Consider the following 72,089-nt stretch of genomic DNA (forward strand, 5'->3'; position numbering starts at 1 on the left):
TGATCTTTGCAGTGATTTTAGTAACAGAGATTTGAAGGCAGACTATAGTCTATTAGTATAGGAATGGATTGACATATGGCAGTCTGGCAAATTGTGGAATCCTATATCAACAACAACAACAAAAATGACACTTGTCTCCAACTTGAATAAGATTTTTAAAATTTAAAAAGACATATAGTACAAACACATTCACATTAAATAATTAACAAAGAAACATATACAACAGCAAATGCATATATCTATATTTAAGAAATACATACTGATCTATGATCACGTTTTAAATGTTTCAGGGTGGATGCTGGTGTGGAGGAGCACATAATGGGAAGTAGGAATGAAAGATTAAGCCATATTAAAATAATTACTTTTCTTTCAACAGGTCAATAAGGCAATTGTGCTGTGACCCGATGAGTTGATTACCTTAGTACTGTACAGCAGACACTCAAAAGAAAAAAAAAGGATATTTATATAAGATAGATGCAATTCCTTTATGTTTGATGAAATAAGCACTCCAAGGCTATTGTTGTTTAAGTGCCTATTTACCCTTTGTATTTTCAACAAACATTGATGATTTCACAAGCCCTGGCCCTGATTCCCATCACACACACACACACACACACACACATGCACACGCACATACACACACACCCCCTAATAACTACATACAAAGTGTTTTGGCATTTTTTTCTCAAAACATTATTAACATCCAGAATCAAAAGTTTAGTTGCTGATGTAACTATAAATTTGCATCTTAATATAGTTTTGTTTTTTGTGGGTTCTATATTATTTGTGAGATAAATTGAAATGGAGTCATAGACTATTTTGCTAATTATATTTGCAATTAATTTTGTGACATAGCAGATTATTTATTCAAAAATATTAAATCTCTAGAAGCTACTTCCATCTCTTGGTTATTTTTAACTTGATTATTCCCTAGTTGTTATTATTTTTTCCTCATGATAAATAATCTTGGAATTTCACCTATGTTTGTATCAAAAGAACAATCATAAAGGAATGCTCCAATAGTCACAACCAGACACATTTCCATCTCAGCGTTTTTGTATTTGCCGTTCTGTCTGTTTAGCACTGTTTTCCCAGATAGTCATGTGGCTCACTCACCTCTCCTTCAAGTCCTTGCTTACATGAATGTTCTCAGCAATGCTTTCCCTGACCATCTCACGCAAAATTAACCGACCTCAGAGCTCTATTCCCCTTATCTATATTTGTTCACTTGTGTTTGCTTATTTGTTCACGTATATTTTTCTGTCATATTTTAGTGCAAGCAAGCTCCTTGAAGGCAAAGATTTTTATGACATTTTTCCCTTAAATCTCCAAATCCTAGCATAGCTGATAAATATGAGGTGCCTAAAAGGTGCTGAGGGAGTGAATAAAAGCTGTTTTGTAAAGTAATAATAATAACAATGAACACTATCTTGTTTAGATACATACACATAAAAGTTCTTGGGTTATTTATTCTTTTGCAAGGATTTGCTCATTTATATTTCTGCCTCTTGGGAATTGTCTTAGCTTTTATAATATAAAGCAACGGGAAAATAATTTTACAACTACTTTTGCTGAAATACATTGATAATAGATGAAATAACTATACTATACTAAATTCTCTTCTTAAAAAATACTTTTCTTGAGATATTTGACAGCACTGACCTTCGACAATCAGTAGCATATTGCTTCAAATAAATGATTATGTTTGACTTATTAAAATGTTGTAGAATCTCTGTTATACTATTTCACTGTGAATTTTCTATATCTTAGGGAAAACAAAGAGGTTTAAGCTTCAAAAATTACGATTAGCATAATACCCTTCAAATCCCGGGTCACTTACATAAGCTTCCCTAAAGTTTAGCACCACTAATTAACTCCAACTTACTTTACATAGCAATCCACAAGCCCTTCACATGGAAGAAATAAAAATATGGCTCTTTTAAAGGCCAATAAATGACATTATAGAAATGCTTTGGGAGTAATAAAAATAACTTGCAAAATAATTCTGAGAAAGTTACAGCCTGTGAAAGTGTGTCATACAAAGTCCTTACTCACGTATGGGGTTTGATAAGCTTAGAGAGCTGAAGATTCATATGCAACCTATCATCCTTAATGTACCTAAGAATTCTCTCAATTATAAAGTAAATAGGGAGTTTAAGTAGTCTGAATGACTTTTTAAAATATTTGTTACTTACTCTGGATTCTTGCAGCCTAATATAAAGGATATTTTTACAATAAATAATTGGTATAATCTTACAAAATATATGTCACCTGGATTTCGTGAAAGAGACTAATTGATGAAATAGACTATTATAATTGTGAAGGCATCAGCCATAAAGAAAATAATGATAATTTACTACCATTATACACTCCAAAGTTCTTATAATTGGCATTTTAAATGGTAATGGTGGCATTTCTGCAAATATTCAGGAAAACAAAAACTATTTTGATTTTAAAAAGGAGATCATGTTATTCTATAAATTATGTTGGAAAACTTGTAATTGCATGCTTTCAAACTAATAAAAGACTGGAATCCATAATATAATAGGAAAGGTTTTTGGTATTTTATATGGTATAGCAATTTGATTTTTATTTTTTTAAAAAACTTATGATGGTTGTGCTTTCATAATGTAAAAGGAACTATATTGGATCTTTCTCATTTATATGCCTGCCCTCTCCAAGTGAGACGTGAAGCCAGCTGTACTTCCTGGGTTGAGTGGGGACTTGGAGAACTTTTCTATCTAGCTAAAGGTTTGTAAATGCACCAGTCAAAACTCTGTAAAAGCACACCAATCAGTGCTCTGTGTCAGCTAAAGGTTTGTAAACGCACTAATCAGCACTCTGCAAAAACGGACCAATCAGCACTCTGTAAAATGGACCAATCATCACTCTGTAAAAGGACCAATCAGCACTCTGTAAAGTGGACCAATCGGCCAGATGTGGGTGGGGACAAATAAGGGAATATATGCTGGCCACCTCAGCCAGGGGTAGCAACCCACTGGGGTCTCCTTCCGCTGTGTGGAAGGGTTGTTTTTCTGCTCTTCGCAATAAATCTTGCGGCTGCTCATTCTTTGGGTTGCCGCTGCCTTTTATGAGTTGTAGCACTCACCGCGAAGGTCTGCAGCTTCACTCCTGAAGCCAGCTAGAGCCAGCGAGACCACGAACCCACTGGGAGGGATGAACAACTCCGGACACGCCACCTTTATGAACTGTTAACACTCACAGCGAAGGTCTGCAGCTTCACTCCTGAAGCCAGCGAGACCACAAACCCACTGGGAGGAATGCACAACTCCGGACGCCCTGCCTTTAAAAGCTGTAACGGTCACTGCGAAGGTCTGCGGCTTCACTCCTGAAGTCAGCGAAACCACGAACCCACCTGAAGGAAGAAACTCCGGACACGTCCGAACACCAGAAGGAACAAACTCTGGACACACCATCTTTAACTGTAACACTCACCACGAGGGCCGCAGCTTCATTCTTGAAGTCAGCGAGACCAAGAACCCACCAATTCCGAACACGCAAGTATTCGTAACGTAATAACCTTACACATAGTTTAAAAAATCATCTCAAAGTTCCTAAGACTGTCTTTGTTTTTAAATAATGATTAATATAATGTTTGATTTTCTTTGGAGAAAAATATAGTTTTTCAAAATGCTTATCACCTTCTTATGATTGAACACTCCCTATTCAAACCTGTTTTTGATTTTCCAAGTATCTCATTAAAAATAGTTATATATTTTATGTTGAAATGTTTTTACATATAATCAGGCATGAAATATTCATACTCAGAAGGTAACACATAAAACTCACAACAATCAAGATTGTCAGAGGTCATTCTTCTTATTTTTCTCTACTTCTTAGTACTTTCTAACCTCTTCACCCCAAGGGAGAGACTTATAGCATGGTGCAATTCAAGTTTGAACTTATGATTTTAAAATGGCTATTTAGTCTGGTAGTAACTGTTAATCAAGGACACAATGTTTATATGTCAGTGATGTCAAAGCAGAACTCACTAATATTACAGAAGCCATGCTCAAAAAACAGCTGGGAGATAAGCAGTAATTGAACATACTTAAAAATCCACCCCATGTACTGAACAGATTTCAGTGTCTGCTATGTTTAAGGTCCACTGAGTTGTGAAATGGCTGTTTCATTCACACAGATGTTAATATCTCCAGGCTCTTCTCTAGCTTTGTAGCTTCTCATTTACATATCTGCAGTAAGTTTGGTGTTCATGAAGTGAGATACAGCTACTTGTCACTACTCTTTGTTATAATAAAGCATGTTCAAGACAAAATACCAGCGACTCCTATTTTGCTTAATTACAGCTCATTAAGGCTTAAGAAGAAAAATAATAAAGGAACATAGCAATAGGTGTTCAGTCACCAGTGCTTCATTAGTCCTTTTACTGTTTAAATACCTGAAGCTGATGAATATAAATTACTCATACAAATGCAGTTTAAAAAGTTTTTGCTCTCTTTTTTCCTCTGTGTAAACAGTATCAAATAATGAAATTGATTATCTGATATTATGAGAGTTAAATTTTCTTGAGAGTGAAATTTTATTTTTACATGCTTAGCATATTTTTTATGTAGATATGTATGCTGAGCAGTTCCCAAGCTGTTTAAAAATCATTTGATCAAATAAAATGGAAAATGCATGGATTCTAAATCACAGGTTAAAGAGAGACATAGCATAGCTAATTATGTCTCACATTCCAAGATAACGTTACTTGTTCTGATGAGGTTGAACATACTAATGTCTAAATGCCAATACTTTCCACACAACTGGTATCTTTCAATTAAATATATTCTCTTGATGCAAACGGTCAGTTATTTGCTACAATGACTCTACTTCAGGAAACTAAATACCTCTTGACAACAAGCTGCTCAATCCTGAAATTCATCAGGGTGCATTTTATTGTTTTCCCTTCACAGACTAACAAATAGTGTTACTTTTGATTTTAGTTTTGCAGAAATATACTCTGTAAGTAAATTTTATAGCTCACCTGGTACCCCGATTGGTCTTTCCATTTCCTTGAGAGCATTTTGCCAAAACGTTTTATATACTTTATTGAAATAATAATTCTTGCAAAAGTAATTTAGAAGTCCCTCATTTTGATATTGTCATTTAACCTACATTTCCAGATTCGTAAATAGTGCTCAATGAGAATGGTCTTTTATTAGGATTTGAAGAGAACATAGTAATATTTTCCCTTACATTGAGAAGTGCATAGCAAATAGAAAATTATAATATTGCAAACATTTTTTCTAAGATATATCCAATTTTAATTGGTCATATGACTGACTCTGTGTGTGTGTATTCAATATCACATTTGAGAACAGAACAATTACACTTCATTTCCTTCATGAAATTAGCAACTTACGAAATACTTTTATTCTATTTAATGTTCGCTATTTGTTCAAGTAGGATTTTGATGCAGGATTTTTCTTCTCAGTCACTTTGCAAGCCAGAGTCCCCTGGCCAGCCATGTCCCGCCCCAGCCTCACTCGGCCATGCTGGCATGCCCCAGCTTGCCTGTGTTATAGCTTGTACCTGCATTCAGCAGTTTGCAAGCTCTTGTACCATGCTCGAGAAAAATGAGGATAGACAGGATATTGAAGGGCGAGAAGGGTGGAGAAGAATTTTTTTGAATGATGAAAATGGCTTTCATCAGAGAGGGGACATGGTGGGGATGATTCCCCTACCAGAAGGTGGGAAAATTCCCCCCCTGTGGCTGTATGTGGGGCCTTTTATGGACTCAGAATGGGGAGTGTGTGCTGATTGGTTTGTGAGTATGCAAAAACGGTTAAAGAAAATACACCACTCAAAGATGGGCAGGACAGTGTATAAAAACAAATTAGGAAAGGGTAGGTATAAGTAAAATAGGTAAAGGATAGGGACCAATCAGAGGAACACATGCCAAACAGGAAGACAAGTTCTCAATCCAGTGTGAGGATTTAACTTGTAGCTTGGCTTTCAGGCTCTAAACTGTCTTTGGCTTAGAGGTGGGGTTTCACTCCGGACCCACCTACCTGCCTAGATTTTCTCTGCCTCCTGCCTCTATCAATTTCAAATGCATCTAATTAAAATATATGCATATATTTAAAATGCATAAACAATGCATACAAATTATTGTATTATACATTATGCAAATGTATACAAATATATATACTTAAAAGATAAGACCAAAGGCTTAAATGCACATATTTTTAAAGATGTGACAAGATTTTCCATCTGTTAGAATAATACCAAATTAATTTATATTTAGTATTTTTGCCACTAAACTACCAGTTTGTCATAGTAGGTTTCCAGCATTGGTTTGCATAAAGGACAGCATAGGAATAAAATGCATTTTTCACACAATTCAGTTGACTATTTTACGGCTGACTTTTTTTTTTTTTTTTTGAGACCGAGTCTCGCTCTGTCGCCCAGGCTGGAGTGCAGTGGCGTAATCTCGGCTCACTGCAAGCTCCACCTCCCAGGTTTATGCCATTCTCCTGCCTCAGCCTCCCGAGTAGCTGGGACTACAGGCACCCACCACCACGCCCAGCTAATTTTTTGTATTTTAGTAGAGACGCGGTTTCACCGTGTTAGCCAAGATGGTCTCGATCTCCTGACCTCATCATCTGCCCTCCTCGGCCTCCCAAAGTGCTGGGATTACAGGCGTGAGCCACCGCGCCTGGCCAGCTGACTTTCTAATTTTCAAGAAAATTTAAAATTCTATTGCTGTTGAATAATAAGTATAAATATTACACGATGATTGTCTTGAAAGTTATTCATATTTATAGTATAGCTCTCTGTATATAACAGAAACTAAATCTGAAACCCTTTAGGAGGAAAAAAAAGCCAGAGATTTAACAACTAAGATAAGGGTGGTAATGAGGGCGCCTCAGGTTATAAAATTTTTAGAAAAATTCAGTGTGACCTAATTCTAGTAATTAGACCTGCATTTTGTGACCGAACCCTTCCTTGAAAACCTGTTTTGGTAACTAGGCCTCTAATTTATCTGAGTTTAAATTATGTTTTATCCAATACTATAACTCAGTATTACTTTTAATAATTGCAAAGGAGCTTAGCTAAACTGCAACATCTGAGAAAACAATTTCCAAAGTTTGCACTCATTTCAGACACGACCATCGATTTCAAGGATCCTCAGAAGCATCATCATTTCACAATAGCTAGCTACAAATTCAGGAGTCTCTATGACTACCCTCAGGTTCAATAATTCACTAGAAACATTCACAAATCCCAGGAAAGTGTTATGTCTGATGATTACAATTTTATTATAGAAGAAGTATAAAAATTAGAATCAGTCTAAGGAAAAGATATGCATAAGGTGAATTCTGGGAGGTTTCTATTTTTTACTTTTCTTAGAGATGAGGTCTTGCTAATGTTATGGGAAAGAGGTCCCAGTCCAGACCCAAGAGAAGCTTCTTAGAACTCATGCAAGAAAGAATTCAAGGCAAATCCATACAGTAAAGTGAAAGAAAGTTTATAAGAAAGTAAAGGAATGAAAGAATTGCTACTCCATAGGCAGGGCAGCCCCAAGGGCTGCTGGTTGCCCATTTTTATGGTTATTTCTTGATTATATGCTAGACAAGGTGTGAATTATTCATGAGTTTCCTCGGAAAGGCATGGACAATTCCAGGAGCTGAAGTTTCCCCTCTTTTTAGACCATATAGTGTAACATCTGGACATTGCCATGACATTTGTAAACTGTTATGATGCTAGCAGGAGTGTCTTCTATGCTAGTGCATTATAATTAGCATATGATGAGCAGTGAGGACTACCAGAGTTCACTCTCCTCACCATCTTGGTTTTGGTGGGTTTTGGCTGGCTTCTTTACAACAACCTGTTTTATCAGCAAGATCTTTATTATCTGTATCTTGTGCCAACCTCCTATTTCATCCCGTGACTTAGAATGCCTAACTTACTGAGAAAGCAGCCAAGCAGGTTTCAGCCTTGTTTTACCCAGCCCCTGTTCAAGATGGAGTTGCTCTTGTTCAAATGCCTCTGACACTGTGTTGCCCAGGGTGGTCTCAAACTCCTGGCCTCAAATAATCCTCCTGCCTCAGCCCTGCAAAAGTGCTGGAATTACATGCATAATTCACCACAGCCAGATAGTCTGGGAGGTTTCTAAATGTGAAATTTCCATTATCTTCAGGGATGCTTTATTCTTCCAAGCATCAATTTTTGGCAATAATAGTAAAGTATAGCCACCGCAAGAAGCTCACTAGAGCTTCAGCTTGAGAGTGCCTATTGAGGCTTCATGAGATAGGCATGACTGATTCATTGCTTACATAATTGAACTTAATTTTCAGCCCCACTCCCCAGTATGGAGGTCTCATGAGGCCCATGGCCAAACCTTCTACCCCAAGCCTGGCTTTGATGTGACCAACCCCTACCACGGAGTCATCTCACTAGCATAAACTATTAAGGGGAACATCATGAACTGTCACCTGTGGCCAGCGATGCACACAATGAATAACAAAGACACTGCCATCACTTAAGAAATGCAAAAGGTTTAGAACCTGTCTCTCAGGGGCTGAGACAATGGCCAGACCTCTCTTTGGAAGTTAAATTCCTTAATACAAAATGAACCAATCAAGAACCCAAATCAGAATCTGATCTCCAGGTGTTAACTCCTGATATTTGCTGCTGCAGTGAACAGCAATTCTAGCCTTATGCAAGTCTGTCTACCCAGATCACAGACCTTTGTCCATGCCCAGCTTTTGTGTGATTGTGCTCCATTTTACACTCAGCACAAAATAGAAGATCAACCTTGACTTTTGACAATTTAAATGAAAAAGAGAGCTAACTGGCTAGGTAGACAGATAATCCCTTTCGATTTCAGCTAAAAAACAAATACAAAAACAAAAATTGACTTAAAATCCACCTAACTGACATTTATAATGGTAAGTTTTTGAAATTTTTTATAAATATCCAAAATGCTACATTTTCTATCTTTGTTATTATCTCATATTGGGAACATTATCCCAATAATTTAGAATTTAAAAATTCATCTTCAATTGAGTGACCTTAATTTGACAAACTAACTCATGACTTTTGGCCAGTAGGCTCTTTTTTGTTACGGTAAGAGCATTATAGACCCCATCCCCTTTTCAACCATTTGAAAGTGAATTGTTTTTAAATATGTATAGTCTTTCCCTATGAACAATGTCTGTACTCACCAAAGGAGTCAGAAATAAACATTTGCAATCACATTGATTACTATTGTTTATAAGGCAGCTGGGTTAAAAATGAAATATATGCTTCATTAAATAAGCCAGGTCAAAAAAGAATTGGTGTCTACAGCAGAGTAAGCAGTTACTCTGACATGTGCACAGTTTTGACTGTTTGTTGTCTTTTTGTACATAGATTCTAGTTCCACAAAGTCTTAGACAGAGTAATTATATTCACAGTAGATCCTTACATTTATTTATTTATTAATATTTATTAATTTTTGAGATAGAGTTTCACTCTTGTTGCCCAGGCTGGAGTGCAGTGGCGTGATCTCAGCTCACTGCAACCTTTGCCTCCTGGTTTCAAGCAATTCTCCTGCCTCAGCCTCCTGAATAGCTGGGATTATAGGTGTGCACCACCATGTCCAGCTGTTTTTTTTTTTTTTTTGTATTTTTAGTAGAGACAGGGTTTCACCATGTTGGCTAGGCTGGTCGCAAACTCCTGACCTCAGGTGATCCACGTGCCTCAGCCTCCCAAAATCCTGAGATTACAGGTGTGAGCCACTGCACCCAGCCCTTACTTATATTTAAAATAAAAGTTTTAAAAGATTTTTAGGTGCTGGCTCATGCAGGTAATTTATTTTGAGAATGTTGATTATATAAATAGTATCCATATAAGAATAAAATGTAAATAAATGTACATACTATGAAGCTCTGCACTCAGACTATGAGCAATGACTTTTTCTTAAATATTCTATCTATAAGGACTTTTTATTATAAAATGTATGTATTACATAAATACATGAATATTCAAGAAATTTGAAAGATGAAATATTAAACTTTTAAAAAAATGGTTACTTTCTTTTTTAAAATTTATTTTAAGTTCAGGGCTACATGTGCAGGTTTGATATATAGGTAAACTGCATGTCATGGAGTGTTTGTTTGTTTGATACAGAGTCTCGCTCTGTTGCCCAGGCTGGAGTGCAATGGCAGAATCTTGGCTAACGGCAAACTCCGCCTCCTGGGTTCAACCGGTTCTCCTTCTTCAGCCTCCTGAGTAACTGAAATTACAGGCACCCACTGTCATACCTAGCTAATTGTTGTATTTTTGTAGAGATGGGGTTTCACCATGTTGGCCAGGCTAGTCTTGAACTCCTGACCTCAGGTGATCCGCCTGCCTTGACCTTCAAAAGTGCTGGGAGGTGTCATGGAATTTCGGTGTACAGATAATTTCATCAGTCAGGTGACATAGCACCTAATAGGTATTTTTATCCTCATCTCCCTCCTCCCTTTCTTCACTCTCAAGAAGGCTCTAGTGTCTTTTTATCCCCTCCTTTGTGTCTATGTGTTCTCATTATTTATAAATGAGACCATGCATATTTGTTTTTCCATTCCTGGGTTAATTTTCATAAGATAATGGCCTTCAGCTCCATCCATGTTGCTGCAAAGGATATGATCTTGTTCCTTTTTATGGCTGCAAGGTATTCCGTGGTGTATTTGTACCACATTTTCTTTATTCAGTCTATCATTGATGGGCATTTAGGTTAATCCCATGTCTTTGCCATTGTGAATAGTGCCGCAATGAACATATGCGTGCATAGGTTTTTATGATAGAAAAATTTATATTCCTTTGGGTATATACCAATACTGGGATTGTCGGGTCAAATGGTAATTCTGTTTTAAGTTATTTGAGAAATCACCACACTGCCTTCCACAATGGCTTAACTCATTTACACTCTCACCAGCAGTGTATAAGTGTTCTCCTTTCTCCACAGTCTTGCCAGCATCTGTTATTTTTTGACGTTTTAATAATAGCCATTCTGACTGGTGTTTGATGATGTCTCGTTGTTTGGATTTTCATTTCTATGATTACTGATGTTAAGCATTTATTGTCATATGTTTGTTGGCCACATGTATGTCTTCTTTTGAAAAGTATCTGTTTATGTCCTTTGCTCAGTTTTTAATAGAGTTGCTTGTTATTTTGCTTGTAAATTTGTTTAAGTTCATTATAGATTCTGGATATTAGAACTTTGTCAGATGCATACTTTGCAAAAATTTTCTCCCATTCTATAGGTTGTCTATTTACTCTGTTGATAGTTTATTTTGCTGTGCAGAAGTTCTTTAATGTAATTAAATCCAATTTGTCATTCTTTTTTTAAAATTTTAATTGCTTTTGGCATCTTCATTATGAAATATTTGCCAAGTTGTTTTTCCAAAGTGTTATTTCTTAGGTTATCTTCCAGTGTTTTGATAGTTTTTGGTTTTAAATTTAAGTCTTTAATCCATCTTCGTTGACTTTGTATATGGTGTAAGGAAGGGGTCCAGTTTCAATCTTCTGCGTATGTCTAGGTAGTTATTCCACAACCATTTATTGAATAGGGAGTCCTTTCCCCATTGCTTGCTTTTGTCAGCTTTGTTAAAGATCAGGTGGTTGTACGGGTGTGGCATTATTTCTGGGCTTTCAATTCTGTTCCATTGGTCTATGTGCCAGTTTTTGCACCAGTATCATGTTCTTTTAGTTACTGTAGCCCTGTATTATAGTTTGAAGTCAGGTATCATGATGCCTCCAGCTTTGTCCTTTTCACTCAGGATTGCCTTGGCTATTCAAGCTCTTTTTTGATTCCATATGAATTGTAAAATAGCTTTTCTTAATTCTGTGAATAATGTTATTGGTAATTTGATTGAAATAGCATTAAATCTGTAAATTTCTCTGGGAATTATGGCCATTTAAAAGATATTGATTCTTTCTATCCATGAACATCAAATGTTCTTCCATTTACTTGTCTCATATCTGATTTCTTTGAGCAGTGGTTTATAATACTTTCAAACTCTGGTTATCTATGTTCCCAGACATTTTATTCATTTTGTGGCAATTATGAATAGGATTGAGTTCCTAATTTGGCTCTTGGCTTGGATGTTGTAGGTATATAGAAATGCTACTGATTTTTATATGTTGATTTTGTATCCTGAAAATTTGCTGAAGTTGTTTATGAGATCAAGGAGCTTTTGAACAGAGACTGTGGGGGTTTTCTAGAAGTTATACCAACCACATCTCAGACCACAGTGCTACAAAAATAAAAATCAATACTAAGAAAATTCCTCGAAAGCATTCAATTATGTGGAAGTTAAACAATCTGATCCTGAATGAGTTTTGGGTAAATAATTAAGTCAAAAATAAAGGAATTCTTTGAAGCTAAAGATAACAAAGATACAACATATCACAATCTCTAGGACACCCCTAAAACAATGTTAAGATGGTCATTTGTAGCACTAAGTGCCCACATCAAAAAGTTATATATATATCTCAAATTAACAACCTAACATCACAACTAGAACAGCTAGAGAAGCAAGAACAAACCAACCCCAAAGTTAGTATAGAAGACAAGAAATAACCAAAATCAGAGCTGAACTGAAGAAAATTGAGACACAAAAATCACTCAAAAGATCAGTGAATCCAGGAGTTTGTTCTTTGAAAAAATTAATAAGATAGCCTGCTAGCCAGACTAATAACGAAAAAAGGACAGAGAAGATCCGAATAAGCATAATTAGAGATGACAAAGGGGACATTACCGGTGACCTCAAAGAAATACAAAAAAATTATCAGAGACTCCTATGCACACCTCTATGCATACAAACTAGAAAATCTAGAAGAAATGCATAAAATCCTGGACACAGATAAATTCCCAAAACTTAACCAGAAAGAAATTGGATCCCTGAACTTGAGTCAATAATTAGTTCCAAAATTGAATCAGTAATAAAAAGCCTACCAACCAAAAAAGGCCCAGGACTAAATGAATTCCCAGCCAAATTCTACCAAATGCATAAAATAGAGTAGATACCAGTCCTACTGAAACTATTCCAAAAACTTGAGGAGGAAGGACTTCTCCCTCAATTCATTCTATGAGGCCAGCATCATCCAGATATCAAAACACAGCAGGCACACAACAAATAAAGAACACTTCAAGTCGATATTCTTGATAAACATAGATGTAAGAAACCTCAAGGAAATACTAGCAAACTGAATCCAGCATCACATCAAAAAGCTAATCGACCATAATCAAGTAGGCCTTATCCCTGGGATGCAAGGTTGGTTCAGCATACACAAATCAGCAAATGTGATTCATCACATAAACAGAAGTAATTCTAAAACCATGTGATTATCTCAATAGATGCAGAGAAGGTTTCAATAAAATTCAATATCCCTTCATGTTGAATTAATGAGGCGTTGAAGAAACATACTCCAAAATAATAAGAGTCATCTATGACAAACCCACAGCCAACTTCATGCTGAACAGACAAAAGCTGGAAGCATTCCCCTTGGAAACTGGCAGAAGACAAGGATGCCCTCCCTCACCACACCTATTCAACATAATATTGGAAATCCTGATCAGAGCAATCAAGTAAAAGAAATAAAAGGCATCTAAATAGGAAGAGAGGAAGTCACACTATCCCTGTTTGCAGATGACATGATGCTATATCTAGAAAAGTTTTAATTTGAGACAGAGGATTATGAAATATGAAGCATCTATAGCCTGCATAAAGTTTGAAAATAACAGAAAAAGATGCAGCCTTCTGATCAAATTCAGATGGGAAAGCAAACAGGGATTGTTCAAATTAAATTCGCCTGTGAATAACAGAATAGTTCTGGTGGAACCAGCAAGACAAAGTTTGCAAACATAGCCACCAATGTTACTAGTCCATTTACATTTTAAGAAATACTTTATGGTGTAAACATTTTTACATATTTGGTCAATCTCCCAAGATGTTAATAAAAGAGAAAACAATACCATTCATTACAAAAATATGGCAAATGTATTTAAAAAGTCAATGTTCTATTATGAAAGTGAAAATAAGACTTTCAAAAGAAATGAAAATGTTACAATTAGATTGAACTGTCAAAATTGCATAATGGCTAACTTTAGATTCATTTAATTTTAAATTATTTGTAGTTTGAAAATAAGACAACATAGAATGATAAGTATTATATTATCAAATCAATGAAGCTATTTTTAAAAATCTTAAATATTTGACCAAAACTCTTCCCAACATTTTATATCTTCATGTTTTGCTATTTATTTATTTATTTGAGACAGAGTTTCGCTCTTATTGCCCAGGCTGGATTGCAGTGGCATGATCTTGGCTCACTGCAACCTCTGCCTCTTCGGTTCAAGCGATTCTCCTGCCTCAGCCTCCCGAGTAGCTGGGATCATAGGCGCCCACCACCACGCCCAGCTAATTTTTGTTTTTTTAGTAGATACAGGGTTTCACCATGTTGTCTAGGCTGGTCTCAAACTCCTGGCCTCAGGTAATCTGTCTGCCTGGGCCTCCCAAAGTTCTGAGATTACAGACTAGAGCCACTGTGCCCGTCCATATTTTATTATTTTCATAAGAATATATTTATCTAATTATACAACTTTATATATTTTATTATACAAGTCTTCAGAAAGATATACATCGACATTCTAATTAGTAATTTTTTCTCAGTATTGCCCATCTGATTCCCTCAGCCTCCTCCATCATTCCTGAAGAGGTAGATGAGGAGGAAAGAATGTAGAAGTGGTCACCTCTTCTGGGAGACAGATTGAATTTCACTTGCTTCCCACGCTCTTCTAAATAATCCATAGAGATTTAGTTTTCTAAATCCTCACAGGAAAGATCAATTCATTAAACAAACACTGCTGCTCTCAAAATTACTTCTACTCAAAAACAAATTTTTTTCTACCCTTATGAACCACATGCTCCCCTTGTCCTATAATACTGGAATTTCTTGAATTTTTCTTTAATAATAAAGCAATGTCATTTTTGAGCAAGATGGAACAATAGGAAGTAATCTGCCAGAAGTTTCTCATGAAAACAAGAGTTCTGCAACCATCCACAGACAAAACTGTGGGAGCCTTGAACATCAGGTAGGAGGTTGTGAAACCCCAGTGAAGCCCAAGACCTAGAAAGATCATTTTGAGACTGCAAACCCACACCACATGTGGCAGGCTCACTGATCGTGTTCTTAGTTTCAGACCCAGAAAGTGTTCCTTTCCCTGACAGGCAAGGCTACAGATACCTTTAGGCTTTATCCTACTACCAAAACCATCTATCCGGAGGTCTAGGAGAAATCACTTACACTAGTGTTTTAGAAGACAGGCGTGTCTGCACTCTGATATCAGTCACCACTATGGACCTAAAAGTTATTTAGTAACTTAGCTCCAGCCTCCTTCTGCTGTAATCCCAGCTTAGTGCTCCTTGGACAAGGACCCAGAGGGAGACTCATCCATTTGTGCCACCACTAAAAGACTTGCCAGACTCTGTCTCACTGCAGATCTTGAAGGGGCCCTGTCTCAGCCATAGTCCCTCTTTTCCACAGCCCCAGAGTTATCCTACTTTACAGAAAACTCCTGACATGCTTTCTGAACTTTATCCCACAGAGGTTTTTGAAAGGGGCCTGAATCTCAGTTGTAGTCCCTCTAAGCTTTCATCTGTGAGCAATCCTGCTTGCATAGAGAACTCCTAACATTCTTACCCAATTGTGTCACCAGGTCAAGCTTGTCAACATCATTTCCACAGCAGATACTGAATTAGCCCTGAAACTCAGTTATAGTCCCTCTCAGCTGTGGTCTGGGGGAAGTTATTGCCCTGCCAGGTCTCTGTGGGAAGATGTGCTCATCTGAGTCCTTGTGGTAACCTTGATAATCTCTTTCCTATAGCCAATCCTTAAACATCCCTGTATCCTGATCCCAGCCCCTCTTGTCTATGGGCACAGAGCAGTTTTGCTTGCCTGGGGACTTGGAAGGAGGCATATTCAACAATACCCCTACAGTCTGATACACTGACCTTGGTTCCACTGTGGATCTTGAAGAGCCCTATATAGATTGTCTCCAAGCCTTCTCAACTGCCGTCTGAGAGCCAGCCTGTTCACCCAGAAACCCACCTGGAAATGCATGTATTTGTGAACTGGATACAGGTCTGAAGATCTTGTTCTTGACTGGGAACCTAAAACAACCATGAGTCTTAGATCCAGCACATTGCGCCATGGACTAGAGCAGACCAGCCAGCCTAGCAGTCCATCTAGTGATCCCATGGGAACCCTCCTAGAGACCCAGAAGAAGCCACACATGTCAGTATACCTGATAACAAATTGGCTGATATGCGAACCCTAAAGTGTACCCTTATCCTAGTACCAGCCCCATAGAATGAAGTCCTGGAGACAGTCCAGGGCACTTAGGGACTAGATCAGACTTACAACCCCTGGAAATAGGCCACTAACTGCGGTATCCACTGTAGACCCAGCATCAACCATGTGAACTGACTCCAGCCCCATTTAACTACAATCCTAGAGGCAACCCTATCAGCCTGGAGAGCTAACTTTTCAAAATCAATGTTAAGAACTGAGAGTAGAGTTCAGTTCTTCAAATGCACAGTCATCAACACAAGGCTACATGGATAACAAAAAATTGGGCAAACATGACAAAACCAAAGGAACTAAAAGGCTCCAGTAACCAACCCCAAGGAAGTGGAGATATGCAAATTGTCTGAAAAATAATCTAAAATAGTAGCTATTTTAAAGAAATTCAATGAGATGCAAGGAAATACAGACAGACAACTAAATGAAATTAAAAAAAATACATGAACAAAAAGAGAAGTTTGGTGAATAAATAGAAAGCATAAAATAAACAGAAATCCTGGAGCTGAAGAATACAATGAAAAAAATAAAAAATCAACAGCTTCAATTGAAGAGTTGGCATACAAAAGAAAGAAATAGAAAACTCAAAGATAGGTCATTTTAAAGTAACCAATTAGGAGAATAAAAAAAAGATGTTTAAAAGAGTAAAGAAAGCATAAGGAAACTATGGAATACTACTAGACATACAAATACAAGAATTATGGGAGTACTAGAAGGAGAAGAGACAAAGGGACGAATAGCTTTTTTAAAAAAAATGATGTCTAAAAATTTCCTAAATCTTTGGGGGCATATGAACTACAGATTTAGGAAGTTCAAAGAATCCCAAACATGATCAATTCAAAAAAGAATCCTCCTAGGCACATTGTGATCAAATTGACAAAATTCAGAGACAAAGAATCTTAAAAGTAGCAAGAGAGAAAAAACTTGTTATATATAAAGGATCTCTCAGAAGGCTATCAGTGGACTTCCTAACAGAAACCTTGCAAGCCAGGAAAGAGTGAGATTACATACCCAAAGTTCTAAAACAAATAATTGCCAGCCAAATAGACTGTGCACAGCAAAAATGTCCTTTAGAAATGAAAGACAAAAACACTCCAGAACAACAACAAAAATGCGAAGGGAATTCATCACCACCAGACTTGTCTTACAAGAAATGCTAAAGGAAGTTCCTCAAGCTGAAAGAGAACAACACTAATGATTAACACAAAAACATCTGAAAAGATAAAATTCACAGGTAAAAGTAAGTACACGGTCAAATTGAGACTACTCTAATACTGTGATAGTGGTGTTTAAATCACTTCTATCTTTAACATGAAGGTTAAAAGACAAAACTATTAAAATAATAATAGCGGCCAGGCACAGTGGCTCACACCTGTAATCCCAGCACTTTGGGAGGCCAAGGCAGGTGGATCATCTGAGGGCATGAGTTCGAGACCAGCCTGGCCAACATTGTGAAACATCGTCTCTACTAAAAATACAAAAATTAGCTGAGCATGGTGATACACGCCTGTAATCCCAGCTACTCGGGAGGCTGAGGCAGGAGAATTGCTTGAACCTAGGAGGCAGAGTTTGCAGTGAGCGAACATCGTGCCATTGTACTCCAGCCTGGGCAACAGAGCAAGACTCTGTCTCAAAATAATAATAATAATAATAATAATGATAATAACTACAATAATTTGTTAAGGGATATCGTATGTAAAGAGATGTAAATGGTAACATCAAAAATGCAAAATGTGGGGAGAGAAAGTGAAGTACAAGTGTCAGAATTTCTTTTTATGTTTTCTGCTGTACGTATTTTACTTTAGAAAAACCTTATGCAGTTATATGAAATAATATAAATTATATATTAATTTTAGTCTTGAATTGGTTATATTAATTTAAATAACTTTATAATTTATTTGCTTCTTCGATTAGCTAATTTATTAAAATCGACACTTTATATTATAATAGATTTCATAAATATGAGGCTTTCTGTTCTGTGTATCTATATGTGTTTTGGTATTGATGCCATTCTATTTCAGTTACTGTGGTTCTATTGTATAATTTTCCACAGAAAAGGACCTATATCATCAACTACTCTTTTTCCACAATTATTTTCCTGGATATTCTGTGAAACTGCTTTTCCAGATGAACTTTATCAAAAATATATGACGTTTCTCTACCAAATTCTATTTGTCCACAAATGAGAATTAAATTTAATGTGTATATTAATATAGTAAAGACCACCATGTTTCCACTATTAGGTTTTTTCAGGGTACAATAAAGTGTTTATCATTTTTTACATTTTCTTTATTTTTAATTTATAAAGTTTTGTTTCTAATCACTTTAGTCTTGCACTGTTATTTTTACATTTATACCTAAGTACGCATTTTCTTCTCTAATATATTGTATCTAGTTATTGTTGGAGTAAACAAAGATAAATTATTGTGTGGATTTTTTCTTTTGCTGGCCCTTTTAGTTGACATTTCCATACATATAGTTTTATATTGTACTCTGGTGGTAAAGTTGAATCTTCCTAAAAAGATTTTTAAGTCTTTCCAGATAGCTCACATGTTTTTCTTGTGGATATTAAAGTATTTTGGAAAAACTCAAGCACTTTAATATTTAGGATAATATCAGGATATATTATCATGATTATGTCTTTTAAGATATACAGTCCAGAAAGCAGAATAATAGGTTTGTTGAGTAATAAATACTAAAATTTCTAACTTAGCTTTGATGCCTGTATATGTATGTACTACCTTAAAATAATTTCTGTTTGAAATTGTTCACTAGTTTTCCATAGGATACATCATGAAAACTAAGCTCTTCCTTATGTGTGGTAAACTGTCTCACTATTAGTCTATTCCTATTTGCTTTCTTGCAGTGCCTCTCTCTAAAAATACTTCCCTGGTCCATTAATTACAGAGTTGACTCTGTGACTGGCCCAATAAAGTATGAGAGGAAATGATATATGGCACTTTAGAATAAAAGCTTTAGGAGTCAATTTCTGTCAACTTCTTTCTTCAAGAACCACCAGCAGTGCCCCAGATAAAGGCTATTTCATTACCTGGGACCTGAAATTAAGAGAGCTACGTCTGACATACTAGAAATATATGTAACATAAGTGAAAATTTAGTATTGTGTAAGCTACAACATCCTAATATTGTTTGTTTTTGCAGCATAAACTCGCTGATCCTGAGACATCTCATTTTGATCATGATATGTTACTTAACTACCTCTCCAACCACTACAATATATCATCACTAGTACTCTCCACACTCAAACCATACAAAATAATACAGCCAGTGAAATCATTTTGAAAGGCAAATTTGATTGTTTTGTACCTCTAATTAAAATAAGTCCAATGTACAATCAGTCTTAGGTTACAGTATCTCTCATGGCATATTCTTCACTAATCTTTTACCACTTTCCCCCAGGTTCTTCTGTTCCAAGAACAATGGTCTTCTTACTTCCTTGATGGCTCACAACATGCTCCTTTCTACTGCAGGAACACTGTATAACTTCTATCAAGCATGAACTCCCCACCTCTGTTTGACATACTTCTCTACTTTCAGAACTCAGCTGAACTATCGCTTCTCAAGGGAGCATTCAAACTTCCTGAACAGAGTAAGAGATTTGTCTCTTCTGAAGTCACAAAACTTGATAATAAAACTAATGTAATGATATGACTATGTACTCAAATTGAAAATATCAATTACCATCTTTATCTACATTATTAGTAACATATTTTTGTTTGCATGGGCTCAAAATATTGGGTTCTAATTATATATCACATAATATGCAGAATATTTTGCAGCTATGGACTCCAGTCCTTAAAAGAGGATTGAAGATATGAGATCAATGGATTTCAGGAATGTTTTTTACTGAATGTCAGTTAGCAGCCAGAGATAGAATTCAGGTTTTTCTTTGTTAAAATCAATTTTCTAGTATATTTGTTTGAAGGAACCAAACAGAGCTCATTTTATAGGTAAGATCATTGTAATTTTCTTATTAAAAGCCAAAGAAAAAGAATAATAATTTTAATTATTCTGTTGCTTACTCAATTACTTAGATCTTAAAATTAAATATCTTTTTGTTTCTTTTTTCCCCTTTTCTCCAAAAAGAATTGTTTTTGAATCTTTAGTCTCTACTTCGAATTGATGATATTTTATGCCAATCCTGGTAATATTTCACATGTGATGGATGCCTGAGAATTTAGAAGAAATCATTAGACTAGAGAGTCCCAATGATTCTAAGTGAGCTAGTTTGTAACTAGATCTACTACCCTGCCCTTACTTTCATTCTTCTGAAGATTTCTTGCAATCCAAAACTTTCAACAATCTGTAGATATATCATAATGTTTCAAATTGTATATAGTGCAATTAAAATGAACTAGAAGTCTATAAAAGATGTCCCTGTATCATCTTTGCATAGAGTTTGGTCTTGACATTTTAATAATTATTTTACATAATTAAAAAATAAGACCAGCTCATTTGTTTAAACAATTCAGTTGAAGATGTACTTATCCTTTAATTAGCAGGTCAATTAATACAAGGCAGTCTTTCACACTGACTTCACTAGCTAATTGTCATTTTAAAGTTATTTTTAATAATTTAAGTGATAACTTTTTAATGACAGTACTTAGTATACTTTTCCTTCAGTGATCAGACATGAGCACAGATAGTTTTTTCAGAAATGTGGGAAAACACAAATACGCCCAAAGACTTACTGGACATTAAATAAAAAGACTGTGAAAATAGTTATTTTCTTATACTCAAGCTTGTAGGCTCTATTAAAGCAGACATTTTTGTCTGTTTTTATTTATTTCCTTTTTACTTTTTAAAATTACAAATTGACAAATTATAGTTGTATGTATTTATGGGGTACAAAGTGATACTATGATATGTGAATTCAATGTGAAATAATTAAGTCAAGCTAACTAACATGTCCATCACTTCAAATACTTATTATTTTGTGTGGTAAGAGTGTTTGAAATTCACTCTCTTGGTAATGTTGAAATTTAAAATACATTATTTTTACTATATTCACCATGTTGTGCAATATATTCTTTTGTATCCCTTGACAATTATCTTCTTATTCTTCCTCCACAATCCATCCTCCCATGCTTGCAGCCTTCAGTAACAACCATTCTACTCTGTGCTTCTTTGAATTTGATTGTTTTGGATTCCACATATATGTGAGATCATGGAGTATTTGTCTTCCCATGTTTGTCTTCCCATGTTTGTTCCACATATATGTGAGAACATGGAGTATTTGTCTTCCCATGTTATTACACTTAGTGGAATGTTTTCCAATTCCATCCATGTTGTCACAAATGACAAAATTTCTTTCTTTTTTAAGGATGCATAGTAGTATTCTATTGTGTATATATACCATATTTTCTTTATTCATTCATTTGTTGATGGATACTGGGGTTGTTTTCACAACTTGGCTATTGGGACTATTACTGTAATGAACATGGGAGTGCAGATATTTCTTGGACATACTGATTTCAAAGATTCAGGTAAATATGCAGAATTAGGATTGCTGGATCATATGGTAACTATATGTAAAGTAAAACTAAAATAGTTTTCAAAAATGGCTATACTAATTTACATTTCCTCCAACAGTGTATATAGATTACCTTGTTTTTAAATTTAATCAATGAATACCCAGGGTCTAGCATCATACTTTGCATATGGTAGTAACTCAATAAATACTTATTTAATAAGTAAGACAATAAATAATTTGTAAAACCTAATATGTTGACTTGTCCAGTAAACTGAAATTTTACAGAGAACCCATTATATTTTATGTCATATCCAGTTGATATATGAATAAAAATACCATAAATATGAATATATTATACATATGCATATTCTTACATATGTAAATAAATACAGATATACATATGAATAGCACCTAAACTGTATACAGAGGTTTTTTATACATTGAAGGATTTATTTATAAACAATTCTAATTTTTAATAATCTATATTAAAATGTTCTCTATTTCTTAAATGATGTGTTTCAATATATTATAAGCACCTTTTATTGCTTGGAAAAATATTTGTAAATAGTTTTTTGTTACTATTTTCCCTTAAAATTTGTCTTTCTATTAATTCCTGAAGAATTGACATGATAAATTAGGTATCAAAATGAAGGCAAAAAGACAACTGAAATATATTTTTATTATGATTTCTATTATTATTATACATTTTGAAAAAAATGGCTTTAAAATGTTATTTAATTCTATTATGTTGGGTCATTTTTAGGTATGATTCTTCCTACTCAGGAATATCAACAATAATACACCATGCATGTTTCATAGCTATTATAAACAGTCTATTTCTATTGTAATGTGCTTTATCCTGTATAGTAATACAGGGGGAGGGAGATCAGAATGAATGAAACCCATAAATGGATGTTAAAACTTTTTTTTCTTCTCCTTTATCTCCTGACACATTCTCAATTAAAATATGAAGCAATGATCAAACATAGATTTTAAATGATAGGAAATATGCTAAATTATTTCATTTTAGATAATAAAGGCAAATATTAGCTTTGAATTACTTATTAAGTGGAAATGATTATTTTATCTTAATAGAGTTTTAAAGCAAAGTGAGAACATTTATTGCTGCCTTGAGTAGGAATACACCTACATGCACATGACTGCACACTTGTGCACACACACATGCGTGTGCACACCCTCACTTTCAGTAAAATATTTTCTCCTTTCACCTGAAATCTTTATTGCATTAACTTATTTAAAAATTTTAAATTGCAATAGCTCTGCTTTTGGCCATTATATAGAAATGGCTTGCATTTCTGTTGTAGGAGTAAAGATAAAAGAAACTCAAACACATCTGAGATATGGCTGTATAGAATTTATTATATAGTAACAATGCAAAATGGTATGTGTGTAATAATTAAGACTATTGAACATTTACAGATGTGTACAATCATGATTTCTTAAATTTATTTTCTAAGCATAACATTTTCTCAATTTCTATAAATCACTGTGAAGTAGTTTATCTTCTAAAGGGTAATATAGACAATCACATACTGAGGTGGCAGTATAAAACTTATGAAAATATATGACACAGAAAAAAATTAGCTTATGCTATTATTTAAGTATCACACAATCTCTTTCTGGAAATTAGAGGTCTAAATTTTTTAAAATTTATATTTACTTAATCATAATAGCCTTACTTTCTGTTGTAAGTAACTAAGACATTTTATGTTATTACTTTGATAGCAGCATAGTGAGTTCCAGTGTCAAGTTTAATTTGTCTATCATCCTGTATTCCAATGCATCACTTCCCTGTAATCACTTCACTATATTGGTGCCAGTTTCTCCATCTCTATGTATAAACAGATGGAAACCACCATGGGAAATATGCCTCCAACTTCAAACAAAGCTGTTTATTTATATTAAAAAGTCGCAATATATTCTGCTTACATTTGGAAGCCCATAGTATTGTAGAAATATTTTGATAAAAGAAAAAGTTGTCTCAAAATCATTTTAAACATTTTTAATGATGCAGCAGAGACAATATCACCAAGTAACCAAAATTTTCACAGCATTGTCTTCTTTTCCCTTTCGCTAGATATTTAGCCAGATAAAAATCTGGCAAGCCTACCTGAAGGAAATGCACTCCTAATTCCATATGTCATAATTTCTAATTCATTTATTCCTCCAAAATCAAGTATTGGGACCATACCATATTTTGTTCTGTACTACATTCTGGTTCATGAAAAGTAAATTTAATAAAACAGCCATAGAGCAGCGTGATTGAGTTTCCCCCCAAAACAGACCCCGAGACGGGAATGTAAAATTATACAGGCTATTTTGCAGTTGCATGAAACATAGGGTGGTGGGGAAGTGGGAAGTGATATTGGTAAAGGAGGGGGATAAAAGAATAAATTGTTATTAAGCCAGTTCCCATTGTGGGAAAGTGGAGCTTAATCCCCTATGGAAATTCTGGGAAACACTGCAAAACACCCTAAAAACCAGGGTATTTAGGTTGAAGCTACTTAAGTGGGTTGGGAACTGAGGAGCTGTGAGGATGAAGGGTGAAGGAAGAGCTTGGGTAGCGGGTGGGAGTTGTAATTCACAGGCATTTGCCTTTCTGGCCTCTGGACAAAGCAGCCATCTACTGTTCTAAAAAGAATGTAGAGAGAGATGCAGACACTAGCTCTTTGAAGTGAGCTGCAGGGATACTACCAGGGCATAGTCATCTTCTTCTACAGATTGAATAGTGTCTTTAATCTGTGTGTTTATACTAGAAGTGCTTTCCTGGGTAATGAAAAAGAATCTAAAGAATGGAGAACATTAATCTGAGAGTTAAGACTTTAAACTCTGATTCCACATTGATGACTATAATGGGCTTTGGTAGTCTTATTTGTATGTAATCTCTGTTTCTGAGATACTATTAATCTTGATTCGCAGACATATTTAATAATGGAATACAAAGAGGATTTATGTGCCTTAAAGCCTGTACTGTGAAAACTTGAGCTCCCTTTACACCTTTGCCAAGTCATTTTTTGATCATCCAAGTGGTGTTTCACAACTTTGCATACTCTACTCTCCTTTTCAGCTTCATTCCACTAGGATGATGTCTTGTACTATACAAGTTTGCAAATCTAATACCAATGAACACTGAAAAAGTGATAATGCTGCTGACTCCCTTGCTATTGCCCTTGAACAGCCTTTGTAAAGTCATTGAAGGCTTACATTAATAATACAACCATGGCTTAAATAATAATAATCAGATTTTCAACGTCCCAATATTTATTTTTAAACTCTTCTTGCAGGCCTCTTGCCTCACTATATGAGTGCATGGAAGCTAGGTTAGAAGGTAAACTACATGAGACACAATGTTTTATTAAACACATCTTAACCATTCTTTCTTTTCTTGAAAGATGTGTGCTGGTCTCTTGCAGAATAAAGTCTGACTTATCTTAAAACTTCTTACTCAGGTTTCCTGATCTGTCAAAACAGTCATTCAGTAACACTCAAAACATTCTACAATCCCAGTATAGACAAAGTTCAATCAGCTTGCCCTGACTGTGCTGTGACGCTGACATTCTATGACTCTCTAGATGTTTCTGACCCTGCTGTACTATGCCAGGAGACGTGTGCTGGCCTGTGTGCAATAGACTGTGGTCTTGTGTTTTAGCTTGGAAGAGTAGATATGGGATATTGAAGCAACAATTACTCCCTAGGCTAAAGATGTTTATGTGATATATCTCCCATATCTATTTATATATGTACATGTACACACATATACATTTATCAGGCTAAATATACATGAGCAACAATAAAGTAAATTAATCTTCGTTAGTCTCTGCTATAAAGGTATTACGTTTTTTAAACATCAAAACCAAAATGATGCCTGCGTCAGTTTAATATTTAATAACTGTTCAGAAAGTTATTGTGGAGAATATCCTTTTATAAGTTTCCTGCTGGCAATTTATCATTATTGAAACAGAATGTCTTTTGTTCATGAATTTTGAACATGGATCGTGTGTCCTTATGTTCTCCTACAACTAAGATGGCATTGTTGACTTCTCACATTTCATATCCATCATAAGATGAAAGCCCATTAGCTAAGTTCACATCAGAATTTGTCCTCATCAATGAAAGTGTGTCACAAATGATTCCCTGTTGTTCCTTGTAAGAGTGTCAAGTGGAGAAATTTGTTGGCTGTACTGAAAGTAATAGCGCGTTGTTGTGATAAAATCATTAGCATTGCCACTACTTCAGGAACGTTTTTATGTCACCTGTAATGTAGGACACGCAGATACAAAATATCCATGGTTATTTCATACTCAGAAATGTACTCCCTTTTGTGAACAGGAGAGCATCAAAAGTGAATTTTTGTTTCTGACAAAGAAGATTAATTACTCACTGTTAATTTATTTTCCCCATATTTCCTCATTACTTGACCATATTTACCCTAAATAAGAGATCACAGGTTCAGTTGTACTGAACCAGCAAGAATTACTTCCCAAGAAGAAAGTTTATATTCTCTGTTGAGTATTGAAGTTTTTTTTTTTTTTTAATATCAGAAAAACAGGCAAAGGGGTAGTTGACAAATGGAAGCTGGAGTTTTGGAGGGTAAGATCCCAGTTCCATTTAATTTGATTCTATACAGAACCAAGCACAATGCCAAGTATAATGCTTTCTGATAGATTTTGATTAGCTGTGCTCGGCTAGCTTCTCTTTACATTACTTTAGTTCACACTCATTTTAAAGACTAGATGGAATTTCTCCGTAGCAGTGGCAAATCCATTTGGGGTAAGAAGTAATCAGGCTCAGCTACTATTTTCCTTGCTTACTCACATACACAATAACTTGCTTTCCCCTGCTGTTTCACCAGAATTATTGAAATATTTTCTCCCTATTGCCAGCTGGATCAGTCTCTGTGACTTCCTTCTATTTTGATCCTAAATATCATTTCAAAAATAAATGCATTATTCCTTAGAATACAAAGTAAGACTGGAAGTCACCTTGGATTCGCCAGTGTTTCTGTTGTCTTTAGTGTAAAACTTATCTAAACGAACCCTTTATAAGAATGCGAGTCTTTTTCCTAATGACCTTAAGGAAAGAATATTCTATAAACTTTTAATATTCTCTCATCTATTTACCATGTTGCAATATTGACATGTTTAACCTGTTTCTGGAGATCAGGCTTGTCTCATCCTATATTTTTAACTCAGTGAAGATAGGAAAATATGTCTATGACTTTTTTTTTAAACCAAGCTTGTGTGTCTCATTAATATTTATATAACTTTTAAATAGGCAATATTTAGCTTACGCATTTTTTCTTATTTAATTATTGTTCTACCTCTCATAAAGCAATTAAAATGGCTACTTTTGAGTACGAAGAAAACAGAAACAACATATTCAACTTAATAAAGCTAAGCAAAAATTATATGTCTGAGGTTAAGATCAAAAGGAAATTTAAATAATATAAGCCATTAGTTGGAAGATTAACAGCAAAGTTTTCTATATTTGATAAACACATTTTCTTATTATTTTCTCAAGGTAAAAGACACATGGGAAGAAATCATTTGTCTCAAAAAAGTAATTCATCTTCATCTTAATACATAAAGCAATTTTTACTTCAATTTCTACTTCACAGTTAGCACATATGTAGAAGTCCACAATGAGAATCTGCCTTAGTGAAGTAGCTCCTTGGCTCTTCCTAATTTGTTAGTTTTTTTCTCTTCATTCTCACTTCTCTAGCTGCTCGTGTGGTCACTTACCTCACAGCTGTCATAGATATTTATTTTCAAATGGACCAATTATCTCTCCTTGTCTCTGCAATGTGTATTTGTCTTTTATGTGCTTTGCATTCTACCCCAGGATGTGTCATTTTTAAATCCAGGTATGATATAATTTGTTATACCGTAACTAAGCATTTCCAAACTCATACTTAGTTTTAAGGTGTACCAACAAATGTTATAATACACTAAGAACAAGGTGATGTCTTACTGTCGCACCAAAGTTTTGAGATGAATGCTACAGACATAGAAACAGTATAGAATGTGGCAATTATGTGGAAAATAATTATGGTTGATTTATATATAACTGGGCAATGAATATTGTGTGCAGGTATGACATATTAAAAAGCACTTATTGTTGCTGTTGTTTCTGCAATGGTTAGTTTTATACCTTAAGTTGTCATGGACTTTCTTTGGTGGCAAAATTGAGGGTGTTGTCATATGGAGTTAGCAATTAGTGCATCACTTCATCAATCTATTTTAATTAATTGGGTTGTGCAAAAGGTTTAGTTTGAAAAACAGAACTCTGCTACTAAAGAAAAGAAGCAAAAAGAAGTAATCATCATAATCATTATACAGTATATTATTTGCAGGGAAGTAAAATGATCTTTTATACATTTTAACAAATTTAGAACAAAAAATTCTAAATGAATCAGAAAGGTGTGCTAGTCACATCAAGTTTCCTATAACAAAATCTAGGTAAAAAGATAACATGAGGTTTAGTAAAGGCAGTAGCAATGTAGAAAGCGGTGGAAATTAAAGCGATATATAGTAGGAAGAGCTGACAATACTCCACAACATATTTTGAAATTCCAGGCAAAGGAAATTGGGTACATAATTGTGCTGTTGTGATACTGGAGTCAGAAAAAGAAGCAAATCTTTCTGGAGGTGAGGGTTGGAAGAGCATTATGGTAGTTATTTTTGAAATATTTTGTTTGTTCTGCCCATAGGTGGGGAAGCTTGGTAGGTTTTAGAAATAGAATTTTGGAGCTAAAAAGAGGATCTAGTCTAGAAATTCAGATTTGGTACTCTGAGCATAGTAAATATCTAATAATGTATTGACATTGGTTGATGATGAAACATCCAAGGCCTTTTGACTTTTATTTTATTACACATACACATACACACACACGTGTGCACACACACACAGGGTTAATCTTAAGTCCATCAAGGACTTTTAAGTATCTTGTGTTAGAGAGCTCAGATACATATATATATAATATATATACACATACACATATATATACACACACACATATATATACATATATATGTATATATGTGTGTATGTATATGTGTATGTGTGTATGTATATATATATGTGTATGTGTGCACATTTGTGTGTGTATATATATAGATTTTTTTTTTTTTTGAGACGGGTTCTCACTCTGTCACCCAGGCTGGAGTGCAGTGGCACAATCTCAGCTCACTGCAAACTCCAACTCCTGGGTTAAAGCGATTCTCCTGCCTCAGCCCCACGAGTAGCTGAGATTACAGGCACCCACCACGATACCCAGCTAATTTTGTATTTTTAGTAGAGATGGAGTTTCTCCATGTTGGCCAGGCTGGTCTTGAACTCCTGACCTCAGGTGATCTGCCCACCTTGGCCTCCCAAAGTGCTGGGATTACAGGCCCTTCCTTATGATTTAGTCTGCATCCAGCAAACTATTTTCTTTTTGTAGATAGGATGAACCTTTGTGCTCTATATCCACTTCTTCAATAAGAAAAGTATATATTTTTTCCCATTTGCCTCAGAAGCTTTCCATTGATGACACTAAATCCTCTGAATTTTATTATTATGAATTATTCAACAAAGCTTTTGTTATTTTCTCACTTAAACTCAGATTTAATTTTCTGTTTTCATGTTATTCTCACCTACACAGCTAAAACCACCTAAGTTTTTGTTGAACTCTGCTAAGAAATATGGTGTTTGCTTACTAGTGCAGTATATTTGAACATATGTATTTTCTCCAAATGGAACTTGAGTGTAAAACCTCTTAAAATTTTCAGGTTGTGAAGTAAAACCAAAATAATTTGATTGGGGTCATTTGGGAATGTATAAGAAGGGAAACCTATAAGCTGTGTAATGCAATATTAGCTACACAAGTTTAGGAGTCATGGTAGTCAAAGTTCAAATACCAAGTAAATGCCATTGTGACTTTATATCTATCTCTTAACCTTAAAACCTCATTTAACTCATATATTTAATTGTATAGGGAAATATCCATCATGGATTAGCTGGGACATTTAAGAGAAACATATAGTTCCTGATTACATAGTGGGTGCTCAATAAATGTGCTTTACCTTCTATCTGTCTTGATCGTTCCACATTCAAAGCCTAGGGCCTCTTCCTTTCTCTTAACCTTCCTCAATACAGGGAACTCTTATAAAAGATGAAAATATGGATGTAATTCACACATGCACACAAACGCTTGTGTGTATTTGGAGAAATTATAAAATTAAGTTTTGTACATGAATTCGTATTATCTGCAGATAAAGAAACTAAATGAGTTAAAACATGGAAGACAATTTGGCTTTTTTATGATATGATAATTTTTAAAAATCTCTTCGATGACTTACCTAAAATTGCTTTCTTTTTGAATTAATTATAAGGCATTGTGTTAATCAGAAATCAGTATTAATTATGAATTATAGCCTACTCTTTACTTAAATATCTCTCAGCTACTGAATCAAATCTATAAAATATTTCTTTTTTAAAAAATATTCAATGGCTTAATCTATCATAAAAAGTTTGTAAGTAAAAAAACTTCATGTCAGTTTTACCAAACATCTCCCCTCAAATGATGTAATGAAATGATAGCATGAGGCTGCTATATTAATTTATTAAGGAAGCTATGAAATCTATTCATCTCTGTAATTAATACAATTCCATTCTTTGGCACAAATGACCTGGTTATAAAATATGTTAGGTTAAATTGTTTTCCAGTCAGAGACACACAGTCTCTGATGTATAGTGGGTGTTTCATAAATGTGCTTTACCTTCTATCTTGATGGTTCTGTATTCAAAGCCTACGTCCTCTTCCCTTCTCTTAATCTTCCTCAATACAGGGAACTGTATATAATCTGTACACCTGTGTATAACTGTATATAAAACATATAACCACCAACATACCAACAAGCAAATAAAATATTGACCTTGTCTCTTTGTTTATTCTGTGTAATGTTGACCTTGTCTCTTTGTTTATTCTGACACAGACACAAAAACATTAGTCTGTTCTTTAATTGCACTCTATGAATGATGACTAAAATTAGGATTTTTGAAATGTGCTCTTACAGGACAAAGCCCTATGCTTATAGTTGACCATGGGGCATTGCATAACCCTTTTGGTTATTGATATTGCTTTTGTTGGTTTTATTATTTTTAACACTTTTTATTTTCTGGTGTACCTTACTCCCATCTTTATTAATCTTGCTTCACCCTCAATCTTTTTTTCTGTATGCTTTACTTTCCAGTATGGTGCTAGTGCTCTCTCTCTACTCTAAGGTAAGTTTTACTTTTCTCAATTGGCTTCTGTACCTGGTAAGTTACTTAAGATCTTCACTCCTTCCCTGTACCAATGAGGCAATGGAATGAATGGCTAAAATGGCAGGAGAACTTGCTTCTTATTGTCAAAAAGGATTCTGATAAATCAGAATTATAAGAAGTAATAATGAATACGGTACCATTTATTGAGTGCATACAAGTGCCTGAGGTAACACCACAAAAAATTGCCCAAATTTCGAACACAAGTATGTGTTTGACCACAGTGACCACAGTGATGGTGTCTTAACAGAAAAGTATAAATAATTTTGTGTCTGTGTTTGTAAATAAACAAACCACCTGAAACAAAATGAAATGGCTATTCTGCGTTATTAACATATTAAGAAAAATACAAGCACATTCGATCTTCAAGTGACCTTTCTTGCAATAAGAAAGGAACCTACATACATTGTGAAATATAAGGTACAATAAATCTCCTTTATTGTGTCAAAGATCTCACTTTTTGATTCCCACAATATTTACTATAAAATTTACTTCTTAAATTTGAGACACTGAAGATCCCCATGAAATTCAAATTATTATCTAATAAAAAGAAGAAGAAATTAACAAGCATTAACATTTTGGACTGAGTATATTAAATAACATAATCCATAGCTGTGTGTCTTGATGTCAGTAAAACTGCATTTGTGCAATTTTACATTTTTAGAAGCAAAAGGAATAGAAGAAAAAGGAAAATACTATACTAAGTATTCTTTTGGGATATTCTTGAAATATGTATCACAGACCAAATATGGAGCAAGACCAAGAACATAAGATAATGAAAATAATATTTGTTTAATCATTGAATGTTGTTTCTTATGGTGTACTTTAAAAGTAGCATACTCTAATTTAGTTCTTACAACTTCCTTGGCTAATAAATATGTCATTGTTCCAATTGTACAAATAATAAAATATAATAAATTTAATCTCAGATAAAAATAAGCTTTACTTTAGTGGTATGAGAAGCAATTGGGGATATCAAATACAAGTAGTGGCATAATTTGACTTGCTTTACGTCAGGGTCAATTGGCTACTAGTTTAAGAAGAGAGTGATAAGAGCATGGGTTGAAGCTGGGAATCATTAGGAGACTGTTGTAATAATTCAAACAAAAGATGAGGGTGGCTTGAATTAGGATAACAGTAGTTGTGAAAAGTCATCAGATTCTGAATGTATTTTGAAGATAAAGTCAACAAGATAGGTTGTTGGAATGACTGTGAGCTCTAGGTGAAAGGGAGGTGTCCAGTATATAATTGAGGTTTTTCATTAAAGCAACTAGAATGTTGGGCTTGCCAATGGCTAAGATAGAGAAGATTGTAGAAAGGAAAGTTGTGATAGGGAGGGTAGAATGGGAGCTGAATTTTGAACATGTTATTTTTGAGACTTCTATTAGATAATCAATTGAATATTTTGAAGAGGCAATTGTATACCCAATATGAAGTTGTTCAGGGAAGAATTTAATGCTGGTTATATCAAGTTATAAGAATTTAGATATCATTTAAAGCCACAAGAATAGAAGGAATTATTACAAAATTATTTTAGGTAGAAAGCCCTTAATAAATGAGGGAAATCCAAACTGATGACAAAGAATAAATGTTTATTGAGGAAAAAGAAATACAAGAAAATCTTATGTTTTCAAAGCCATGTAAAGGCCTAATTTCAGCAGGAAGGAGTGAAGTAAGTAAGCGAAGACAGAGAATTGACAACTGGATGTGAAAACGTGAAGATCACTGGAAACTTGACAAACAGATTTGGCAAAGTAATGGGATTAGGAGCTTGATTTAACTGGATTCAAAGGAGAATAGGAATGGAAGGAAATAAATTAGACCAAATATACAAACGTCTTTCAAAGAGTAATTCTGTAAAAACTAAAATATATGATTTAGTAGCTAACCAGGGAAATAGTCAAAGAGGCTTCTTAAAAATAGAACAGAAATAACAGAAAGTTTATATGTTGCTCGAAAATATGTAGAAGAAATTGTTGAGAATTCCTTAAGCAATGTCCTTGAATGACAAGAGCAAATGGGGTCTCTCTTTCAAAAGTAAGAGAGCAGTCTTTGGCCAAGTACATGGAATGTTACACCTCAGTAATAGAAAAGACAGGCCAGGCGCGGTGGCTTACGCCTGTAATCCCAGCACTTTGGGAGGCTGAGGCGGGTGGATCACAAGGTTAAGAGATCAAGACCATCGTGGCCAACATGGTGGAACCCCGTCTCTACTAAAATACAAAAAATTAGCTGGGTGTGGTGGTGTGCGCCTGTAGTCCCAGCTACTCCGGAGGCTGAGGCAGGGGAATCACTTGAACCCGGGAGGTGGAGATTGCTGTGATCAGAGATCTCACCACTGCACTCCAGCCTGGTGACAGCGCAAGACTTTAAAAAAAAAAAAAAAAAAAGACAAGAAAAGACAGAGATGGGGTTGTGGTGGTGGGAAGGTGTTAAGGTTCTCTTCGGACTGTGGAAAATTGGAATAAAAGTCATCATCTAAGAACAAGAATGGGGATGAAATTTTGTAAGTTTGAAAATTGAAAAGAATTTAATTAGGTCTTTCTAAATGTTAGAGACCATAAATTTTAAAGTCAAACTATTCAACATGATTATATGCATACTTCAGCCATGTACAATGGTGAAGATTTAGGAATGGAGAAGAAAGGAATTTGTGCTAATCTAGTGTTGGTATCTGGTCTAGGAAATAAGAAAAATGAGTGAAGGTTGAGAGGGTTGAAGGTATTCTACTGAAATCAGGATTTAACCTATTTACAGAAGAAACTAAGGACGTGATATGGCTGAAGAGGAAAGCTAGCAGGAGCAATGGATTATAAAGCTAGCAGGAGCAATGGATTGTGTGGTTAAAATATCACCGAAAGTTGTATGTGTCTCTTCATTAACTGACATCAGTTTGAGTCAAGGAAACATGACATGTTTTGAAACCATTTATTAAATATATACGTAATGAATAAGTCCATTATATAATCGAATAAAAAACTACATTTGGATTACTTTCTCCCATTTAGAAATTTTCTACCAATTATTTATAGAAAAGATAAACTATTTATATAGTTAATATTAAGCTTCATTCATTAGATAAGTAACTGCTTTAATATAAAACATATAAAAAATAAGATGAATAAATAAATGTATAGTAGCCACTCTCATACTATGCTATATTCCTCATCTAGATGTGTGGGTGAAGATGTGATAGAATTTCTTCTACCTAATAGAAACATCTTGCCTTTTTGAGTGTTGTGTGGGCTTTAAATACGACAGGTGAGAAACTCCCTCTCATTTATAGAGTGATGTCGACACCAGTGCCTTGTATTTTGCAATCTTTTTTTTTTTTTTTGAGACGGAGTCTTGCTGTGTTGCCTAGGCTGGAGTACAGTGCTCAGTGGCACGATCTTGGCTGACTGCAACCTCCATCTCCCGGGTTCAAGCAATTCCCCTGCCTCAGCCTCCTGAGTAGGTGGGATTACAGGAGCCTGCCACCACGCCCAGCTAATTTTTTGTATTTTTAGTAGAGACGGCGTTTCACCGTATTGGCCAGGATGGTCTCCATCTCCTGACCTTGTGATCTGCCTGCCTCGGCCTCCCAAAGTGTTGGGATTACAGGCGTGAGCCATGGCGCCTGGCTTTGTGCTGTCTTTTTAAATTTACCAAGTGCTTCTCTTTTTGCTTCTCATAAGAGGACTATACATTAAGTAGCACTGCCATACTACCCTATTTTACAAATCAGTCATCTCGGATTCAGAGAAACTAAATTACTACCCAAACCATAACAGGAAAAATGAGAGAATATTCAAATCTAGTGTTCTGAACGATAGCTTTTTGTAGCAAAAATGCCTCGTTGGCCATATTTGTGAGTAGTTTAGTTAAAGCATGGTCTCATCACAAAAGAAATCTTAATTTTCCATTTTTTCCAGTATACACATACATCTCACAACACCTTGGATGACTATTTATTAGAATAAATCACAGAGCTTGAAAGCCTTTCCAGAGCTCAGTTAATACACTATTCGTATACTACCTCCCAAGCCGGAGACATTTTTTGAAATTATACACCCTTCACCATCATGAGGACCTAAATAGCGACACCAGTAATAACTGTGGTGGAAAGAAAAGGGAACTGGCTGGTGCACACATGGACATATGAAAATTTTCATACCATTTGGGGATTGTTAACATTTAATTTGTAGGCAAGTTAAATTTGGCAGAGTTTATCTGAGCAAAGAACGACTCCTTAACTGAGTGACATTCAGAACCAGAGGAGGTTCATAGAGCCCTGCCTGGCAGTATGGGCAGGGAGCTTTTATAGGCCTTATTGGGTGAACACAGAAGCAAAGTAGATAAGTCATCTGCTACACTTAGGCATCCACCTCATTTGGGCATGGTGTGATGAGTCATCTGCCTTCTTTGGGCATGACATAATGAACCATCTGCCTTATTTGGGCATAATGTGATGAACTGGCTGCCTGTGATTGGCTAAACTTGGCTTTGTTATATTCCTAAATTAGCTTTTTGGCATGTGTATGTACTAAGGTTGCAATTTGTTATGCAGGAACTCAAAAAGTACAGAGACAGCCTCAGGCTAATGGCCTTCTACTAATTTAATAACACATAGAGAAACAGTGCAAATGTCTGTACTCAGCATCATTATATTAGTTGGATTATTTAGGTTGTTCTAAAAGCGATACATTAAGTCTAACTCAGGCAGCACAGAAATATTTTAAAAATATGTATAGGCGTAATGAACATAAACTCTCATAGAAATAACAGAGTATAAAGCTTGGCCCACAGAGACAGTGATATATCCTTCAAGCTAGAAGTTTTAACGTTTACATTTTACATTATATCTTTTCTTTATTATATAAATTTATCAATCTGTCATTATTGTCATTTATCTTCTTTTTAGTTTTTCTTTCACTGCATCTGCCAGTGCTATTCTGTATAGATTTTGTGTCTTGTGGTTTTTGCTTATTTGTGTTTCTATCTCCTCATGATGTGGGACCATTTACTGCCCATTATTGTTTTTATTGCTTCATATCTTACATATATCCACAGTTTTATTGTCTATTTTGACTAGTAGTTTCTTGATGCTTTCATATTTTCTGGTTATTTTTCCAAAGAAGAGAATCTTCTTGCATCTAACATTTTCCCACTTTCTTTTTTTTCTTGACAGACCACCTTAGATATTGCTGGCCAGCTCATAAATTGTGGCTTGTGGTCCAGCTAATCTTTCCTAGTCTATTCAGCTATGGCCAGAGAAGATGTGCTTAACTTGTGGAGCCTTACTGTTTCTCTAAGGTAGGAAACTTGGTATGGGGCAGCCTCTTTGCTAAGGTTACGTGGGTACGGTAGCTTCCATGATTTAGCTATGTGTAATATGCAAGGTCTTAAGTAGATTTGTAAGCAGTGAGGTTATATGTTATCATTCATTTATTACTGATCACATTTTAACCCAGTCTCTAGCTATAGGCAGCAGATGGATTTCCAATCTTACTCGTTTATCACTTACTATTGCTGACACATACATAAAGGGCCTTTCTGAATATGTTTAAAGAACTCATGGGAGTTCTTCATGAGATAATACTATAAAACTTAGATGTTAGGTGCTGGATAGCAGGATAATTTTATTAAATGAGGTGTTCAATTTCATTAGGTTATATTTACTAAAGTACTAAGTGTTTCCGTTCTTACAGTCTATGTGTCCCCTTTCTATAAACTGCTTGCAGAAGAAGCAAGGCATATCAGTTGGGGACTTGACCTGCAAGCTGGAATTACTCTTGTAAATGCTTCAAATTTACCAAGAGGATTATCTGTATATTTATGAGAATCTTTGATACTGGAGATAATCCCAGTATTTTCTGTTCCCTGCACCCAAAAGGAGCTTCACAAACATTTCAGAAGATAAATCCATCTATGTTTGGGGAAGTATGTGTGTTTTGTGCTGAACACATTTGTTTTGGGGGTTCACATGTACGTGGTAATGAGAGAAAAAGGTGAGATTTGTTCTCCTAATTTGTCCCCTTCCTTCCTCTTTATGTAAAAAACACCATCAATTTTACAAGTGCTTTTTAAAACTAATTATCTGAATACCACGGTAAATATAACAAACATAAAAAGGAACAAAGGTATAAGAATTCTTAAAGGCCCATTAATAATTGTCACTCATATCTTCATTGAAATGTAAATAGAATTAGATTTACCCTTTCTTAGTTGCCCTCTTACTCCTGCATTGATTTGCCTCCTATTCTTGTCTGGAAATTTCATCCTGCCCAAATATTTCCTCTCAACATACTACCCTGTGCTTATATCAATGAGAACATTTATCATTCTCTCTAATGATCTTGACTCCTTATCTCTTTCTGCTGCTGTTTTTTCACTTCACAATTTTAAAGGACAAGAGCTGCACCTAATTTATTTTTAAATTTCCAGAGCCTAGCATAGAAACAGAGAGAAACTAAGAATGTATAGTATAAGTATATGAATTATTAGATTAATAAATATACTTAGGAATTTTCCTTCTCCCTTTGGTAAGTCTCAGTTTCAATGCACTACTGTATTTTCAGGAGTTACAGTAGGTCATACATGTCAAATGTTCACATAATAGACCCAGAGAGATCAAGGAAAAGTAATTTGCATCTCACAACAAACTTTCTGTTATCTCAAAACTGTACTGTGTAGTGCAGCAAAATTATCTTATGCATTTCTTCATATGCTGTCTGAAACTTTATTTTTAACATATTGGTAATTTCTTGCTGAAAATGTACGTCTACATAAGAGCACTAAAATGACCTTTGGCTTAAGCATAAATCAAAATTTTTATTTCACTTTCCTTTTTATTATCACAGTGGTCACTTTTCTCATTTAAACTTTCAGTAAGGTCATTCAGCTTTGACCTATCAAGCTTTCATTTCCTGCTGTCTGAAATGAAACATCTCTTCCACCTATAACTGACAAGAGTCACATTTCTTGTGGGATTGATTTCTTTCATCTTGTTCTTTCTTGAGCCCTTATCTTTCTTTTACTTTCTCCCTTTCCTTCCAGTGATAAGGTCTCTATATTTTCTTGTTGTGTTCATCTTGTGCTTTTTGTCTTTCATTTATCAGCTTTCAGCTTCTTAATTTATACATTCTATCCCTATTTTTTCTCCACTTATCTGTGATTTTATCTTGTTCTTTGCTCCTAATATTTTGGATTTTTCCCCAGTTAGCATATTGGCATCTTTTTTATATTGCTATTATTACTGAATCTTAGATTATTGTTTCGGTTGATATTTTCTTGTTAATTTCTGTTTCTGCCTATTTAATCATGTTCTATTTTCTATCCTTATTATTTGCCCTCACTAATTTAAGCTTAACTCAGTTTTATCAGATTGTTTATATCTAGAATATATTTTTCTTCTCTTTATTATGCTAACTGCACATACTGATTTTCTCTCCTATATTGTAGCCATGAACATTTTTCCACTGCTTTGTGGCACATTTTAGGACATCTTGAGTCTAATATTAGCATTAAAATATGTAATTATTTGCCTTCTACAAAAATCTGTGGTACGGTATCATCAATTCCAGAACCAACTCTTGTCATAATAAATAGGAGGAGATACAGAAACCTAATAATGAAATTATGAAACATATTAGGTATCTACTGGTAACCAAATATTCCTGAATTGAATGCACCTACTTCTTCTATTCAAATTATTTTCTAATAGCTTTGTTAAAATGTTTCCTTAACTTAAAAAAATATATGATGTAAATAAAAAATGCTACAGTAGCAAAATGTATTTCCAAACATGGGTTTTCCAAATACGCAAGCAAATTATATGACAATTAATGATTTCAAATAATACAACAAAAGTGAATATTTTTTGAAACATTTTCCCCAAAGGAAAACTGTATATCTATATAGCACCATTCCACAAGGTTTCCTTGCTTGCTGCTCATTTCCACTTTCCAGTAAAAAGCCTGAGAGTAACACCCCCTCTTCCTTATGAATAATTTGCCTGTGAAATATACACTGTGCAGCCGAGCTAACTTGAAAAACTAGCATATTCCTCTGATTCTGGAAATCAATGAGGTGGTTTCTATGAAAACAGATAATCTTGACTTGTGGCAGCTCATGCAATGTGTCAGGCAATGATCCAGCGTGCACTCATGTGTCCAGTGTACAATCATGTGTCCTAGACAAATTCTACAGCAGCAGTTTGTTCTCTGAAGTTTGTCTTTTAATGATTAATATCAAAATCTGGAATAAAATACAAACTGCAGAATTTTATAACTTATCAGTTCTGAGTATTTTATCTAATGTAAGTTAATTGAGACAAACTAGTATTTTATGTATCTAAGAAAGAAAAAAAACCCTGCCAATTTAAGTGTGGCAAACTACCAATTCTTAGACATATTATAATTAAATATACATTTACATATAAAAATATGATCTTAAAGTTTATAAAATCTAAATTTAGCAGACATATAGCTTTTAGAAAAAAATATTTCATATTCAATTGTTTCTACTAACTCCTTTTGGTATTAATTCTCAGATGGAATGAAAGATATTTTTTCTTTGATGATCCTACATTGACTATGATCTAGAAAAAGTTCTGGAACACACAAAGCATCAGTAACAATGACCTTGTAAGATTGTTTGAGATATAAATGTGTTAATCTAACTAAAGAGTTAAACAAAATGATTATCAATCCATAAACTCAGATAAAATTTAAGTTAATATAATCCTGATTAAGAACACCCACACATAATAATATGGAAAAAGCCATATTACTGATTATTAAAGCCACCCCCACTTTCCATCCTAGATTATGAGATAATTCTATGATGCTTAATTGATGTAAGCAGTTTTAATCAATCAAAAATGGTCGCTACTAAAATTCCATGTATTTAAACTTTCAGTGCCCATTTGATGTCAAGCAATTCTTTGCTTGTCTATGGACAACGAGAAACTTTGCTAATTGGAAACGCCCGTACCTAACCATGCCAAGTAGACATCTTCTCTGAGGTCACACCATACCCTTTTGCAGTGCTGTGGAGTAGCTCTGGTCCTTCCTTCACAAGGCCGGCTGAAATATCAGATGTATTAGTCGGTGTTCTCTATAGAGACAGAACCAATAGAAAAGATATAGATAGAGAGATATATAGATAGGGATATAAATATGGATACAGACATGAACATGGAGATAGATAGATATGAGTTGTGATTCTTAAGGGGAATCGGCTCACATGATTATGAAGGCTAAATCTCTTGACAGGCGGTCTGTAAACTGGAGACCCTGGGACGAAGGTGCCCTGTCTCAGTCCAAATCCAAAAGCTTCAGAACCAGGGAAGTTTATGGTGTAATTCTCAGTCCCAAGCATGGAGAGCCTGGAGTTCTGATGTTCAAGGGCAGGAGGACAAAAGTCCTCACTTCAGGAGACGGAAAGTGTTTTGCTCTCCTTTTTTTGTCTTTTATCCAAGAGCCCAGCTCATTAGATGTTGCCTACCCATATTGCAGGTGGGTGGACCTTCCCCACTCAGTTCACTGACTCACATGACATTCTTCTCTGAAAACACCCTTCCCAGACTTACCAAAAGTAACGCTTCACCAGTTCTCTAGGTATTCCTTAACCCAGTCAAGCCGACACTTAAAATTAACTGTCACATCAGGGTTCTTAATCTCTGCTTCCACTAGTTTCACAAAGCCATTTTTGCTTTCTCCATGTCCCCTAAATAATTAGGCACAATTCCTTCAGTAAGTTTAGGCTGTTACAAAATACAAGATAAAGAGAGTCATATATTTCTGGAAGTTATATCTTACTACACTTTCAGTGTTCTCTAAGCAAGAATAAAACATTGCTTAAAATGAGGAATTGGGGGATAATAGATGTTAGGTGTTATTATGACTATTGCTCTTTTGGTTCCCCCAAAAGCATAGCTTGAGATAAGACTTTGGTTGCATGAATTTGCTTTGTAAAATAAAACATAAGAAGGGAGTATGGAACTGGAACAGGTAAAGTGAGAAAGTGATAGAGAAAATGCTAATAAACGGTGTGGTATGAAGATGACTGTTAAAGGACCGCTGAGATATAGGTACAGTGCTTCCCTGATCCTTTCTTCTGAAGGACCAAAGGCTAAAGTATCTGTGCCTTTGCTCCCCTGACGATCTTTTCTGGAGCTGACCATTTCACATTTCTGAGTTGGGCCTGCTCAAACTGAGCAGAATCTTGGACTTCGATGTAAAGTCTTGAAGCAGAAAGCCTGAGATCCATTCCATGAGTGCTTAGAATATAACTTTCAGCATGCAACAACCTCTCCTCCACATTTGTGCATGAAGTCAGAGGTGATCCAAAAAGGTGCAAACGATGAATCAAAGTGTCTGCTAGAATTCACTTCTTGCATTGTTCAAATGTCTCATGATTTATGTTAAATCCATCTCACTAACTTTTCCAGTTTGGGGTCAAGTGCAATTTCTTAGGGGGGGGAAAAAAGAAAGAAAGAAAAAGAAAGAAAAGAAAAGGGGGGAAAAAAACCGGACCATAAAACTAGTGGAATGAATCAGTATTTACTTCTGCAACTATTTATGAAAATATGATATTCACTATTTTTTTCTTCACTCATCCAATCTAGATTTTCCTTACCATCAGTATTCGAATCTAGAATGGGTAATAGAAAAGGAAACGCTAACTATTAATTAATACCTCGAGATCAGCTGCGGAAGATTATAGCTTATTCCAACCTACTTTTCTTGGCCAGACTACAGTAGTCACAAGGCCATAAGAATGAGCTTAGGGACAGATGTTAAGTGTAACGTTGTAAGATACATAGGGGTTTGAACTACTCATTGAAATAACTTTTATGTTCTTCAAGCTTTTTTGGCTTCAATCCCAAATGCATCATTTCCATGGTACAATGGATTGCTGCAATGCTTCCCTGACAGTTATAACCTGGTAGATCAGAAAATACTCTAGGTACTCAATTTTGGCAGCTTTATTCCCATAATCACTTGATGTCCTATGAAAAGGTGTTCAGTCTCTACTAAGAATCCAGGAAACCTTTTACAAGTATTAAGTTATTATCTTCCATAAAAGGCAAGGCTTTGCTCCAGATCCTTAGGGGTTGGTGTGCAACTCTTTTATTGGCTTTTCCCAGAAAGTCCATCCAGACTTTTCTTATATACATGGGGCAGAGATATTTCTCCACCATCTCTCATTCCTTGTTCAGTAAAGGGTACTTTAGAGACATTTAACTCCTATACTGTCCCAGGGTTGTATTAATAACTGTGTGTTTAACAATCTCCTAAATAACTTAGGAGCAAAGCCTTGAGGCAGAAAGCCAGATTCACTTTGCCTTGCAAGTGGGGAGGCTGTCACAGTGCACTGAGTGCTCCACTACAGCCGTGTAGCCAAGATCAGCAAGGATGTAATGTAGGCACCAAAGCTTCTAAAACTTATAATAGAAATCTGTGTATTTTTCTCACATTTAAGGTGTTCAGTGAATTGGATAGAATTACTCTGTATTTTACAATGCTTAACTTCTCTCAATTAAAATTGACTTATTAGATATTTTGAACATATTTTATTTTTCCCTTATCATTTTTCTTGAAATACATGACAGATATATTTTACCTTTTGGAACCTTAATACTGAGACTGAAGAATTACTATCTGCCACTGTTAAAATGCATGCTTATTTTCTTTTTCTGTGGGACATTCTTCTACATAATGCTGCGTCAGTAGAATAATTTTCTCACCAAGTGATAGGTAAGCAGATTCCAGTAAGGATGAAGGATAAGATTGTCAGAACTTTTATTCCTACCTCAAACTATGGGCCATAGTTATTTTGATTAACACTTAATTGCTGTTTCATTTACCTAGCTTAGAAAATATAAACCATGTAAAAACTTGTTTCTCTGCTGCCTTAATTTAATACTTAGTATAGAAGCCTTAACTACAGCATTTGACCCTTGCGTTTCAAATGGTGAGAAGGAAGGGGAAAACTTAAGGTAAAAAACTTACATTTATCAAATTAAATTTAGTCTATGTGGACACCTACCTTGATAATGAACAGTCAAAATTATGTTTATGTCCAATATTATATTGATATATAATTTATTTTTCCTTTTTTATGTATGGTTTGTGTTAGAATGAATGCTAATAGTATATTGGACTATGAGGTTGACTTCTGATTTTTCTTTCTCACCCAGCATCTGTATTCTAGTAGACAACATGCACTCTCTTAACTTTCAGCCCATGTAGTTTGGGTGGGATTACCCTCATACCTCTTTTCAGAGGAAGGCTTGTGGCTGTGGATTGATCAATATGAATACGGTGCCTGCTGCTACTGTAGTGACTGGTTCTGGTAAACATGAAGCTATCTTGCTGATGCTGTCAGGGAAAATGTGATACATTTCATTTGCTATGAAGAGTATAGGATGTATCATAGGAGACAGTTATCATCTTTGCCATTATGCGCAGATCTCAGGCATGAAGAGCCTGGTGGAGATTAAAATCAACACATAGGAAACAAACTTTAGAAAATATGGGGTAGATAAGAACAAAATTCTTGAAGTCTTGGATTCCTCCATGCCTAATTACAGCTTATTTTTTCAGCTAGGTAGGTCAGTAAATCCTCTCCTACACCATAGTTATTTGCTTTAAGCCAACTTGAAGTGAACTTCTGTCTCTTCTTTAATCTGGTAAGCCCACCCTGCTCCTTGTTATATTATAAGGTAAAGTTTTATGATAAATGATGTGTCTCCCTATTTCTAGGAACTTGATGCAGTCCCTCTTATGGCAAGTCAAATAGTATAAGAGGCACTTGTCTTTACAAATTAAAAAAACTATCAGATTTTAGTAGTATAAGCATTAGGCAAAAACATGACAAATAATAAGAGTAGCAAGCAAATGGATGTTTACTTCATCAAATTCACTTTGAAGTAAGTATATCAAATTTAGTGCACTTAAGTATTAATTTACTAAATGGTACCTGAGTCGCCTGAATTAATGGAGTATGAAGATGTACATTACTTATTCTGTCTTGTAAAGTAGAAAGAATTTGGATCATTAAATGCCTAAACATTCATGATGGGATGACATCTATTATATGTGCATATACATTTTTAAGTAGATAGTGTTTTTTTACCAGTTATTTAAATATCCATGTTTTCAGTAATTAAAATGTCTACAGCTATTTTTCCTTTTATATTATTTAATGTTCTTCTAGGCAGAGGAAAGAGAGAGTAATAGCATATGAATAGCTATTTCCTAAAAGCTCTTGAAAACCTGACAAAAGTGGAGAATTGTGTTTGTTCTTTAGTGAAGAGTTCTGTTAATATTTCAAAAGTGGAGCATCAAACCTTTTAATTGGTAGCATAAGAGTTGTCTGTATACAAATAAGGGATTTATGATTCACAGAGCTATTGATTTAGGTAGTGATATCAAGACAAAAAGCCAAATGAATAAATATTTAATGACTGTGTACTATATGAAAATCTTGGTTCCCACTTAAGCATTTTGTAGTTGCTATATATTTTCTGGGAGAACCCCACATCATATGCTCTCATTCTAAAATTTCTCTTTCATTCATCAACTCATCTATTAATTAAAAATTGAACTTTAAAGTGGATTCAAGAAAACAGAATTTTCAAAATCACAGATTTTATCATTTGATATATTCAATCACGTCAGTTTCTAAACATAGGACAAAAGTAATGAATTTAAATGTGATTGTCCTTAAACTGTAAAAATACTCCAAAGTTTATGTACTTGCATGAGCAGAAAACGTATTAATATTGATCATTAAAAAATGTCTGTTTTTCTCCAACAAAGAGAATCTTACGTCTTCAAGCCCTGTTCACACCGCTTGTCCCAGTAGAATAAACTTTATTTAAGGTAAGTAATTTGTAAATTAAATAAGATGAATGAAAATGACCTTTTTTGCAAAAGATAAAATTTCCACAGAATTTTGAAGAATATGATTGTGAATAGAGAGATTTTTTGGAGTAGTTGGCAAACCAGAGGCTCTTTATGGCATGATTTATGAGAAAATTGGGGGAAAAAGAAATGCAGCTCTTCAGTGTTGCTGTGATTATGAATTCGATGTTTTTAATGTCCTTTGATAGATGTGAGTAAAGAATGGAATTTCTTTTTAATTATGTTTGCATGGTGAACTGTGTGTAGTGTTCAGAGTCTGAGCTCTTATGTTTGTCAATGTATTTTCTTTAAACAGTTAGATATCTAGCAGATTACCAAGGAGGAGAAGGATCAGCATCAATATCTTGTATTTCATAAGGCTCTAACATTTCAAGCATCATCTCATAAGTTCACTAACCCTGGTTTCAGTTTGCATATTTGTTGAAAAAACAAGAGAAGTTCGTTCAACAGCATTAAAATTCATCCCTGCTAACATTCGACAAACTTTTTTTGGGAATTAATCAACTGCAGTGGCTCCTGAATAAAACACTCACAATATAATATTTTAAGCCACAGCTAGCTATTAACACTCTGAAAGATGAACTGCATACATGTTTCACGAAGATTTATATGAAGGACTGATCTGAAATATATAAGAGATGCTGATAGAGAATTCACCTGGCTTTTAAATGAGGCAATACTCTCCCAGAATTTATTTATTACCAATGTCTTTCAATTGTGAAAGATGGTGTAAGAACTTGGAACCCACAAGCATCTGGATAGAAATATGAAGATGGCTTGACCTTGCAGGTGATGAGTTATTTGCCGCTGCTCCCGGGTATTATTCCACCTGCTTTGGGTAAACAGCATGATATTGCCAACAGGGGGAGCTACAGACAGAAGATGGATGAAGCCGATTTTGTTTACGAGTGTAATTTAGCTGAACTGACAATATATTATACCTTAATAGTCCCTCAGAGTGAATTTAATTGATGACCCAACTTAGATATTCTCTTAGAGTATCTTTGTACTGGATTGGATGCAAGCTGGGTGCTTATGTTTGCTTCCCTGTTGTTAATAGAGTTACTGCCATCTGGAGAAGATATCTGCTAATATGTTACGGGAGTTTTTTCCATTGTTGCTGCTTCTGTGAAGAACTCAGAAAGGTTCTGATAAGCCAAGAGAAAAGACAAAAGTAATGCTTTTCTCAGCGAGATCTAAGAACGTTTAGTAGATTGACAGAGATCATTAACACTTTAAATGTAGTTTTACTTCCATTTTCAGTCAGGTGAAGTGAAAGTAAAAGTTTATACTGGATAGCAAAATTAAATAATGTTTTTAGCGTTGAGACTGCCTATTATACACTTACACACACACTTACACACATATCCATGAGAGAAAATATTTATAAAAAGAAAATTACAACTAAGAAATCTTGTTTGATAATACTACTTTAAAAGCTAAGGCACATGAAAGAGAATTAGATCTCTGTCATTAAGATTGTCCATAAAAATGCTTGTTTCTCATACATAAGACAGTGGGAAAAAAGGTTAGGACTAATCAATTTTTATCTTCTTATGAATATAGTAGAGAGCTTAGGCATGTAATATTATGAAACTTTACAATACTGATTTAAAATGTGCTATAAGCACACTGGCCCCCACAGCCCTGCTAAGTTTACTATAGACATCAGGTCTTTTTTTTTAATATGATATTTGTTAATTAATTAATTTATTTATTCACCAAACATTGTTTATTAAGCATATTGTATGTGTTTAGCATAAACTTAGGGGCAAGAAAATTAATGACTAAGAAATTTCCCCTGTCTTCAAAGTGTGCATAGTTTAATAAAAAGAGACAGCTATTTTAAATATGTGACTGTAGTAAAATTACAGATGTCAATTTAAAAATATGCATAAGACAACGCACAAAAGAGGCAGTTCTACTGCTAATTTTGTGGTGGATGGACAGTTTTACCACATTGATCTTCGTTGACCAGAAAAGGTCAGCTGTGATCAGTCTGTAATCTGTTCAATAGAAGACTTATACGAGGCATGTATCATTTTGAGACTCTGTGATTGTTGTTTAGAATACAAAAACAAAAGGTCATGTCTTTGAAGAATTTACAGAGCTTAAAAGAATTTAAATACCTTAGCATATTTCCCAGGCCCTTGTTGGGCACTGCTTGTCTGGATGATCCACTAGTATCTCAAAGTCAATGTATGCTACACTAAATCTTTCTTTCTAAATCTTTTCCTACACTTATGACTCCATCATATTTCTAGTCTCTAAAACTTAAAGACTCAGAGTCTCTGTCTTCATCTCACTGATTACTCACATGCAGCCACTTCCTGCTCTTTTATTTCTGTTACCATTGCACAGTTCAGGTGCTTTTGTAAGACCACCCAAAATAATCAGCATCACTAGTCTCTTTCCTTTCCCATTCCAATTTATATTAAAACCACTTACTAAAAAGTTTTAAGACACACTGCTTCTAACTTAATATTCCCTTTTAGTCTTAAATGATTTTAATGATTACACTACATATTTAGAAAAAAATAATAAACAGGAAACCTTAAATTGCTATATAAGGCCCTTTACACTCAGGACCTAGTCAATTTTTTCAATCTGTATTTTATTATTTCTGAATATCATTCAGCATTCCATTTAAATGGAATTATGTAGTATTTCCCATACCTGTCCTGCAGTTTCCTGATTCCCTGCTTTATTTTCTCTTATAATTCAATCTAGACTGTATTTTTCTATACAGAAATCTCATTCCCCTTGTTAGATCGAAAATGCTATTTATCGGATGTGTGAGATTTTCTTCAATATAGTCCCATGAAAGGCTTCTGTGAAATTTCGTAATATTTTATGCACACTTGAAACAGAAGTGATCATTTGGGGTTCCTTGTGGTGTAGTACAGAAAGCATTAGATTTAAAATTAGACCTGTGAATTTCAATTGTCCCTGTCACTATTGTTTCTGAGACTTTAGCTAAATCATATATACTGCTAATTTTGTGGTGGATGAACATTTTTACCACATTGATCTTTGTTGACCAGAAAAGGTCAGCTGTGATCAGTCTATAATCTATTCAATAAAAGACATATTTATTGTCACCTCAGAAGTAATAATATATATCAATAATAATAATATTACTCATTGAGAGTTAGAGAAAGTAAGTGCCAATACATTTTGTAAAATGTTAAACTGAAATGAGAGATAGATATGGGTTTTAATCTTTGGTTTTCATCTGATTCATGAAACAAGATTATTTTGGGTTTTATTTTTCTATTACCATTGAGGCTACATAATAGTCACTTTAAGTTTAAAACAAGCATAAAGGTAAATGTGAAGAAGTGGGTTTATATTTAATAAGCACAAGAGATATTTGTCAATTGAATAAATAAATGACTGAATGAGTAGATGAACTTCAGCAAGACATATTACATCTTTCCTAAATAGTGTCAGGTTGCATATAAAAATCAGCATCTACATATATTCTGAATTCAATTGAGAATAACATGTGATTCAGGAGTTAACAGTATTTCCCTGATGCTCAAAATCAGCATTAATGAGATTTAATATGAAAACAAACGAACAAAACTTTGGTTTAGGTTAAGAAAGCAAAATTAGTTTTATGATCTCGACAGTTCTCATAACGAAGATCAAACACATTAAGAAAGAAAAACATGCTTAAAAAAAGGAATAAAACAAAGTTACAGAGAGATATGAGGCGGTTTTTGAAAAGCCAAAGATAAGTGCTTCAAAAATGTTTTTTTGAGCTCCCACTATGGCCTAGACATACGTTAGAAGTGAGCTTATAACCATTCTTCCTCTTAAAGTGATGAGAGCTTCATTATTTTTCTTCTCTATTGATCTATTAGCACAAAGGTACATATCAAAAACTAAAACAAAACCCTAACTCAAACAGCTGCTATATATTCACTATCATCAACCTTCATTTAAAACTGCAGAAATAATTTTAAGAAATCTCAAGTATCATGATATGTGAAATTATAATAACATTATAATTTATAATAATAATAACATCTAATGGGCACCAGAAGAATACATCTTCACAAGAAGGAAATTTTAAGTGACATTAAATGGTGGACAGGTTTCCTCAAAAATAAAATAATAATCTAACCCACAGAACAATGTTTCAAGTTTTCAAATAATTGGCAGATATACTGGTAGATAGTTATTTTTATTTTTTCAGGTACAGTCACTTTCTTTAGAAAATCATTCACACTAAAGCTGAGGAACATTTAGTCTGAATTCTAACCTCAGGCTTTTTTAGTATGAGAGTGACTGAGAGCAAAAGCGTCTTCTGCATGAAGGCCAAAGTGTGCTTTGATTGAATATGTTTCCTGGCACCCATGTAAGACATATACTCACTTGACTAACTTCAGAGCAGCAGGTTTTCATTGAATCCATTCTTGCTCTATTAATCTTCAATACCTATTTCATAAAATTATAGAATTTAGAGCCTAAAGGGTCTTTCTCTATTTCAACTCTGTCAATTTACAGATACATAAACTAAGGTCTAGACAGGTTGAGAAACTTGCCCAAGGTTAAACAACTTCCTATTAACAGAGTGAAAACTAGGATGATCTCTCTCTCTCTCTCTCTGTGTCTCTCTCTCGTTCTCTATCTATCTATACACACACACACACACACGTATATATAAATATATGTGTATATATATATATGTCTTTGTATATGTGTGTTTGTGTGTGTATATATATATCTCAACTTTAGAATAAATACATAATCACTCTCTAGTTTTGCCTGCCGACACTATGTAATTGATCTTTCCAGGCTTTTGTACATAAAACTCATAAGATATAAATTGTTCTCTATAAAACAGTGAAATAATTTTATAACTCCAAATATATCCATAAATCTTATCTTGAGTTCAATCATATATGATAGGATGGGGGATAAATATAGATTTTTCTACAATATACTGTACTAACAAAAGAAAAGCAGGCGTTTTAAGTAAGCCAAGTTTTAATCTATTAATAGATGACATTTCTCTATATCTCTTGGAATTTCTAAATTCTTTTAAAACTACAACATTTCCATAATGTGAATCAGAATCAGAATCTATGAACTATGATTTTGGAGACTCAGTTTTAAACAGTATATATTGTCTACTGTTGTAAAGTTAATGTTTATGAAATTATGAAATCAGATGGCTTAAGAAAAAGAGAAGCATTTGAGAAGTCAGTGTTTCTTAAATGTAAGCTGGGCAATGGCAAACTTTTAACTTTCTATTTTAACAGTTTATTTTTCGTCTTATAATCAAGACTGTTTTTAAAAAAAACACTGTGAAACAAAAAAGTGTGATTACTTTTATTTTAGTATGTTTAATTAAATCTAAGGATAATTAATAATAATTGACTCCTATGAAATTGAATATGAATAATTTCATCAATGAACAAATACATTGAAAACATTAACAATGGATCTAAAGGCCAGTTGCTAGGTATCAAAACAGTATATTCATAAAATGTAGCAATGCATTATATATGTATTTAATGTTAATTTGTTAAGCATGTTTTAAAGTTTTTCTCTTTTGATATATAGAAAAATACTAAAGAAAAAATATCTAGCAGTATTATTACCTCAAATATATGCATATATAAAATTAGGGTAATGTATACTCATTTTGTTTTCCTCACAAGCTCTAAACTTCCCCCACTCTGGGCTTACCTTGCAAACCACGAGGCAAGCTATGAGACTTATATACAAGTCATGACACCCTCTTGTTCATTAGCTAATGGAATTATTCTAGGTTTTTTCATTCTACTACTGTGCAAGTTGTTCCTAATGTTTTAAGAGGATGTTAACTTTGTATTTGGAATTACTTTCTTTAATTTGCTGCATTTTTAATCAAGTTAAGCTCCAGACATATCTTAAAGTCCCAAAGAAAATGCAGCAAATTAAAGAAAGTAATTCGAAGGAGCCTTCTTGTTAAACTGAAACCTAGATCAAATGGTGAGAGAACATTACATTCAGAGGATTTGCAAACTGTATTTCACAGCCTATTGGCCCCTTTATTCAATGTGTAAAACTAATAAAAATTGTTTTTGAAGTTAAGTAGACACTTGGCACTGCATGGTTTGAAAACTATTGATTTAGTTCAATCCCATGGAATAATGATTCTTAACTATCTGTGGTAGAGTATTTTTTGTTTTAGCATTATTTTGTTTGCTTGTCCACTCTAATGTTTTGTAAAATACAATAAAATTTAATAATTAAGAAAATTCAATGAAAAAATATACATTTTTAAGTTGTCCATTTTTAAAATTTTGTAATTGACAAGTAAAACTTGCATATACTTACGGTGTACAACATGACGTTTTGAATGTGTATACATTTCTGAATGCCTAAATCAAACTATTTAACATAAGCATAACCTTACATACCTATATTTTGTGATGAGAACACTTCAAATCTACTGTCTTAGCAGTTTTCAAGTATATAATGTATTGTGACTAACTATAGTCACTGTGATGTACAACAGATATCTTTAACTGGGTCCTTCTGTCTGACAGAAATTTTGTACCCTTTGACCAACTTTCCCAAATCCCTCCACTACCTGACCTGTGGTAACCACCATTTTACACTGCTTCTATGATTTTGACTACTTTAGATTCCACATCTAAGTGAGATCATTCAGTATTTTTCTATATGTGCCTAGTTTATTTCACTTAACCTAATTTACTCCAAGGTCTCCTGTGTTGTCACAGACGAAAGTATTTCATTCTTTTTTTTTTTAAGTTTGAATAGTATTCCATTGTCTATATACACCACACTTTCTTTATCCATTCATCCATTAATGAACACAGGTCGATTCTTCCATTGGTCGACATGTCTATGTTCATGCCAGTTCCATAATGCTTTGATTATTAGAGTATTATAGTAGATCTTAATATCAAGTAGTGTGATGTTCTTTTTGTCAAGTTTTGTTCTTTTGCTTAAGATTACTTTGGCTATTTGGAGTCTTTTGTGGTGACAATAATACAAGAGAAGTTGTTCCTTACCCATGAAAAAATTAAGAAAAATTATAAACTTTATTTTGATTAGGTCAACTTATGTGTTTCCGTAAAATGTATAAAATTTATGGCCTTATTATTCTAACTATTAGATTTAATAAACCTTAAATAACATTACAATCAATAAATCAGAAAAAAATTGCAGGGTAAAAAAAGTTAAATTGTATGCATAGTTTATTGAAAGTATGCAAATAGATGTATAATTTAGAAAATTGTTATTACACAGATAACATTTTGTTGTTAGGGGTAAAGAAGGATTATGCATTGTGCCTATATGGCTATATGCTCACATTAAACACAATTTAATATCAATTAAATAAAAATGTAATTTATATTAAAATTTTTATGGAACAAGTCAGCTTGGTTTTGTTCAATTTATCTATTTAAATTAATATTCATCTATTTCAATAGATGATTTGTTTATTGTAGGGATGCATAGTAACAATGTTGTTCACAAGGTATAATATATATTGAAAAATTTTCTGTGTTTTGTTCTAATAACTCATAGAGTAGAAACACCCATCTCACAGAGTTACCCTGTTGAGAATGGAAGATGTTTTAAAGAATTCAAGCAAAGTAAGGATATCATGTTTTATTTTATCCAAAACAAAGGAAGCAATATTATAATTTTAAATATTTTATTACATTTTTGATTAGAAGTCAGTGTTATTCATTTATTTATTTGTTTTTCATTTAGAGGGAGGGTCTTGCTCTGTCACTCAGACTGGAGTGCAGTGGCATCATTATAGCTCACTGCAAACTCAAATTCCTGGGCTCAGGCAAGCCTCCCACCATAGCCTCCTGAATAGCTAGGACTATAGGCTCAGATCACCATGCCCAGCTAATTTTAAAAACTTTTTGGAGAGATGAAGTTCTTACTATGTTGCCCCAGCTGCTTTTGAACCCTTGGCCTCAAGCCATCGTCCTGCCTTGGACTCTCAAAGTGCTGGGATTACAGGTGTGAACCATTCCGCCTGGTGTGATTCTTGAATTTTTATTCAGTGAAATTAATGAGTCATAATTTACAAACTAACCTTAAACTATCACATACTGTAACATGGTTATAATTGAAATGATTAGTATGCCGTTCTTACTTCCAGTGACTCACCACACAATTTCAAAAACTCATCTGTACTTTTAATTAAAACAAACCCACTGATCACAGGCTTGCATGTTTCAGCAGTGTCACATTGCTCTACAAGATTAGAAATGTTTAGTCTCAATTTATTTATATATCTTATCACAGTTTAATAATAAACAGTGTGCTGCCACTGGTCTGCAGAACATATTTGAGTAGCACTAATGTAAAAACAACCAACCACGTATCATTTGTGTGTTGGTATCTAGCTTTCATTCTCCCCTTCTCTCATTTAAATCCATTCAAATTTTCCTAGAAGAACAATTGTTCCCTCTCAATTTGGGTGGAATCAACCCATTTTCCAAACCCCATTTGGCCTATGCCAATCAGTGGAATTCCATTCCCCATGCAAGGGTGTTGGTTCAAGTTTAGGTGCTTGGCAAAGTAGGCCCAATTAAATAAAGCTAAATTTAAAACAAAATTAATGGCTAAAAGATAAATACTCCCTCTATTAGGATGGATACAAAAATATGTGCCAGAAGTTATGACGCCAGAAAGAAAGATGGCCATAGAATGAAGCCGTGACTGGAAAGGCAGAGTGAGGGATAGAAACCACACTCTGCCACATAATGTGGGTCTAACCACATAATTTATCTTAATTAAAAATGCATGCATACAAAACAGCACTCTTTTTTTGTTGAAGTATAAACAAAACACCAAAATTTCACAATAAATACATACATTAAAATGACTACCTATAACATAGAATGTAAAGGAGGATGGGAGTGCAAAATGGGGTTTAATGAAAAAAATTAAAGGAAATTTATATTGGAAACAAAAAATGTAACTAACAAATCTCCAACACCTACTGTTACGTATAACTATACCTATGCCAATACGCGTATGATATCTCTATCTATACTTATGGCTATAAATATAAAGGCAGGTGCTTGTTGATATTATTGAGCCATTGAATCAAATAAACCTTGAAACTTGCCACTGATTATAGAAAATACAAGGAGCCTGCAAACAGTATAACATATAGAATTCTGCTCTTGTGAACTTTAGTTCATTTTATAACTTCAAGGTAGCAATTTTGTTTTGACTGTTAATCTTTGTTTATGTTAACTATGCATTTATTTCTTTTCCCTTCTTTTTTTTCCCAAATTTTCTATCTTTTTTTAGTTTCCTCCCTCTAGAAATATAACTTTCAAAATGTTCTTTAAAGGGAGCTGTCAATAGGAAAATCTATTTTTCTGAAATTAAATTTATTTTAACTTTATTATAAGATAATTAAATTCTAGGTTGAAAGTCATATTCTCTCAGCAAATTTAGAAATACATTGTCCCACTATTGTCAGATTGCCAATGATGAGAAAATAGATAGCAAATATGATGTATTTTGAAGATATTTTGTTCTCCTCTCCTAACCCCACTTCTATCTACTTTTTACATTTCCTCTTTTTCTTTTTCAATCAGCAGTTTGTATCTGATATTCTAGGTATGGATTCATTCTTACTTATCACTTTGTGAATTTCACTAGGATTTTAGCATTTCTTCAGATATATCTGTAATTTCACAAATTCCTTTTCAATTAGTTCCAAATCTGTATTAGAATTTTTTATTTTAAAATATTCACACATAAACATCTTGTTTTATCATTTTTTTAAACAGGTGGCCATTTTTAATATTTTTCTCTTGTGTGTTTTCCTTTCAACATATTAAGAACATATTTAATATATTTAATATTTTGTCACCAATGGTTATAGAATTTCTAGTCTTTGAGAGCCTAACTATGCTCTGTGTTGTTTCTGTTTGTTCTTATTCACAGTGTCTTTTTTGATGTTTACAATTTTTACTTTTACCTTCTACATTTAGGAACTTGATTTGACAAAATTTTGAGGTCTAGTTTGGAGATTAATTTCTCCAGAGAGAATTTGCATTTGTTATTTCCAGAATCTTGGTGATACTAATACACTGAAAATTCAGGAGGCAAATCCATATTAAAGGTGAACTTGTACATTTTTTTTTAAAGCTCTACTTAACTTCACGTTTTTGGTCAGAATATTTTATTTGGTGTCTTCTAAGTTTAAGTTTTATGTTTATTTCTTTTGTTATATACTTACACTAAGTGCGTCACCCTGGTCTTCCCAGCTTTGTGAATGGGCCAGGGAGAGGTGCTCTCACCTATTAGACTGCTTATTTTGGATGAATCCTGGCCTCCGCTTCTCCACAAACTTCGAGTTTATGAAAACTGAAATTTTATTTGATTCAGCTCAAAAAGTTATCTGTGTTCAACTTTCATTTAGTTTTTGCATAGTATATATCTTTGTGTTAGTTAACTGATATCTACCCTTTCACTGGGAGATTAGGCCAGGGTTCCAGGTAACACTTCTGCTAGAAATAAAAATCTCTCTTTTTATTCATTTTTAAAATATTTTCAATTTATTTTAAAGCGATAACTGAACTGAGATCCATATATGCATACTCTGTATATTTTTGGAAGAAAAATTGGATATGTACGATTCAAAGTAATTTTATTTTGTATTATATTCTCTATGAGTGTGAGTGAGTCTCTTGACTACTGCGAGCTTACATATTGTTACCTGAGTATTTAGCACTATCATTTGAATCTGGTCTTATGTTATTTCCCCTTAGGTGTGCTTGTACACAGACACACACACGCACACACACAAATAGATACACACAAAGTCTCTTAAAATGGTTTAAAATAAACTTTTTGTAAAATTGATAATGCTACTGATGAGAATAAACATGTCAAAGAAAGCAATTATTGTTAGCATAAAAATAAATAGGAATAAATATTACAATATTAAAAGCAGTCATAGCTTAAATTCCTGATGACATTTAAATGTTTTCAAGATAATAGACTGAGTACAAAATTCTAGAGGAAGATAAGGTAGAGGTGAACAAAATCAGGGTTGGAAAACGAGCTTTCAGTGAAAACATCTTAAGAAGTTTTTCCGTAATGTTCTATGCATGCTTATTCTCCACTTTTAGATTCTAAAATAACCTTAGAAAAGTGGAGTGGAAGTAGAAAATCAGAGAGATATACTGATAAATTAAAAATCATATTTTTGGCATCTTCCTATTAAGTAGAAATTATTTGTTTTTCTACGTTAAAGCAAATACACTTACAAATGGCCTTTATGGACTTCAGATAACTACCCATCTCAATACTGGTTATAATAATTCAAAGAGATGAGATTTAACATTTTTTGCTATATTTGTAGGTTAAACAGAAAGGTAGATTTTTTTATAACTTATTTGTTTCATCCACAATCATATCGACTTTGTTGATGCAAAAATAGAATTCTTCTTGCCCAATATTTTATATAATGTTTGAGGAATGAAGTTACCTTTTGCTGAATCCCTTTTCTGAAATAACTTTTGCAAATTAAATCCATGAACCTTTGCTGTCAGTTTAACAGATAGCTGACATTGTCTCACGATGTGAAATTTGCTCATCCAAAGTAGAAAGTGATGTAGAAAATGTTGAGTTTTTAGATTATTTGTTGACAGAAATGGGACATTCTGGAAATGAATCTGATCTACACATCCAGTACAATTCAACTGATGTTTTATCAAATTTAGGCCATCAGAAAAAGATACTGAAGTCATTATTAAATGAATTGAACTTGGCAGCTCCATAGATCCACTGCCCTACATGTATCTAAAGAGAGATGGCATTAAGAAAAATAAATTATTATTTTAAAACTTGACTTTATCCCTCTTTAGCAGATAGGCAAACCTACAGTATAACTTGTTGTGCTATGTCTAAAATATAAAAGGAATGCAATAGAGCTACACAAGTTCATAATCAAATTGTTCCAAAATATAATCTGATCTACTATAATATTCTTTTTTTGGTTATTTAGAATACTGTTTAATGTATATTCTATTAAAAATGTGTAGCATAAACTCAGAATGTTATGACACCTCATTCATTTTTCATTTATTAATTTATAAGGAACAATGCATTTCTGCTCATACATGAAAATAATAAACCCAATTTTATTATATACGTGTGCTGTGGTTGAATGTGTTCTCCAAAATTCAGGTGTTGAAACTTAATAGCCAATGTAATGGTATTAAGAAGGGAGGGGCTTTAAAAGATTATTAGGACACAATGGCTCCTCCCTAGTTAACAAGATTAAAGCCCTTATAAAAGAAAGTTTTCATAGCTTTCTGCTAGCTTGCTCTTCTGCCTTCCACAATGGGAGGATAAAACTTTCCTCCCCTGAACAGATAAAGCAAGAAGGTGCCAACTTGGGAGCAGAGAGTAGCCCTTTCTTATCAGACAACTGAACCTACCAGTGCCTTAATCTTGGACTTCCTAGCTTCCAGAGCCATGAGAAAATAAATTTATGTTTTTTATTAATTACCTGGTCTCAGATGTTTTGTTATAGCAGCACAGACTAAGACAGTGTGTTAATGAACCATCCTTCAAATTTGTGATCCCTTAGTTGAATTTTGCAGGATGAATATGAAATTTTAAAATTATTTTCTACAATTTCTTTATATATTAGAGGATACAATTCAGATAATTGCTTTTGTTTATTTTATATTATTAGCATTTAAAAACTCTTAATATTTTGTTATCTTTGTTGAACACACTGATTTATTGGAAGTAGGAATGACTTCATGAATGTAAAGTGACAGAGAAATTATTAGATATTTTTTATTAGTTCATGCCCTAAAAATATTTTAATCTAAATAGTGTATTAAATTTAAGTCATTTTATAAGTCAGAATTTGTTAAAATTAATATAATTAATACAAAATTAATACAATATATGCAATGATATTGTACCAATTAAAGTTAATACAATATCAATATATCAATATATGTTTCAAACAATATATAACAAAATATACATTCTTCCCAAATTTTCAGTAAGGTAGAGCTATTGTGAAACCTGAGAGAGGTAATTACCTCTTTTCCCTTTACCTAGAGTATTTGATTAAAATACTCCATAATTAAATACTGCCTTGGAATGAAAATGCAATTTAAAATATGAAATGTGATTTGGCAGATAAAAGATCTGCTATAGAAGTAGCAAGTATAGGTTAATGATGAGTTTTGAGCCCAGTTTTAAGGCATTTACCACCCTTCACATAAATTAGAGCATTTGACCTTTAAGCATACAACTGTCTTCAATGAAGTGATAACTGCTGTGGAGAAAAAGAACAATCAAGACAAAGAAAACTAATCAGTTAGCTCTACTGAGGAAGGAAACTGCAGAATTTAGGCCAATGTTTTAAGTCCAAGCAAGAAAAAAACTGATTTCCCATAGACTTTCCATTTTGACAAGATTGTCTGAGCACACTTAGAAAAGCAAAAATGAATTCCGCCAAAAAGATGGAATAATATTACAGATGTTAGAAGAGATAGAAAATAGATTCCTTGATGTGCACAAGAGATTGTATTTGGGATAATAAATTCCATTTTAGGTTGAATCTACTGTGGGAACCTAACCATCCTTAAATCTTCCAGGCTTGGTAGAAAGGTTAGATAGTCACAGCTTGGGTGTCAGGGGTTATAAACCCTACTCTCAACTCAATTATTTTAGTGGCAAAAACTACACACACTATTTTACAGTTACAATAGCAACTCATTGGATCAATGTAAAATACCTGTGATAAAGTGTGTTTCTTTGTTTTTGTTTTTAATTTTAAAACTTGGGAGGTGTGTTTAGTATAACATTAACAGACAGTTTAATATACATACATATACACTCTTCGTCTAAATTTTAGATTTAATAGTTACTGCTTTTAATTACAAAGAATGACCAGGCTAAGACTGATAAAATGTCCTCTTCCCCTTAGAAAAGGTGAAATGTAACATTATGCAAATTTATTTCACTGTGTCTTCTTTGTGACTTTTTTTTTTCTCGGTCTTTTTGTTTTATCACTATCTTTGACATGTGGCCCATGCGAAAATGTCCTGCATTTCTAAACTTTGGGACATTGGCATAGTTTTGATTAATGAGCTTATTGTTATTCATCCTAGTTAGATCTTGCTGAACAAAAGTCTCCTTATTATCCCTAATTTATATGTCTCACTTGTATTTGTTCTGCCACATTTCCTCTAATGACTTTCTATATTTAATCACTATATTTAAGAAAAGGAATTTAATGTAATTCCTTGCTGTGCCACATAGTGTTTGGAGTGTATTTGCTATTTTACATGAGTTGTAGCTGTAGTGTGATGGGTACCCCACCAGGGTTATGTAAGGATGAATGTCTGCTACCTGAACCCTGAAGGCTGGGCAGTGAGCCAAGGCTATGGTACCCAGCCAAGGAGCAAGTGTCCCTGAGAACCCACAAATCCCAGAGAGTATCTGAGAACCTACCAAGGAAAACAGTCCTATCACATACATACAGTAGGCAAAGAACCCACAAATCCTAGAGAGTATCTGAGAACCTACCATGGAAAACAGTCCTATCACATACATACAGTAGGCAAAGAGCCAGAAAAACAGCCTAAAAGCAGCTTTGAGATGGGAGATGGTGCAGATCTCTAGATCTGTCCTGCCGTCCCCCAGAAGAGTCCCATACATAAATCCTAATAAACTTATCTACTGGTCAAGCTAGACTTGTCTGAGTCAGTCTTGATCTCTTGGCTCCTTCCCAGTTTGGGGGGTGGGGAGGGGAAATTAAAGTCACAAGTTTTTCTCATATCAATAGCTAGATATTATTTGAAATGTCTCGTTTGAGTGAAACCAAGATAAATTCAGGGAAGTTAGTTTAAACTCACCATGACTAGAATGGTGAGTTAAAAAAAAAAAAAAAAAAGAGGGAATAAAAATGTGTTTCCATTTAGATGTGCATACACACTTTCCTGTAACTTGATGGAAACATTCAGACTTGAATTTATTTTATGTCTGTAAGTCAAACAAAAGGTCATTTTATTTATTGCTTATGTTTTTTTGTTCTGTATGTACTGGCATCGTTATTAATTATTTATTAGTTAAATAGAATTTACTTTATAATTGCCAAGGTTTTATTCTGAGATTTTACTGAACAGGAGCATATCAATTAATTTGTTTTGCCTGTCTATATCATCTATATCATCTCTCTCTCTCTCTCTCTCTCTATATATATATATATATATCTCATATATATACACACACATATATATATGCATTACCGAAATCAAATTGATCAAGACGCCATAGGATCAATTGTTAAGGTAGCCAAACAAATTGCAGTATTTTCACGTGAGTGTAGCCAATGCATTTTTCACAGAAATGTTATAATATGGTGAGTTTGATCTAAAAGCAATTTAAATATAAACAAAATCCGGCCTGGCACGATGGCTCATGCCTGTAATCCCAGCACTTTGGGAGGCCGAGGTGGGTGGATCACGAGGTCAGGAGATCAAGACCATCCTGGCTAAGACGGTGAAACCCCGTCTCTACTAAAAATACAAAAAATTAGCCGGGCGTGGTGGTGGGCGCCTGTAGTCCCAGCTACTCGGGAGGCTGAGGCAGGAGAATGGCCTGAACCCGGGAGGCGGAGCTTGCAGTGAACCGAGATCACGCCAGGGCACTCCAACCTGGGCGACAGAGCGAGACTCCATCTCAAAAAAAAAAAAAAAAAAAAAAAAAGTAAATAAATAAATAATAAATAAGTAAATAAATGTAAACAAAATCCTTGGTATTAATTCAGTTGTAATCTGTTGATTTTCTCTATACTTGCTATGTGAATGTATTTTTAATATAATACAGCTTCTGTGAAGCAAACTATGCTATTTTTATGCTTCATTTTAAATGTAAAATATTAACTTTCTTGCAAGCAATCACTGGTATGGAGAGAACATTGGGGAACATACTGGAAGTTAACATAATTATATCAATAGTTCCCTAGTGGTCAAAAGCATTAGTACTCAAATTGCATTATGAATATGAAAATCCAGTAATTTTGATTTAGGTCATTTGTCACACTGGCATCAGAAATTGCAAGTCACTGCTGTTGTCTAAAATTTTGAATTTCATATGACTGGTGATTAAATTCAAAAGAACCTTCTGGTTCATCAACAATCTATCCAAACTGTGTAAAATCCATTCATAGGCACATTTCTTCTATGTTCTGATTTTATGTAAGTACTAACACACATTCCCCTTTCTATTCACATTATATTTTTGAGCAATGGAAATGCATTGGATGGAAAATAGTTCTGAAACTGATATGATCAAAAGTAATTACACTTGGATAGAATGTGAATTTAGAATTAAACTTACATTCTGTTTGCACACCTAACTAGTGAATATTTCTCTATAGCAGAAGGATTATTACTTTTTAAAAGTGAGTTCAGATCATTATTTTCCACTGCAAGTTCAGATATTCAACTTGCAGCTGGATTTATATAGCATGCAAACACTTGTACAGGACAAGTACAAGTACTTGTACAGGATAAAATTTGGACAGGTCATAAGTGCACAAATGCTGTTGCTAGATACTTATCTCTGGCTGACAAATAGGTGCAGTTCAATGAAATGGATATTAGAGTGTTATACTGCAGTATAATTGAACCACTCTAGTAAACACAAGGTAACTATTAGTAGCATACTAAATATTGTTCTGAATTAGATCATTCTATTCAAATATAAACATATAAAGAAAATAAAATAAATGAAAAAATAATACATTTAAAAACTATTTTTCAATTGCTTTAAATGTTTCAAAAATGTTTTAAAAACTTTTTTTTAAAAAAAGAAAAAACAATATTAGCTATAAAATAGTTTCAATTCAGGAACTTTCCTGTTCCATAACCTTGTCAAATTAAATGACCTCTCTAAGGTTCATTTACAGGATGGTTAGAAGTATTAAATGATAGTATTTTCATAAAACACTTAGTATCATGTTTAATATATAAAAGATACCACAACACAACTTAGAAAAGATATTTATTATTATAAAATATAACATTCTTTGGAACAGTAAATACTGTTTAGTGTTTTAAAGTTACCCTTCTGACCTCATTTTCTTTTTTATTTGTTTATTCACTTATTTATTTATTTTTTACTTTAAGTTATGGGATACATGTGTAAAATGCGCAGGCTTGTTATGTACGTACACATGTGCCGTAGTGGTTTGCTGCACCTTTCAACCCATCACCTAGGTTTTAAGCTCCGCATGCATTAGGTATTTCTCCTGATGCTTCCCCACCCCTCGCACCCCCTCCCTGCTGAGAGGCCCCAGTGTGTGTTATTTCCCTCCCTGTGTCAATGTGTTCTCATTGTTCAGCTCCCACTTATGAGTGAGAACATGTGGTGTTTGGTTTTCTGTTCCTGTGTTAGTTTGCTGAGGATGGATGGCTTCCAGCTTCATCTATGTCCTTGAAAAGAACATGATCTCATTCCTTTTTGTGACTGCCTAGTATTCCATGGTGTATATGTACCACATTTTCTTTACGTATGGCATTTAGATTGGTTCTATGTCTTTGTTATTGTGAATAGTGCTGCAATGAACATACATGTGCATGTATCTTTATAACAGAATGATTTATATTCCTTTCAGTATATACCCAGTAATGGATTGCTGGGTCAAATGTTATTAATGGTTCTAGATCCTTGAGGAATTGCCGCAGTGTGTTCCACAATGGCTCAACTAATTTACATTCCCATCAACAATGTAAAAGTGTTCCTATTTCTCCACAGGCTTGCCAGCATCTACTGTTTCTTGACTTTTAATAATCGCCATTCTGACTGGTGTGAGATGGTATCTCATTGTGGTTTTGATTTGCATTTCTCTAATGATCAGTGATGTTGAGTTTTTTTCCATATGTTTATTGGCCACCTAAATGTTTTCTTTCGAGAAGTGTCTGTTCGTATCTTTTGTCTACTATTTGATGGGGTTGTTTGTTTTTTTCTTGTAAATTTGTTTATGTTTATCAGAAATCCTGGATATTAGGCCTTTGTCAGATGGGTAGATTGCAAAAATTTTCTCCCATTCTGTAGGTTGCCTGTTTGCTCTGATGATAGTTTCTTTTGCTGTGCAGATGCTCTTTAGTTTAATTAGTTACCATTTGTCAATTTTTGCTTTTGTTGCAATTGCTTTTGGTGATTTCATCATAAAATCTTTGCCCATGCCTATGTCCTGAATGACATTGCCTAGGTTTTCTTCTAAGGTTTTAATGGTTTTGAGTTTTACATTTAAGTCTTTAATCCCTCTTGAATTATAAGGAAAGGGTCCCATTTCAGTTTTCTGCATATGACTAGCAAGTTTTCCCAGCATCATTTATTACATAAGGAATCCTTTCCTCATTACTTGTTTTTGTGAGGCTTTTGGAAGATAAAATGTATGGTGTTATTTATGAGATCTTTATTATGTTCCATTGGTCTATATGTCTGTTTTGGTGCCAGTACCATGCTGTTTTGGTTACTGCAGCCTTGTAGTATAGTTTGAAGTCAGGTAGTGTGATGCCTCCAGCTTTGTTCTTTTTGCTTAGGATTGTGTTGGCTATGTGGCCTCTCTTTTGGTTCCACATGCCTTTTAAAGTAGTTTATTCTAATTCTGTGAATAATGTCAATGGTAGTTTGATGAGAATAACATTGAATCTATAAATTACTTTGGGAAGTATGGCCATATTGATGATATTGATTCTTCCTATCCATGAGGATGTAATATTTTTTCCATTTATTTTTGTCTTCTCTTATTTCCTTGAGCAGTGGTTTGTAGTTCTTCTTGAAGAGGTTCTTCATGTTCCTTGTTAACTGTATTCCTTGGTATTTTATTCTCTTTGAGCAATTGTGAATGGCAGTTCATTAATGATTTGGCTCTCTGCTTGTCTATTGTTGGTGTATAGGAATGCTTGTGAATTTTGCACATTGATTTTGTATCCTGAGACTTTGCTAAAGTGGCTTATCAGCTTAAGGAGTTTTTGCGCTGAGATGATGGGTTTTTCTAAATATAGGATTATGTTATCTGTAAACAGAGACAATTTACCTTCCTCTCTTCCTATGCGAATACCCTTTATTTATTTCCATTAAGCCAGTTTATTTAGAGTTTTTAGCATGAAGCCATGTTGAATTTTATCAAAGGCCTTTTCTGCGTATATTGAGATAATCACATGGTTTTTGTCATTGGCTCTGTTGATGTGATGGATTACGGTTATTGATTTGTGTGTGTTGAACCAGCCTTGCATCCCAGGGATGAAGCCAACTTGATTGTGGTGGATATGCTTTTTGATGTGCTGCTGGATTCAGTTTACCAGTATTTTACTGAGGATTTTCACACTGATGTTCATCAGGGATATTGGCCTAAAGTTTTCTTTTTTTGTTATGTCTCTGCCATTTTAGTATCAGGATGATTCTGGCCTGATAAAATGAGTTAGGGAGGAGTCCCCCCTTTTCAATTGTTAGGAATAGTTTCTGAAGGAGTGGTACCAACTCCTCTTAGTACCTCTGGTAGAATTTGGCTGTGTATCCATCTGGTCCTGGGTTTTTTTTTTTTTTTTTTTTTTTGGTTGGTAGGCTAGTTAATATTACCTCAATTTCAGAACCTGTTATTGGCCTATTCAGAGATTCGACTTCTTCCTGGTTTAGTCTTGGGAGGGTGTATGTGTCCAGAAATGTATCAATTTCTTCTAGATTTTCTACTTTATTTGCATGGAAGTGTTTATAGTATTCTCTGCTGGCAGTTTGTATTTCTGTGGTATAAGCGGTGATATCCCCGTTATCATTTTTTATTGTGCCTATTTGATTTGTCTCTCTTTTCTTCTATTAGTCTAGTAGTGGTCTATTTTATTAACTGTTTTTTTTTTTTGTTTTTTAAAAAAACCGGCTTCTGCAGTCGTTGATTTTTTGAAGGGTTTTTTGTGTCTCTATCTCCTTCAGTTCCACTCTGTTCTTAGTTGTTTCTTGTCTTCTGCTAGATTTTGGATTTGTTTGCTCTTGCTTCTCTAGTTCTTTTCATTGTGATGTTAGCGTTTTGATTTGAGGTCTTTCCAGCTTTCTGATGTGGGCATTTAGTGCTATAAATTTCCCTCTTAACATTGTTTTAGCTGTGTCCCAGAGATTTTGGTACATTGTCTCTTTGTTCTCATTGGTTTCAAAGAACTTCTTGATTTCTGCCTTAATTTGATTATTTACCCAAGAGTCATTCAGAAGCACGTTGTTCAATTTCCATGTAGCTATGTGGTTTTGATTGAGTTTCTTAATTGTGAGTTCTAATTTGATTGCACTGTGTTCTGAGAGACTGTTTGTCAAAATTTCCATTCTTTTACGTTTGCGGAGGAGTGTTTTACCTCCAATTATGTGTCTGACCACATTTTCTATCAGTGGCCATCTCCCTCATTTCCACTACAGCCATAGTGGATCTCCTTGCTTATTGGACACTTCAGGCTTGCACTTTCCACCGGATCTTTGAGTTTACTGCTGTCTCTTCATATAGCCAGATGGCTCACTTTTTCACTCCTTTCAGAGTTGTGCTCAATTCACACTCTAGCAATAAGACCTCTATGACTATATACCCTCCTTAAAACACTCACAAACCGTATATAAAATAGCAATATTCCCACACTTAGCACTTATAGTCTCTGTTATCCTGCTTATTTTTTCTTTTTAGCAATTTTCACTATTTTCTCTACAATTACTTATTAATTTGTTTGTTATCCTGTTATCCCATTTCTTATTCTAACTAAAAGGTAAATTCTGTGAGGGTAAGAAAGTTGTCTCTTTTCTTAATGCCCTGTCCCTGGTACTTACAACAGCATATGCTAAAATCAAAAATATTGTTTGTAAATGAAGGACTTAAGAATAAATGTATTTTCAATTTTTAAATATTAATTACAGTTTAATATGCTACTTAACAATATGACCTAGCGTCTACATTTTAATCTAGAACAATATAAATCTAGATTCTTTTGGCTCTGGAGTAGATTTTTACATTTATATCAATTAATTAATTTCAGGTTGGCCTTAAATAACTATTTTCCTTTTATTTCATGGATACACATTATGTCTGTGGGCTTTGTCCCATCAATAAATAGATATCAATTTGTTCCATTGCAAGGTAATAATAGTTATTGATCTCTGGTCTCCATCTTAAATAAAAACTAAAGCTAGCTGCTCAGAAAAAAAATATTTAAAGTGTGACACACTCAATTCACACAGTATTTATCAAGTACCTACCATATGTGCTATAGCTCTAAGTGCTACAGGGAAAATTAAGATAAAAACAAATGTCATTTCCTTGAGAATGTATAATATTTTAGGCAATGTAAAATGGACCTAATAACTTTAAAAAGGATGGAATATGATGAGTAAAATAAAAGAAATAAAAATAAGAACCTTGAAGAGCTATATCTTATGTATTAGAAATATTGCCATTAAGAGTAGGAATTAGGCCTTTTCACATAAGTAAAACAATTTTACTGTATATAATTAATTGCTTAAAACATTTCTAGTCATCTCAAAAGCAGAAATATGAATTATATGAACCATAAACTTCACAATAAACAAATCAAAGCTAGACCTATTGTTCTCTTAAAAGTAAGTGCATGAGTATAAATTAAAATATTCATCTTAGGATTCATCAGATGTGAGAGAATTTTAGTTCCAAAGATTATTCTTGGAGAATATATATTATCAAGTGTATTAATAACAAATTAACAACTTCTTCTATCTTTTCCTGATGTATTGCTCATTTATACTAAATATATTGACAGGATAAGCACATTGGGAGTCTCACTAAGTTAAACATAAATGTCAGCTATTCAACAGAAGCACTTCTCTGGGGCTGTTGGTAGTTTCAAGGTAGAAGAGTCAGTCCTTATATTAAAACTAGATGATCTAAACTGAAGGGCTGTGTCAATGAAAACACATAACATCAGAAAAAGACGTTTATCAGTTACATAACCAATCATCACAGAAACATATTGCTTAAAAGTAAATTTAAGTATCTTTGAAAGATTTTTTATTTATTACAAATATCAAACACATTTATTATTTGAATTTTTGTGGTCTCAGTAAATATGACTAATTCAAGAAAGTCTTTGAGATTTTTAAAATTAATTCCAATAGGGTATATTCTTTAGCTTGAAAAGAACACGATGGTGTTTTAACTGAAAATGCCAAATAATTTCGAAAATTCTTAATACTCCTGAAAATGCATTAGATGTTCTAAGTAAATTTCATACGGAAGGTGTCATCTAAATTAATATTCACAAATATACTATAAATGAAAGGATATTTGCTGTAAGTTAAGAAATTCTTAAAAGATAAATGTGTAAAACAAATATTGATTGTAAAAGGCAATTCTAGTCATCTCTTAAGTTATTACGTGTTTATTTTTAATCTACCAACGTATGTCCTCTTCCTTAGAGTACATGAGCATTAACCAATAATTGCCTTTATTTTTCTCAATATGAGGGAAACACATGCTCACTCCCAACCATCATTTTTTAAAATAAAAAGTGTGATATTCCTAAAATGTATTAATGAAAGCTTATATTTGAGAATATTGTTAAAAGTAAAAGACTCATTTGTTAAGATAAGCTTCTGATCATGTTCTTATTCAAAAATAATATCTTCCCTGACTATTAGAAATCACACTAACTTCCCTCGTTATGCAATGACATCAACCACACCACTTTAGTAAAATTATATACCACGATGTGCTATTATTAATTATTTGATTGTGTTAATGTGATTTCACAAGATGATAATTTCTTTAAAACCTGCACAGTGTTATAAACATATGTCTCAATTTCTCAGGCAATTATACAGCAACAATTTTATATCATTTCTTTCATGGGATTTGCTAAAAGATAGAAATTGTATAATATATATAACTAATATATAATATATGTTACATATATAATATATGTAACATATATAATATGTTATGTACATATATAATATATGTTATATTACATATATAACATATATAATATATCATATATATAACATATAACATATAATATAATATGTTATATATATTATATATAATATATATATATTTTATATATATAATATATAACATATAATATGTTATATGTTATATATTATATATGTTATATTTTATATATGTTATATATAATGTTATATGTTATATATGTTTTATGTTATATATGTTATATATAAAACATATATAACATATATGTTATATAACATATAATATATGTTATATAACATATATTATATATTTCATATATATTACATATATATATATAATATATATAGTTCCTTCCTCTCAGTGATCCTCAAAATTAAAACACAGGTGTCTTCTCTGTTCCTTGAACAGCTAAGGTCTTTCCCATCTCAAGATCACTACACTGGCTGTTCCCACTTCTAGGAATGCTCTGATTGGAATCCCATTACGTCTTCCACATTAAAGGAAGCATTGTTTGTTCTAGAAGCAAAGGTAACTTCAGTATATCTATGTCTATATTAATCTGTATCGAGAATTCTAAGCCAATATAATTTTTAAAAACCAACTCTTATTGCACCTGAAAAGCAGCATTTGGTAGTATAACATATCCTATCCATAGTGAGGTTTTTTCCTACCTTAAAATATTTCTTTTGTAAACATGTTTTCATCTAGAGTAAAGTTTAAATTAGAGTAGATGGTAATATGTTAGGAAACATGTCCAAGTTCTAAGGATGTACATGAAGTGAAACCACAAAAGGAATGGTTTTATTTTACTAGAAAGAAAATGACCCCATTTACATAAGATGCAGGGCTAGCCCGCGTTTCCATGCATAGCAGTACTTGCACTGAACCATGAAGCTATTGTGCTAGCGATGTACCTTTGGCTTCTGTCTTAGATGTACTTCTGAGCTTAGCACACAGGCCTACAGCTTCATCAACATTTAATGGTAACAGACATACTCTGGATCCAGCAATTGCATTTTGCCAAGTACCTGCTTCTCCAAGGGAGAGAAGAATTAGAAAGCCAATGTAAGTGGGCTTTCTGCCTCAGGAAAAAAAAAATGTGATTTTTGGTAGAGAAGATTTGCATTCATGTTTGATTATTAGATAATCTAATAACACAAACTGTTAAATAGAAATAATGTCAGGCCACAGTGAAAGGCAGTAAAGCCATTTTTATTCAGTACTATTGCAATGAGAGTATTAAAACTGAGTTCAATTTCAAATACAGCCAGAACATGTAGGGATTTAGAGCCAAAGAGCAGAGGAGGGGGATAAGTCAATGGAAAATTATTAAGAGGCGACATCAAGGGTAGGGAGATTCTTGTTAAACTGATTCAACAGGATTACTGCTAAAGGCAGATCATGGTGAATCGGATTTTAAAGCCAGGGAATGAGAAACTTGAACAGATGTCAAGGCAAATCATATATGAAGGGTGGAGGGATTCTTATTATTAATGCATTTACATAACAGGATTCTTTTCAAAGCTGGACTATGCAGGCTAAGTATAAAGATCAAGGATGAGGCCTAGTAGAAAGTGGACTCATAGGAGACTGTCTAAAGTTTGGTCAAGAGAGTCTTTATAAAAACTCACATCTCAAAGTTAACATATCCAAACTGAAAGTCCTTTTTTCCCCCTTCCAAATCTGATTATTTCCCAGTCTCTCTCTTATCAAAGGAAACTATTGACCACCTAGCTGTCTGTATAAAAATCTCCAAAGTCTGATTCATCAGGAAATCTTGATAGTTCCACTGCATAAACATATTTTGAACCTTCTATCATCACTGAAATATTACATCTAAAAGGGCCTTTTTTTCCTTTTTTTCTAGACAGGGTTGTATTCTGTCACCCAGGCCAAGTGCAGGGACATGATTACAGCTCACTGCAGCCTCAACCTCCCAGGCTCAAATGAGCCTCCTGCCTCAGTTTCCTGAATAGTTGGGACTACAGGCAAATACCACCACACCTGGCTAATTTTTATCTTTTTCTATTTTTTTTTTAAAGACGTGATCTAACTATGTTGCCCAAGCTAGTCTCTTCGAGTCAAGAAATCCTCCTTCCTCAGCCTCCCAAAGTGCTGAGATTACAGGCGTGAGCCACAGCACCCACCTGGGTCTTGCATAATTTGACTCTGGCCTGTTCTCCAACATCAACTCCTACAATTCTCTTCCTCGCTATTCTCTGGACATGCCAGTTTCACATTCATGAATAGTCAATGAACTTGAAATCTTCAATTATAACTGTGAATTTGTCTATTTCTCTTTTCAGCTCTATTGGTTTTTGCTTCATATATTTTGAAGCTTTATTTTTTTAGTGTGTATACTTTTATGTCTTCTTGCTGGTTGAACTTTTATCTTAGTCACCCCTCTTCTTGTCTCTAGTAATTGTCGTTAATTTAAAGTCTAATGTTTCAGGTACTAATATAGCCAGTGTATTGGTTTTTAAATTACTATCGCATGGTATATATTTTCTTCATATTTTTATTCGCAATGTGCTAATGTCAATAAATCTGAAGTGAGTTTCTTTTAAGCTGCATATATGGGTAAATTTTTAAATCCAGTGTTTGTTTTTTGATTGCAGTATTCAAATCAATTACATTTAAAGTAATTATTGATATTCTAGTACTAACCTATGATATTTTACTATTGATTTTCTGTGTGTTTCTCTGCTTCTCTTTTCTGGTATTCCTGTGTGCTATTTGGGCAATGTTTTAAAGATTCAACCTGATATATGCTTAATGTTTCTGAGTGTTGTATTCGTATTGTTTTGCTGTTTGCCTTTACCTATGAGTCAAATTCTATTAGTTCCCTTCATTCCTGGGGCATAGTGTCACCATATATATAGTTCACTATTGATTGTACTTTTCTTTCAGCATTTGGAAAGTTTTGTGCCAGTTTCTTCTGGCTTCCATAGTTTCAGATGTGGAATTTCTAGCATTCAAATTGATGTTCTCCTATAGGTAGAGTCATTTTTCTTTGGTTGCTTTCAAGTTTTGCTTTGCCTTTTTTTTCTGTTTCAGTCTCAGAAGTGTAATTACAATGTGTCTTGGCATAAATTTTTTGAAATTACCTTGTTTGGGGTTTGTTTTGCTTCTAGAATTGTAAGTTTCTGTCTTTTGTGAAATTTGGAAACTTTTCAGCTATTATTTTCTCAAATAATCTTTCAATCTCACTCCTTTTCTTCTGAAACTGTGGTGACAGGAATATAGATGGTCCCTGATATATGATGGTTCTACTTATCATTTTTTGACCCTACGGTGATGTGAAAACAATACACATTTAGTAGAACTGTACTTCTCTTGCAATGCTGAGCAGTGGCAGCAAGACACAGCTCCCAGACAGCCATGCATTTTCTACTTATAATATGTATAACACAATGGGGTTATTGGGACATAACTCCATATCACCCTGGCAAGGAGAATATGTATTGTATATCTTATTGTAGTCCCACAGATTCCCAAAATCTTGTTTAATTTTTTTCTTTCTCTTCATTATTTAGATTGGGTGAATTGTGTTTATCTGTCCTAAAATTCAGTGACTCTGTCTTCTATCATCTCTACTATTGAGCCCATCTGTTCAGTTTGTTTCCTTTTTTGTGTTTTATGTTTTTCATTTTCCTAATCCACTGTTTCTTTTTTCAATTTATTAACTGTGTCTTTTAAAGAAGTTTTAAGTTTACAAAAGAATTGAGCAGAAAATTCAGAGAGCCTCTGTAGTCCTCACCTGCTGGATCACGCACACAGTGTCCTCTGTATTAACATCTTGCATTAATGTAGTATTTTGTGTATAGTCGATTGACCAATATTGATACATTATTAACTAAAGTCCATAGCTTGCATTAGGGTTTATGCATTGTGTTGTACATTCTAAGGGTTTTGACAAATGTAGAATGACCCACGTCCACCATTATAATATCACATGGAAGAATTTTACTACTCTAAAAATCCCTTGTGCTTCATCTTTTCATCCC

General features: G+C 33.9%; 1 long non-coding RNA gene across 4 annotated transcripts; it reads left to right on the forward strand.

Annotated features, from left to right (window-relative positions):
* Positions 1-2,931: 2,931 nt before the first annotated feature.
* Positions 2,932-48,753, forward strand: LOC107968063 (uncharacterized). 4 transcript variants are annotated; one of them, XR_010150505.1, is made up of 6 exons: positions 2,932-3,518; positions 19,779-19,968; positions 36,347-36,471; positions 43,774-43,855; positions 44,988-45,050; positions 45,388-46,939. It is a non-coding gene; the product is annotated as an uncharacterized LOC107968063 (long non-coding RNA). The 4 variants fall into 4 exon arrangements; XR_010150506.1 differs by having other exon boundaries at positions 2,942-3,533; positions 43,770-43,855; positions 45,388-48,753; XR_010150507.1 differs by having other exon boundaries at positions 2,942-3,533.
* The last annotated feature ends 23,336 nt before the right edge of the window (positions 48,754-72,089 follow it).

This window comes from Pan troglodytes, chromosome 14 (assembly GCF_028858775.2).
Source record: "Pan troglodytes isolate AG18354 chromosome 14, NHGRI_mPanTro3-v2.0_pri, whole genome shotgun sequence".
NCBI lineage: Eukaryota > Metazoa > Chordata > Mammalia > Primates > Hominidae > Pan > Pan troglodytes.